This window comes from Coenobita brevimanus, chromosome 63, assembly GCF_032717465.1.
Source record: "Coenobita brevimanus isolate Jiangsu-jjx chromosome 63, ASM3271746v2, whole genome shotgun sequence".
NCBI lineage: Eukaryota > Metazoa > Arthropoda > Malacostraca > Decapoda > Coenobitidae > Coenobita > Coenobita brevimanus.
This window is the reverse complement of record NC_137016.1, coordinates 38276225-38348313: the sequence shown is the minus strand read 5'-3', so window position 1 is coordinate 38348313 and position 72089 is coordinate 38276225. Positions and strand designations below refer to the sequence as shown.

The 72089-nt window shown below is 39.7% G+C and overlaps 4 protein-coding genes across 4 annotated transcripts in view; 2 read left to right on the top strand and 2 right to left on the bottom strand.

Annotated features, from left to right (window-relative positions):
* The first annotated feature begins 7687 nt into the window (after positions 1-7687).
* Positions 7688-13892, top strand: LOC145404371 (centromere protein X-like). Its single transcript, XM_080275894.1, has 5 exons — positions 7688-7713; positions 9838-9951; positions 11199-11282; positions 12532-12642; positions 13393-13892. The coding sequence occupies exons 2-5, from the start codon at positions 9937-9939 to the stop codon at positions 13405-13407; spliced, it is 225 nt and encodes a 74-aa protein (XP_080132020.1). The 5' UTR covers positions 7688-7713; positions 9838-9936; the 3' UTR covers positions 13408-13892.
* Positions 13893-17960: 4068 nt separating this feature from the next.
* Positions 17961-34893, bottom strand: LOC145404430 (isobutyryl-CoA dehydrogenase, mitochondrial-like). Its single transcript, XM_080275948.1, has 9 exons — positions 34752-34893; positions 33181-33281; positions 31726-31895; positions 30756-30942; positions 29510-29618; positions 25887-26051; positions 21075-21172; positions 19919-20071; positions 17961-18259 (listed from the first exon to the last, which is right to left on the bottom strand). The coding sequence occupies exons 1-9, from the start codon at positions 34891-34893 to the stop codon at positions 18098-18100; spliced, it is 1287 nt and encodes a 428-aa protein (XP_080132074.1). The 3' UTR covers positions 17961-18097.
* A 9174-nt stretch (positions 34894-44067) lies between these two features.
* On the bottom strand, positions 44068-65195 carry barr (non-SMC condensin I complex subunit H). Its single transcript, XM_080276022.1, has 14 exons — positions 65188-65195; positions 55943-56096; positions 54814-55002; positions 53663-53755; positions 52304-52483; positions 51722-51877; positions 51293-51401; positions 50374-50565; positions 49914-50123; positions 49257-49476; positions 46501-46621; positions 44918-45073; positions 44662-44780; positions 44068-44299 (listed from the first exon to the last, which is right to left on the bottom strand). Exons 1-14 carry the CDS (start codon positions 65193-65195, stop codon positions 44068-44070), a joined length of 2139 nt encoding a protein of 712 aa, XP_080132148.1.
* A 5513-nt stretch (positions 65196-70708) lies between these two features.
* Positions 70709-72089, top strand: part of LOC145404337 (mediator of RNA polymerase II transcription subunit 6-like) — a 4506-nt gene continuing 3125 nt past the window's right edge. The window contains exons 1-2 of the mRNA XM_080275859.1: positions 70709-70918; positions 71873-72035. Of these exons, the coding sequence (XP_080131985.1) occupies positions 70900-70918; positions 71873-72035 (182 nt within the window). The 5' untranslated portion in view covers positions 70709-70899. The remainder of the gene's footprint in view (positions 70919-71872; positions 72036-72089) is intronic.

Genomic DNA, 72089 nt, shown 5'->3' with positions numbered 1-72089 from the left:
ACCTTCAGCATCACCACTCTCTCCCCTTCTCCACCCCTATTTTCTTCCCTCTTTTCCTCTCCATCTCTCCAATCTTCTCTCCCCTCCCCTAAGATTCTCTGATATTCCTCTTTCCCCTCACTTCCCCTCTTCACTCCCTTCCTTCTCCTTACATCCCTCCCCTCCCCTTTTCCCTCCCTCCTTTTTCTTGTTTTCCCCTCCTCTCTTCCTTCCTTCGCTCTTTCCCTCTCCTCTCCTCTCTTTCCCTCCTCTGCCTTCCCCCCCTTCCTCCCTCACCCGCGCCCTCCTCCCATCTCCTGTGACTCCTCAACACTCCTCACACACACACACACACACACACACACACACACACACACACACACACCAAACAACGGCCAGGTACTGCACACTGTAAACATCATCCTAAAATCAACTATTACGAGATGACGAAGCAACGACTGAAGATCATTTCCACAGTGATTACAGTAAGGTATAGCAGTGACATTCTTCCAGCCAACTTAAGATCCGTGAGTGTGTGGGAAGGGGCTGACACAATTGCAACATCACCCTCAACGTCCTTCAACATTGCAACTGCATGGTTATTAAGGCAAACAGCATGCTATTCACTGCATAAGAAAAACTGACGTGAAAAAAGGCAAATAATTAGTAGCTACACACTGTGGAACATGAGAGAGAGAGAGAGAGAGAGAGAGAGAGAGAGAGAGAGAGAGAGAGAGAATAGGTGAAAGACAATGGCAGACTATAAAGACAGCACGCGGAAAAAAATGTCTCATACCTTATCGATGGAGGGTAATCATCACGATCTGAAAAAAATAAAAATAAAAAATATATATATAAAAGGAAAAACACAGAAAAAAAGTGTGAACAAAAATCACATCACATAAATGGCGGAAAATATAAAAATAAAAAACCGTGAAATTTTAAGCAAAATAAAATCAGTTGAAAAAATCAGTAAAGGAAAATTATCAAAAAATGAGAAAATAAAATACAGCAAAAAAGGCATACCATGACAAAAATAACGTATTACATGAATATTAAAAATGGAGGGAAATTTCAACACGTCATGAAATTATAAGCTTAATAAAACCTGCTTCAAATATCAATAAAGGAAAATAAAATAGAACGAAAAATAAAATACATATTAGCAGATTTTTTTATAATTGAGGACACCTGTAAGACACCTGTAAAAAGTGTACGATTTTCTATTTTAATTTGCTTTCCTGCTTCATCTCGTTTAAAAAAAGTTCATCCATCCATCCCTCTACCCATCCATGCTGTCTATCCATCCATCCCTCTATCCATTCATCCATCCCTCTATCCATCCACTCATCCCTCTATCTATCCATCCATCCCTCTGTCCATCCATCCATCCATCCCTCTAACGATCCATCCATCCCTCCATCCATCCCTCTGTCCATCCATCCATCCCTCTATCGATCCATCCACCCCTCCATCTGTCTAACCAGTCATCCCTCTATCTATCCATTCATCCATCTATCCTCTACTGGCGAAATAACGAAGACAGTAAGTAAAGCAAATCCAGATCACATCAGTAGGAAGGAAGGGTGTTAGCTCTGGAATCCACCTCATTTTGGTAATAATACGGTTCACGGCCACCATTACCTTATTTGTTTATTGAATTATTTGGCCTCCTACAAGATGGGTTTATTTTGAGTAAGAATGGTTTATTATTATGTTATTATTATTATTATTATTACTAGTTATTATTATTATTATTATTATTATTATATCATTATTATTATTATTATTATTAACAGTATTATTATCTGAGAAGCACTTTTCCTCCTCCTCATCATCATCATCTCAAAAGCACTTATCATCATCATCATCACAAAAGCATTTTTCATCACCACCATCATCATCACAGAAGCATTTTTCATCATCATCATTATTATCATCATCATGGAAGGACTCATTATCATAATCATTATCGTCACAGAAGCACTTTTCATCATCATCATCAGCAGCAGCAGCAGCACAGAAGCACGTTTGAGCATCATTATCATCACGCAAGCGTTTTTCATCACCACCACATCACCATGGGAGGAGTCATCAGCATCAGTTATTAGCGTACGTAATTAATGAAAAAAGAAAAAGAAAAAAAGAAGAAAACCCGTTGCATTCCCCCACCCAAACAACCTACCCTCATGTCGCCTGGAAATTGGCACATCCTGACGCGGGGACCTTGAACGAAGATGATTTAATATTGAGATTAACATTGTGGGTGGTGATGGTGAGCATGCCTACCTACCCACTTACAAACATCACCTACCTACCTGTCGACCTACTTACATATCTACCTACCTAACTTCTTTACCTACGGTACCTACCTGCCTACCTACTTACCTATCTACCTACCTACATACATACATACAGTACATACATATATATAGATTGTGTGTGTGTGTGTGTGTGACCAGGATAAAATTTCACGTCCATCCATGTAAAAATACGCTCTATATCTACCTATCATCTATCTACCTCCCTATCAATCAATTTATCTACCTGTCTACCACAAAACGAAAGAAACAAGGCACAGATGATGAAACAAGAGGTAGCAAACAGTGGTGTGATGCAGGCTTGATTACTTGATTCTTCCAAGCAAGCCAAGCAAGGGATCCAGTCATCCTATCCTTCTTGACTTGCCTATACCACAACATCTCTTTTCCCCTTCACATCTCTCCCTCTCACCCCACCTCTCTCCTTCTCCCCTTTCTTCTCTACCCCTCTTTACCCCCTTCACCCTCTCCCCCTCCCTCCCCTCCCTCTTTACACCTTCCAGGGATCAAGGTCAATACCAGGTCAGAGGTCAGATTGGCAATAAGGAAAAAATAAAAAAATAAAAAATCACCACCACCTTCGCCCCAACCCTGTTCCCACTATTTTAAACGGGGTGGGTGCAAAACAAAAACAGGAAAAAAAAGAAAAAAGAAAGAAAAAAGACAAATGACTATTCCTCTGTTCATTTAGGGGAAAGAGAGAAAGAGAGAGAGAGAGAACAGCGTATTATTAGTCCCTTATTAAACTTTATTTTCATTGCACTATTACACCCTTCCCTCTTCTCCCCTTACCTTGCACCCCTAACCCCTGCCTTCCGTCTCCCCTCTCTCATCTCCCCACTCCTCTCACACATCTATCTCCATCCATCCCTTCTCTATAATTTCTCTCCACCTCACACACTTTTTATCCCTCCCTCCTTCTCTTTATCTCCCCACTCTCTCACTTTACTCTTCTCCCCACCCCCTTCTCTCTCTCTCTCTCTCTCCATTTCCCCCTCCAATGCCTCTTCCCTTCGTCTCTTCCCCTCCATCTCCCCACCTCTTCTGCTATTCGTTCCCCCCCCTTTTTCTCTATAATTTCCCTCTGCTCCACCCCTTTCCTCCTTCCCTCTCCCCACCCTTCCTCCTCCTCCTCCCCAAATTCTTCCCTCACATCATGCACTTCCTCCACACGTTTCCCCACCATCCCTCTCCACCCTTCCTCCTCCAACAACCTCCCACATCCCTCACAACAATCTTATCATTCTTTCCACCACCCATCCCTACTTCCACCCTTCCCCCTCCTTCTCTTCTTCTTCCTCCTCCTTTTCCAATCTTAAATCCAAATGACTCCCTATTCTTCCTCCTCCTTCCCTTCACTCCTAATCCCAGTGTCTCCCTAACCCTCCTTCCTCCCTACACTCTCCCCTCCACTCCCTTCCTCCATCTCATACTCTCCCCAAAAAGTCAACCACAACTTATTAAATCTGTAAAACTGATCCAGCTCTGTTAAATGAAAGCAAACAGAATATCATCATTTACACTGGAATAAAAGCCCTACTCTTCTCATACATTAAACTTGCAAATTTATTAATACATTATACACTACGATAGCTTGCATTTGGGGGAATTTATGTGGGAAATAATGCAGTCTCTATCATTAAGTTAGCCCTGGAAATTTGTTAAGGGATTTATGGGTGCATGGTGTGGAGAGAGTCAGAGGTTAAATCCGGGTTGAATTAAGGTGGGTCTTATCATGAGGTGGGAGGCTGAGGGGAACAGTAATTGGGAGAGAGAGAGAGAGAGAGAGAGAGAGAGAGAGAGAGAGAGAGAGAGAGAGAGAGAATTTGATGTTGAAAATGAGGCAGATATTTGTGGTTGGTAATGAGAGAGAGAGAGAGAGAGAGAGAGAGAGAGAGAGAGAGAGAGAGAGAGAGAGAGAGAGAATTTGATGTTGAAAATGAAGATATTTGTGGTTGGTAATACATGAGAGAGAGAGAGAGAGAGAGAGAGAGAGAGAGAGAGAGAGAGAGAGGAGGGGGGGGAGGGGGGAACACCGGAAGCCGAGCAATGTTGTCACTGTTTCTGATGTGTCACGCTGCTTACATGCTTTCTTCCTGTCTCACCCTGTCTGTATCTCCTTGCATTCTGGTCTTACCTCTAGATAGATAGACAGATGGATAGATGGACAGACAGAGATAGATAGGAAGATAGACAGACAGATAGATGGACAAAAAGATACATACTGACAGATAAATATAAACATAAAACAGGCAAGATAAATCGCTAATAAAAAGATGCCACGGAATTCGAACTCTGATCAGTTTTCTGTCCATTTACGCCTCCGATTCTGGCACACAACTACGATACAAACGACGCTTTTTTTTTTTTTTTTTTTTTTTTTTTGGGGGGGGGGGGCGCTAAGCTGGAGATTCGGAATCGTATTTTAAGCGGCATTGTAGGTTTAGTAATGCATTCACTTTAGCGATTTATTGTGCCTTAAATTAATTCCATATTCTGTTCTGTCACCCATGCATTATTAGTACCGGCATAATTAACGTCAAGGACATACAATAACATCAAAAACATACATTACTAACATAGCCTAATCAGTACGGTAACACACATCAATACCAAACAATGGATCATAGGCTTATTATAATAATACATACATGTATTAATATATACCCTATGATATAAGTAGTATAAAAATGTTAAAGAGTACGCTACAATAAAAAGTGGTTATCCTATACTACGGTAAGAAAAAAAAAAAAAAAATGCAATACCGCTTACAGCCTCTCTTTACCTCCTCCAGACCCGGTTGTATCTATTTCATAACTGCTACAAGGCAAGTTTATTCAGTTACGTTACGGGAAAACCCTGTGCTTGAATGCAAGTAAGTAACAGAAGAAGAAGAGGTAAAGGAGGAGAAAAGAATAAAGGAGATTCCAAATTTACGCGGCAAAAACGTTAGCAGAATTAGAGAAAACGGCGCTAAAATTCTTGGTTCCTTCGAGGTTTTCCTTCATTAATATTGCAACAGGTAACACCCCCCCAACACACACATACACACACTCACACACTTTAGAGCAATTATAAAGGCCTGTGGATAGTTACAAAAAGATGGTACGGTACAACATTCACTTATATCTGTTAGCCTATGTTTTAATCACTGACCAATCGACCAGTTTAAAAAATAAAAACGTTGCCACATCTGATAACCTAACCTAACATTAATCTCTCGTACACTCTTTTTACTCTAACTTGGCCTGAAATTCCCGCTAGTCACAAAGAAGTGCTATGGAAATTATGTAGAATGACGCCTTTATCTCAACTTTTCCCCTTCTACTCCAACTAAGCCTAAAATTCTCGGTAGCCACAAAAAAGCGCTCTGGAAAGTATGCAAAATGATAGTAATATCTCTTTCCGCCATAAATTTACGTGACATAAGCTGCACAAGTACGCAAATCTAGGCCAAGTTATAGTGACAATCGTTTAATTCAAATTGTGGCGGTTAGACCCGTAAACAAAGCATTTGGTGGTCGAGTTATACAGTACAATTGCCTGACAACAATTCTATTTTGCACTGGATAATATAGTAATAATCTACCCTTTTGATTGCCAAGATTTTCCTCTGCTAAGTAAAAAGATTTGATGTTGGGTAGAATACAGAAAAATATCAAGATCTGTAATGGCTACCTTGCGCGAAAATACACGTGCAACTGTAATAAGGAAAGATTTAAGATTTATATTTTGATTGCTTGGACGAAAACTGTCTAGTCAGTCCAAAAAATATATCTACAAAATACTTATAAGTGCACCAAAAATAGATACGAAAAGACTGAAAAAAAATTTGAGCCCCTTTCTCACACAGCTGAGCAATGAAGAGTAGATGAAATGAAAGCGTGGTTTATATACTCACTACATATTAGTCTCAGGGAAGAACGTTGCAGAAATCCTCAATGTGCACCAACAACAGCGTAATGGTTGAAGGAGCAACTTATAGTCACAAAACAAAGGAAAGAAACACTGGAAATCAGGTACCCGCTGCAAAACACTGGCCGCTTGCAAGAACCTTCTAGAATCCGGACGGCGTTGGTGGCGTCGGCTTTTGAGAAGTTCTCTGTATCCCTAAAAATTTTGAGATCCTGACAATTACATTATCTATTACGCCTTTTACTTATTATTTCTCAGGCATCACAATTTTCTGATCCATTACATTACCTATCTTCTTTTATTAAGGCTTACTGACTTGCTGTATTAAAATTAAGTTGACAGTAGGAAAATACAAAGAAGTTCCAAAATACAGGAACGATCAAGAAACGATTTTCGGATATGCCACGGCTATTGTTTCATGTATGGTTCTTTAACACCAATTATCGTACTGTTTTACCAGTAGCAATTTGTGTTGTTACTTATATACAAAATCTGTATATAGTTACTGGCAATCACTGGAAATTAATAATGCCATTGTATTTTGTTAAAACTTTTCCAACATTTCTGGGTGACAGGACTCGTACATTTTGTCCAAATGGGCATGTGAAGTCAACAAAACTTGCTGCCACATTATAGCGATACAGTACTTCAGAGTTAATAAATAATACTGAAAGGATTATACACCCAAGAACGGGCTCCCAGCTGCTCTAGAATGATACACAAACAGGAAAAAAAAAAAAAAATCTCAAGGTCATGCTTGTCTCAGGTTCTCTGAAAATAGTAAGACGAACCAAGAATGCCAAGATTCTCATATCTGCATAGGTTGCTTCCAGTCATTATAGTATTATTAACTTCCATCTCGACGAAAGTAAGATAATCAGCATTCTGACTTACCTCCACATATTCGTATTCAACCAAGACCTCTCGTACTGAAGAGCTTGCTAATTCTATATCCAACCTCCTTAGATTAAAATGTCGCTCCTTAACTTAATAAAACTTTCGGTTAGAAGTAATAAAACATAAAATACATCTCAAGGCTCAATGGGCTAAGCTTCACCGGGGTATCATGAGTCCAGCAGGAATTCTATTATGGTAACTGTTCTAATAATACGTCAGTTAATGAATCATACACTTACCAACGTCACCACCAAAGGTAACTACAGAAGCAGTAATAAGGTGGTGAACATATCTTTGCTTACTATCTGCACAAAATAACAGCACTTGGGACAACACCTTCACCTCAACCCAACTTTCCCGCCTAGAATGGAGGGTAGCGAGTTGGCTATTTGGCAGATAAATTACTCGGCATACCATGAGATTTATGCACTCTGGGATACAATTGGTACTTTCGCATTATAATCCATTGAATAGGAATACTAGTAATAACTAATAAAAGCGTTTTCTTTTCATTTTGCAGGCGTTTTGAGCCGAAATAATACCCATTTCGAAACCACTAGAGCACAGTGACAACAATACCACGTCGCCCCTCGAGGTCTTGGTAAGTTTATTTAGTTGTCCATGCCAGCAAGAGGAAGAGATTATAACGGTATTTAAGGGCACTGGCATTTTGTTCTAACATGTACCTTGTGGTAGGATATGTGCCTGTCACTGTGAATATTAAACAGTAATGGATTGAGGTGCAAGTTTGGGAGGTCCAATTCTTAAGATTTTCAAAGCAGTTTTTACTTTTAAACCTTTCATGGTAGTTTGCATAGTTAAGATTTATGCTGCTGTGAGAGTATAGTAACCTAACCACCTTAATATGTTATTAATTGAAAATCATCGCACCACTTCAGAACACATTATTCTGTGACTTATCATTCAGTCATATAACGTACAGATTACCGTATTCCTAAGGGGCTGGTAGAATCCAAAAGCATGAAGCTGAAAAGCTGAAAGAAAGATGCTCCTGTACCCAAAACTTGCCCACTGTAATGGTACCGTAAATACTGTACCGGATCAGTTGGGGGAAAACCCGATATGACAAAAGCTGATAATCTGTTAAGTTCAGTGGCCCTCCCCTGAAATGGGATTTCATGCACATAATGGAAAATAATTGAGTAAAATGGCATACTGTATTCTAGTACTAAAATTGAAAACTATACACATTTTACACAAAATTGGCCCATAATATCCCACCCGTCACAGCACTTCTTCATGACAAGCCCAAGCGGGTGGGAAATACTGCTGCCAACATTGGTAACTGTGTTCCAAGTCACCCCACCTGTGGAAAGAGACCTGGTAGGCCTTTGTCATACGCCACATTAATGGACAGTATATATTAAATGCAAAAAAGTGGATGGATGGTCCATAGTTGTCCAGCAGGTCATCACAGTTTCTCCCATGTATGGGACTGTATCCAGTATGTACGACAGTTTGTCCAGAGGCCCTCAAAGTGTTCGTGATCTCTGATACTCTTTTTAGTGTAGTGGGGTATGGTAAAACAAGGATCTACTGTACATCCATTCAGTAATCCAGCAAGGACAGCTGGGATCCTGAGTGAAAATCTGCTTTAATCGTGGTCCAGCAAAACTGGTCATATATCCGGTATTATATTTCCATTTTAAGTAATCCCAGTAGCTGATTCTGGTAAAATTTGTTTAGGTAATCCAAACCATTACAATAATGAATTCCAGTAAAATCTGTCATGTTCTGGTGGTAAAAGAGGAAATGGGAGGCCAGTAAGGGAAAATGATTGTTCTTCATAATTTGGTAATAGCCTGCTGATCCAGTTTTCTTTGAGTTTTGGTCTGGTGAGCTTACTTCTGCAGATTTTTTTTTTTCTCAAGTAATCTGGTCAAATTCCAGCTCCACCTGGAACTTGACCAGTGTCTAAAGCAACACACATCAGGCAGCAGGGTGGCTCAGTGGTCAAGCATGTGACTCGAGATCGTGAGGTCGAGACTTAGCGCCACACCTGGGTAACTTCCATTGCTGGGAGGGGTAGCACTCTCCAGTAAGCCTAGCAGGGCTATATGATCCATCTAGGTCTAGCACGGGGGAATAATCCTTTAACCCCCACGCACCGGTTGACGTGTATAGCCGTCACGATTTTGGGTGCAGAGCAACACCGGTTGACGTGTACAGCTGCAAGCGTCTTCCCACGACGCTTTGAACTTTAACTCATCCTTACTCATCAATGGGACCACCTGGAGATGTGGGGATACTTTCATTTGAAAGAGTTGATGAGTCTTATGAATCGTTAATTTTTTCTCTAGCTGTTATAGTTTGGCAGACATTAGGGTTTGAAATAAGGGTATTTTTTTCCATCACAGATATTCCCCGTAGGGAGGAGCATGCAACATCAGAAAACCCACACACATTTGCATGCCCCCCCCCCCCCCAACTAACCACCTTACCTTTTAGAATTCTGACAATTTTTTTTTTTTTTCTCTCTCTCTAAAATGATAATTAATTTCTGTTGTTGTCCATCTCACTGATACCACACTCTGAATACGCTATGATTATCATGTCCTTGTTTTCTTGTGTTCCAGATATCTGATGTGGTTACATTTTTGGCAGATTGGTGATTGATGTACTGTATTTCCTAATATCCAGCCTCACTGAAGAGAAGCCTTCACTTCCTTCCTCACCTGTGATAAATTTGTCTCATTGGTTCCAGATCATGGGAGCTACACCTACTTGATTCACAGCAATACTTTGGCTTATAACACAACCAAGACACTCTCTGTCCTGTATTACATTTCACCAAAATTAAATCATGAAGTTTGCAGAGGTAAGTTTCAGTCCTAACCCTTATAGTGAACCACGTATATTTGTAAACTAGTTTCTCTTTACAATTACTGGTACCAATTTTAAACTTGTGAAGAGACTAGCTCTCCTTAAATCATTTATGATGAATTATGTTGGCAAGGTTTGGTTATTAAAAAAAGAATAAACAAATAGTCTTCAGATCTTACTAATTCCAACCATTACCTGACTTCATAGATTTCCAGGTAAGAAACTGAGAGTTAATTCAAAGTACAGTGTTGGGAAATTAAGTTCAGTTCCACCAAACATCTATGATCTGTTCGCATTGTAGTCTGATGGTGGAGTATATATATAAAAAAAAAAGAATAATAATTTGGTTTTACACCAGGTATCCCCGATGGGCTAAGGCGTCGCCCCTGGGTAGAGGACTTTGGATTGGAGCGTGTAGCATTTTATGACCGGAGTACTGTATTACAATTAGTCTGTGCAGTATAAGGTGTACAATATGTGATATAATTACTGTAACAATTCCCCCAGTTACGATGCTAATAAATACATAAATAGATGAGCCTGGGGCCACAACAGCAACCTTATGAAGAGTAGTTCATTGCACAAGGTACGGTAACTACTGTTAAAGTATTTCAAGTGGATACATTTACACTTTCCCAGGCTGTGTTAGAAAGGATTTTTTTCCTGGCAAGTACTATCAGATGGTTTAAATTTGGCTGACAGAAAACCCTGACATGTGAAGGGTAAATCTGCACAAAGTTGACAGGAATATTAGTGTAATTCTGAGCTACCAGGCTATAGTCATCTGTTTTCACATGATAAAATAGGCTACTTCCACAATTTGATACTGTACAGCACTGGTACTAACCTGTCATTGCCTGAAGTTTAATAAGCACTACTAATGAGGTAAGAGTGAGTCTTCTTATTTACTTGTCAAATTAACCTTCCAGACTGATGACAATTGGCAATCAGCTGAACTGAAAGAAGGTAGAGGTCTTCATCAGGTTTGAAAAAATGGTGTATTCTTACTGCAGGGGTGGTTTTTCAGTGTAGTGAGACCAGCAAGAGGAAATTTACTAATCAGAAAAAAATGTCACATACTGTATAGACAGTATTTTTGTTTACTAGACTGCATAAGTAATCTTGTAAATCTTATGGTTATTTTACACCTGTAGATTCTGCACATAATTAATGCTGATAAAATGTAGCTACATACAGGACAGAGCAGATATAGGATTACTTTAACATTTCCCTCTTTTTCAGAACCTGATTCATGATTTTATGAAGATTCACTTTGAGAACAGCAAGACCAAGATAAATCAAGAGTCTATCAAACTGGTTGCAGAAGTAAGTATCCTTTTTATTAAGTTACAGCTCAATACCAGTATGTTGCTAATTTTCATAATACCACTGTATTTGCTCTCTTCAGGCAGAAAAGCCACTCTCAAGCTGAATAAAAGCATCAGTAATAACATAGAAAAAAATAATATACCACAAAATAATATAATTGGATCAAAGGAACTATTTCATCATGTTAAACCCTATTTCCCACCAAAAAAATAAAAAAAATAATAAAGTGGATAGGATCTGGGGGGGGGGGATTACAACAGACCCCCATTCTACAATGATCTGGTATGTGATGAATTATCAATACAATGACAAAAAGTTACCTTTTTTTCAATATACAACAGAATTTTCATATATATGATGATGATCCGGTATGAAGCTTCACAGGTCGATATACGATCTGTATTTTTATTTATACAATCACCCTCATCCAAGTCTGTAGTAATTTGTTTCTTTCAGGATGGCATTTGCACTCATCACTATCACGTGTGTTTGTGTCAGTGATGGAATAATAATGTGGTGTTGGAGTTCAAGCAGCAATGAAGTGCAGTGAAGTGAAATGACTTCCAGTTTAGATGAGTTAAAAATTTTTAGACTGTTGGGTGGATGACCCAAAAATGTATCCCCATTGAACCCATGTTATAACTGACTCGATACCGTATACAACAAAATTCTAATGCTATGGATTTTTTCATCATAAAACGAGTGAGTGCTGTATTAGAAGTACAAGTAGAATGCTGAGAGAAATGACGATCAGTATTAGTTATCTTCATCTGGTTGTGGATAAATTTACAAATAGGACAGATAGCTAGTTAGATATACACAGGTATAATTTAGTAGCTATGAAGACTGAATGTTTTGGCTTTGTCTGTCCATCTGTCTTTAGCCAGATGCTTTTATCACGGAAGGGGTAACCACAAACAGATCTTCATGCCGTCCTGCCGTAACCCACAAAGCTATATATATTTCCTAATCGTACCTCTTTCACTCACGTAACATTCCACCTCATCCTCAGTCTCACTATCTCTTTGTCTTCCCCCCCATTTCACTCACATATCACTTCACTCATTCCTCAACCTAATCCTCAGACTCTTCATCCCTCTCACCTCCTCCACTTTACTAAACATTCTCCTTGTCAGTCTTTCATACTCTTTTCTCTTCACATGGCTTTTGACAGTGAAATAAAAGTAGGCATTGATAGACATAGATGGATATGTAAATAGACTGATGAAAATAATTGTGTATGGAGGTGATGCGGCTGATAGTGGAGGAGGGTGCTGTGAGGGCATGTAACCAAGCTAAACTGGAGGGCTCGGATACTGTCACCATTGAGCACCTGGAAAAGATTCTTGCGCAGCTGGTTAGTTTTGTCATATGTTCATATTATGCATACATTTCTACCTGACACGTCTTAACCCTTGAATCCTCTGACATTTTTTTGTACTTTGTTCTTGCTGTTTCCTGTTGTACAGCAGCAATGACCTTTGTTGTTGCCATATCTTTTTAATGTAATAAATCAACTTGCTATTGCCACATGATTCAGGACAGAGGAATGCCACAGTGTAGAAGGGGTTGACAAAAGCCAGATCTAGCCTCTTAAGGTTGAAAAGTCTGTCCTAAGCTAATAAGTTCCTTTAGAGATAACACAAGTAAATTTTAAAAAGATGTTACTGGATTCATGAGGTTATGATGCAAGTGTTTCCACATTAATGTCTATTTTGTGTTTACTGTGCCAATCAGATCTGGAACTGAACTCTGTTATGTAGGCAGTCAGAAGTTAATGATCATGACCAAAAGTTCATCAGCAGTTCCCTCCTGGCTCTGGTGATGTTGGTGTTGCTTGAAAAATTTGTCTGTGGGTTGGATAACAATAAGAAGTACACAGCAGAAAAGTATGAGAAGAATCTGACAGTTGGGGAGGCTTGAGAAATGTTTATAAACACAATGTCAGCAGGGGATTGCCAGTGAACTTTTGCTTGTGATGCTGTATGTGTATATTAGGCTGAAAATTAGGAATAAAATGTTTACATATAATGCCATAATAACACACCATACTGAAATATCATAAAACTAAGAAAAGTCTGTTAATCAAACTATGTCTCCTTTTCAGCTGCTGGATATATGAAGGCTGGAAAGTGAAGATTACAAGACTTCTCTGGATCACCATAAAGTACATGTACTATACTTATGTGAATAAGATGCAAGTCAAAATTGTGAAGTTACTAGGATCTGATATGGATGTTAATGGGATCTGACTGCGATGTGAATGGGATGTAACCAAGACATAATTGGGATTTGACTGAGCTCAACTTAGGTATGACTGTGATGATACTGGTTAGTGGAAATTGACTGAGACATGATGGAGGATGTAGTGTGACTGAGATGTGAAGGAGGATTTAGAGCTGTAGACAAAATATCCTTTCACACTGTAACCAGATAATTTTGAAACACCGAACTTCCGAAAGCTTGTTGGTCTAAGAATATCACCTCACTGAATATATTAAAGTTATTGCTCACTGTCTTGCTACAAAGTGAGTTAATATTTATCGCCACAACTGTACAATATGTCTCAGGCAGCAACACCTTGGGCATTCACTGTGATATTTGTTAATAAAAGTAAAGATTTAAAATTTACCAAATTTAATTCCCTTACTCTTAATAGCTTCACTTGAGCACTCTGAACAGTCACTAATTTCTGTTTTGGGAAAATAATAATTAAGGGCAAAACTAACTGAATAACTTATGAGCAATATTCTTATATTCAGAATTGTACTCATTTAGTCTGATTACCGTAACATAAAACTAGGTGTAGGATTCTTAAAATTAATGAGGTAACCTGATTATACCAAGGCTGAGAAAAATACTTTATAATTCATTTTCACACACAATGATTATCACAAACTAAATTACTATACTACATAAATCATACTACATAAATCAATCATAACCATCACTACCTGTACAATACATACTATAAATGTTTTGTCATTAATAACATTATTTGTTTCACAAACTGACTATGCTATTTTGATGCTAACTAATCTTAATTCACTGTTACCCTCCTGAACACATTACCGGTAATTCAGTATCAGAAGATGGCACGGGCAAGTGTCTGTGTGACTATGAAGGTACAAGAACAACACTGCACATATTCAATAATACATACATAGTCAGGTTATGTAAACTGCACCTACCATATTTTATCAGGTCACCTGAGGAAGAACTAGATGGCATGCAATTATATCAGACAATCTCCTGTGCCTCCGACTTACTATGTGCAGTACAGTAATGATGACATTCCATAGATCCATGACTGCTACTTTATGCTGGGCTTTGTGCTACACACCTACCATGGATGGGTAATGAAACAAGAAGCCAGGATGGTAACTAACATCAAATCACTAGACCTGAACACTGACTCACCAAAACACTATGACATTCCTCTGGTTGAGAAATATGGTTTTTGTACTACTCTTAGCAATACTGTACCAACATTTCTTGCTTGCATCATCTACTCTTAGCTTTTCATCATAACTATAATTAGTTTGCTGTACTGTAGTGGAACTTAAAATGAGATCTTTCAAGGCAGACAAGTAATGTACTGGTGTTTACCTGTATACATATAGTACTTCATGGTAAAAAAAATACAGTTCTAGGAACATTAAAAAAAATAATTAATAGAAAATAAGTAAACAAATAAGAGTAAAGATTAATCACAAAGCTCTAAATAATGCTTAAAATGACACACATGCAGTTTATTCTGTTAAGTACTCTGCCCATTTTTCCAAGAATACTAAGAGATAAATAATAAAAACAGCAATGTACCATACATAGTTTCCATTTTTTCTTTTTTTATTATCAAGTCTATAATAAAAACAGCAATGTACCATACATAGTTTCCATTTTTTTTATTCTTTTATTATCGTCTATAATAAAAACAGCAATGTACTATACATATTTTCCATTTTTTTTATTTTATTATCAGGTCTTCTCATAAATAATATTTGAAACTAGTTTTAATGTTTAAATATTACTGCACTTCAGCATTGGTAAACACTGCTCGAATATTTAGTAAAATGATCAACATTATTGTATCCTACATTGATAATCAGGTACTACAATAGGAAAATGTTCACACTATGAGAGGTCTTTATAGCCACAGTGAGTTCATATATTTTGTTCTATTCTCCTCGGTACTCATCATCATCATCATTCTCCTCGGTGCTACTTCGTTCTATTCTCCTTGGTTATACAGTAATCACTCAGTTATCTAGACGCTCCGCATCCGGAGATGCTTTTGGCTCCATTACGTAGGTTAATCGAGGGATTACTGTACTGTACTTCATTCTATTCCCATCAATTACACTTCGTTCTATTCTCCTCGGTGAAACTGTCATAAATAGTCATGCTATAAATACCGTTTGATTAGCTTAAAATATACCAAACAGTCTGGAGAAGCCTGAAGTGGAGTAAAATTGCCAGGTGCCATCCAGAATGAAATGTAACTAAAACAAAACACATCCCCAGCTCAAGGAATTACTGGGATTGGGTCTAACCCTCAAAGCCCAGTGATACCTTTTCGAAGATGAATAAAACTGTTTGGCGTTAGCTACTTAATTTACCAACCTACCTACCTTCCCATCTATCTACACACAGTATATCTATCAACAGCCAGACACTTTAATCCCAGAGGAGAAAGATACAAACCTAACTCCTCCTTGTCATCCTGTCCTTCCTCAACAGGCTTCCTCCCTACACACCATCTTCACTCAAATACCTCTCCACCCCCTCCCTCCACCTCATCCTTGGTACCCCTCTTCCCCTCCACCTCACTGGCATTAGCAAGAATAAAAGACATCCCACAACTGAAGGGAATAAAATAAATGCTCTAGTCTAGTTAATCAAGCAACAGAGTTCTGGATATAACTTCAACAATATATAAACACAGGGAAGAAAAACTTACCAAATGGAGTAACACCAAAAGCCAAGCACTGCCTCTCTATATAAATGAATGTAAAACTACACTAAGCCTACTAATACTGATGATTCAACTAATATTTAAACCACTGCTACATAAATTGTAATTAATGTACTCCTGCAAAAAAAGAAACAATTTATCAAGTGTCAGCAAGTAAGAAAATAAACATCTGTAATAATGAGGGGGAAATGAGGTGCAATATACAATATGCTAGAAAAATAGCTGCCTTATCCACACAGAACATTTAAATTGCACAAAAAATTATTTCTAAAGGTAGAACAAGTGTAAGGCTCTCATCACTAATTTATACCTACTGTACTATATTATATATCATTGCCTCAACTTTGATGTTATGTCAAGTAGGGGCAAGATTCACAGGTCACTATGATCTTAACCTCTCACTGCTAATAGTTTAGTTTTGATCAGTGCACTCTAATCCTGAAAAACTTTTTAACATTATTTCAAGGTGAGACTCCATACCTTCTCAAAGAATTAAAGATTATGTGTAACCGATAAAATGTTTTAACACCCAATCCCACATTACTGTACTCCCTCTGAGGTGTAGGGACCTAAATTAGGCTACTGTTCATCATTAATGAACATTAACCTTCTTAAAATATTCATATGTCCCATGTATGAAGTTTTCCATTCTATAAATAAATAAAAATTAAATAGGTGTATTCATATTCAATATGTTCTCACACGTGGCAATACAGCACACTAATGGCTTGTTGAGGAAGAGTGGGTAGGACCATGTAAGGAGGATGGAAGGGATTGAAGAGGATACAATATAATCTGTGAGTGGGGCAAGCGAAACCAACTAGATGTTTTGAGAATCACCCAGCCTCAAAACCTGAGAAGGTTAAAGAGTATATGCACATTCATAACTCACTAACCTACTGTGTATGATGTACTGCATTATGTTATCAGTATACACTCCTTGGGTAGTCACTCTGGGTCTATAGGTGCAGAAGCTGGTATCTGGGTTTTAGTAAGAATACGGCAGAACTATATGAAAATAAAGCCCAAGACATTCCCTCATGTGAAGCCCTGATAATCATAATACCCATTTTCATTTACATTAAAAAATTATGGACACCTGAAATAAATGATTCTACTGACAGGCAGATCAATGGAGACACCTTAAACTGCACCTGAAGTAAATGAAAGGACATATTAGAGAAAAAGGCATGGAAAGCATTGTATGAGCATATTGTAAATCAATGAAAACACTGGGATTACTGTGAACCTAATACTTTAAACAGGTATAAATGGATACAAATATGAGACCATACATTTAAAATGAGAAAACAAAACTTATTATAAGAATACAGTATTTTAAATGGGACTGAGCACAGTTTCCAATGCCCAAATTTCCATATATATTGTACGAACTGAACTACTGTACTATACTGCACTACAACGCTTGAATGACATGCCTCACTTCAAGTCAGAGAGGAAGAGATGAGCAGACCTGAACAAAAACACCTCACTTTAAGTCAGGGCAAGGACATGACAACAGATGCACTGAACTTCAGTGTAATTCTCAAAAATATTTATGATCAATTCCCCTTCATAATTCAGATCTGTTTCAGCAGGAAGGAAAAGGATTGTAGATTCTCACCATTTCTTCTGTAAAAATAAATCTTAGTTACGAGCAAAAACAAATCTTCATTGCAAGGGGCTTTTATCATAAGCTCATTTCTGTTTTTGGAGGAAGGACAGGGGTGGAAGAGTGTAGCACCTTCCCATGTCTCTTATTCTTCCTGAAAATCAATATCTGAGTTACTGGAGGAAACTGATTGTCTGTGTGTGAATCCAGGCCCTGAAACACACCTCACTTCAAGTCGGAGAGAACGTGACGAGAGATGAGGAGGCGCATGACCTCGTTGGTGCCTTCGAGAATCATGTGGACCCGGGAGTCTCTTAGGTACTGCTGCACTGGGTAATCCTTCAGGTACCCATACCCTCCAAACAGCTGCAGGGCGTCGTTTATTACCTACACACACCAACAAAATAATAACTCATAATAATAAAAATAATAATAATAATAATAATAATAATAACAATAATAATAATAATCATAATAACAACAACAGTAATAATAAATGATAATAATAATAACTACAACAGTAATAAACTATTCAGAAACTTATGAAAGCAACTGGCATTCATCAATAAAACATCATCATCCCATACCTTACACACAACTGTAGTCTGTTGCTGATTACCTAAATACACTATATTAAAAAAAAAAAAAAAAAAAAAAAAAAAAAAAAAAAGTCAATGATAGGTTGAGATATGATTCAGCAACGTGGAGTGAGATCACATATAATCACAATATATACTGTACAGCACTGCTATCATCCTGACTTTCTTTCGCACCTAAGGACTGGGTGAGACATAATACAAAACATGGAAAGAGAAAGCACACAAGTGGGAAACCATCTACTGCATGCCTAACAAAATGGTGCATAAATCTAAAACACATCATTCTTAAATCTGGTTCATTCTGCCAACACACATTCCAGACTTTATGTACTTCCACTAAAAAAATATTCATTACCCCTAGGTGTGATGAACTCTGAAACGACCAGTAAAAGTGAGCGTTCATTTGGGATTTGCAGTAGTTCTGAATGTACAGCGAGGTTGGATGGTGAGGAACTGGAAAATGGGAGTGCGTTTAAGTACTTGGGTAGTGTGATGAGTAAGGATGGAGGTTTGGAGGGTGAAGTGCTTGAAAGGGTACAGCAGGGAAGAAAGGTTGCTGGTTCTTTGAAAGCAGTGATAAGAAACAGGGAAGTGAGCATGGAAGTGAAAAAGTTACTACATGACAGTATTGTGATACCAACTCTAACGTATGGAAGTGAAGCTTGGACGTTGTTGGAAGGACACAAGTCAAGAGTGAGAGCAGTGGAAATGAGTTATTTAAGAGGAGCCTGTGGAGTCACATGGAGAGACAGGCTGACAAATGAGAATATAAAGGAGCGTTGTGGTGTTGATGTGGATGTGATAGGAAGCGTTATGAGGAACACACTGAGGTGGTTTGGCCATGTGGAGAGGATGGAGGGTGAAAGACTGACGAAGAGAGTGTATGTGAGTGAGGTGGAGGGGGGAAGAGGGAGGGGGAGGCCGAGGATGAGATGGAGGGATGGGGTGGAAAGGTATATGAGAGAGGGAGTTGTGAGTTGGGAGCAGGGCAGTGAAATGGCGGGGGACAGGGCGACTTGGAGGCGATTTGTTTGTGGCCACCCCAAACGGGATTGAGGCGTCTGGCAATAGATAGATAGATAGACAGACTGAATCCTTTGTCCCTATGTCATAATGAATCACACCACAAGGGTAATGAATGTTTTCTTTAGTGTGTATACATATGCTAACCTGAAATCCTCTCTTCACAGAACAGTATCTGACAATGGCATTAATCGCACTAAAATACTCGAGTTGTCGTAATCAATAGAGAGTTAGCGGTGACAGTATAAACATCCTCAGGCTTCAATACTCACTCCGAATTGAATGAAACTGTCTGACATTAACTGATATAAAATACAGTACTGAAATGATCTTAACTATATGAGAGTCGATATCAGAAATGAATTTCAAAATGGGTGACACACAATATGAGTATACCAATGACTTACTTTAAACATATTCTCACCTGGAAGCATCTCTCTGTGGCATAGTACTTGGCCATGGAGCAGAGTGTGACAGTATCAGGGTGATCCTCCTGCAGGGCCATTGCTGCATTGCGAACCAGTAGCCGTGATGCCACAACCTCAGTACTCATCTCTGCTAGCTTGAACTGAGTGTTCTGTGTACAAGAAATATTACAGCTAGTTTTATTCTTATTCAAATCTGGTCTTAATAATTCTGAAAATATGAAGAAAGATTAGGCAAGGTAAGTAGAGGGATGACGAGAGTATAACGGCAACAGTTGGTGGAAGAACGAGAGGAAGATTAAAATGATATGGAATAAACTGGATAGGTTACATACAGCCATCACTAACCCCTTCATTATGGAAAAATAAACAGAAAGGGGTACCAGTACATTCTTCAACAGCCTGTTCATTTTGGAAGGTTACCCTGAAGCTAAAATCATCTGATGGTAGCAAGAATATAGTATGGACAATAAGGTGTGTCATCACACAGAGATGGTTCATTTCTATGGCCAAACAAAGTCTCTTATAAGTTCTTCCAATTACAAAAGGCATCCCCTAGTATAAGGAGCTAATGGAGATCGTATTTAACCAATTCGAGGCAAATGATGTATTTTGATCTAGAGAAATACTGTAGTTTCGATATTAGCCACAGATGACCAAAAAATGTATCTGGGAGTCTGACATTATAAACGTTTTGCAGAAATTACATTTTTTTTTTTTTTTCCTCCTGTACCCAACATTATCCCTTTCGGTGACAGGAACCAGCTTTCATGTGTTTATTGATGCAAACTGACAATTTTGCTCTGCTTAGGTCACCTTAGTAAATGAAAGGTTAATGGAGTAACGTTGTATTAAATCTCTTCAGTTTTGAGTCTCCTAAGCTGAGTAAAGTTGATGGTACAGTAAATAACAAAAATAAACCTAATAAAGACATCATCATACTGAAAAGGTTACTGAAAATACTGCAAACAATACCTGAAAACTTGCAAGTACTGTACTGTAATTCTGAGAACTGCTTGTATATCATCATCATCATCTGATCATTGTTCATTAAATCTCTCCTATACTGAATAAAACCGTCAATACATAAACGGCATGAATAAAAACTACAAGGCATCACTGCAGAATGGACTGACGGAAATAAGAACTGTGTACCTGAAAACTCGCAAGAGGCTGTGAGAACTGCTTACGTATCTTGACGTGCTCTGCTGCCGCCTCTATACTGGCCTGCGCTGCACCCAGGGAACACGAAGCTGTCAATAATGCATCATTTAGAGGCAATTCAAACCCTCACTTGTTTTGCAGACTAGTATATATTGTAGTATATATTCATGCTTCTATAACACAGTATCAACTACACTTTAAGAGACTGGTAAACATCATGCAGTAAAGTGAAAAATTATTTTTTTGTACAGTGATACATTTCATCTCTTTGTACTTTCCTCTGCTGGATCATAATTCTAAGCTGGGAGAGGCTTGGTATGTTTCTCTGCCCAAAGATGACTCTCCCTGATATGTGTTTGGGAGTAATGTGACAGACATGCCTAAGTGTAATGTAGAGGCAGCAAAAGAGTAGGTAAACTTCTGCCCCCTCACTGCTGTGCAGGATGTACTATTGACAGCAGAAATCCTATCACCTCTCCTGCTCCTCCTCCATGGACTTTGAAAATCAAGAACACATGCTTAAAAAGGAAATGGCGATGGAGTTGGCAAGCCTAGGATTTTTTACAGATTCTGAAATACAACTACACATTAGAGACAGATCATGTCTGGCCCTTTTATATAAATTGCTGACTGCAATCTGTAATGTGGGATATAGGCTGACCAAATTTAATAGCAACAAGCATTCCACAAACGTTTAACCCCTTAAATGCGGATCGTCGCTTTTGCGACGGTCGGCCCAAAGGACATAACGGTGGATCGTCGCGTTTGCGATTTGAGTAAATTTTGAATAACCGCGGGCAAGCAGGCTCCAGCTGGTATTGTCTATCAGTACCGCCACCCTTGAGCTACTTTTAGCACACTTGACCTTTGTACTACTGACCTCGGTTGTTGCCAAGTTTCATTTTTTTTACCCACCCACGCACCGATGTGCGGCCCTCCCTCGTCGTGCGATATGGCAGCGCGCGGACAGCTCATACATGTCAATCTGCGCCTTCCTCTCGCAAGCACTTTATGCTATTTGGAAACGCTTGTTTCCCCAGTTGTCACACTAGCATTTTTTCGCGCGGTTTGCCCCTGTTTAGAGTCAGTCCACGCGAATCTTCCAAGGTGACACCATGTCGAATTCAAGCTCTTCTGAGTCTGTGCCTTCCAGCCCTCCGAAAAAGGGTTTTGTGACCTCCACCCCGTTCAAAACCTTACCAGGAACTGCTAAGGGACTGAGTGACTCTGCAATAGCTAGTGAATTATTGAAAGTGTCCATGGATTATGGAAGTGACGTCGGTGATTGGTCTAGCCTGGCAGAGTCGGACACGCAATTGAGTGCTGAGTCTGAGGTGCCAGAAGTGACTGTTTCTGTGCCAAGCACCTCAACAGGCAAGGCTCCTGTGAAAAGGGGCCTAGAATATGGAAAGGGGGCCAAGAGGAAAAGGAGTGATGACCCCGCTTCACAGCCATTGTCCCCTACGCCACGTCACGCCACCGCCAGCCCGCCACGCACTCCCAGCCCCATTCTCTCGTCCTCCTCTTCAGCTGCCCTTTCTCCTGAGTCTTCAGAGTCGTCTTCACCACTTCGGAAGGGAAGCAGACAGTCGACTTTACGTAGTAGAGGTTTCCGAAGGCCCAGTGTTTGTGGTAGTAGGGCAAGAACTTTGTCCCCTAGTGTAAGGCTAGCTCATAAGGTTACTCGCACTAGGCAACTCGCCAGTCACGCCACCGCGAGTGACCTTGAACCCTCTGCTAATCTCCCCACCACCACCACCACTACACCAACATGACCTAGGACAGCCTCTGCCTCACGCACTGTCTCACCGCCTGCCTCACCCACTCCCACACGACCTGCCTCACCCCCCGCCGCCCCCAGCACCTCCCAGCCTAGGCAGGGCACTCTTGATGCCTTCGTGTGGTCAGAGGGCTCAGATTTTGTGCCGGAAGATCTGCCCTTTGATGACAGTGGGTGTGGAGTTCAGGCTGACTTCCCTGTCCAAGGGGATGGTGAATGCTTGGACTACCTGTTGGCCTTCCTTGACAACGAGGTAATGGAGCAGATTTGTACCGAGACAAACAGGTATGAGGGGCAATCTGCTGCAGTTCGTGAAGGAGAAGGTGAGCCGGCAACGCCATCCACGTCGCGGATGGCAGCATGGGTGCCTCTAACGATCAGGGAACTCTTTGTATTTATTGGGTTGATGTTATTGATGCCCCACAATTGGAAACATAAGCTGGAGGAATACTGGAGTTCAGACGATCTTTGCCCCACACCAATCTTCAATAAATACATGAGCCGCAATCATTTTAGGCAGCTCATGACTTACCTTCACTTCGCGAACAATGATGAGCCTTCCCAAACTGACCCATTATGGAAAGTGAGGGGAATCCTGAATTTGATCAAGGATAAGTTTACGAGGTTCCTGCGCCCTTTCAAGAAAGTGGTGATTGATGAGTCCTTGGTTTTGTTCAGGGGCCGTCTTCGGTTTGTGCAGTATATTCCAAGCAAACGGCACCGCTTTGGAATCAAGTTTTTCGTGCTGTGCGACTGCAAGACGGGGTTCATCTTAGACTTCGTGATTTACACCGCCAGCAATGTCGATTTGGACAAGACTGACCCCCTTGGATTCTCTGGTTCTGTGGTGAAAGTGCTATTGGAAAAGTACTTTGGCGAGAATCATGTCCTGTATATGGACAATTACTATACAGCTCCTAAACTCGCCAAGTACCTTTCTGAACACGGCGTCGGATCCTGTGGCACTGTCAGGAGCAATAGGGCACACTACCCTGCCTTCCCCGAGGCTGAAAAATCAAAGCGGGGAGACGTGCACCTGAAGAAAACTGAGAAGATGCTTGCGATCAGGTGGCACGATAAGAGAGTCGTGAATGTGCTCACCACAGTACACAAGGGGGAAATGCTGGCCACAGGGAAGGTCGACAGAAGGACTGGCGAGCCTGTGATGAAGCCTGATGCTGTCATTGACTACAACGTCAATATGCGGCTGGTGGACAAGTCTGACATGATGATCAGAGAGATAGACTGCCTGAGGAGGAATCGTCGCTGGTACAGGAAGGTGTTCTTGCACTTGATTGATATGTGCATGCTGAACGCCTTCATCCTGTATAAGATCAAGAACAGGAAGCCAGCAAACTACTCTCTCCGACAATTTTCTAAGACTTGTGTCTACCAGCTGCTTCAGCGTTATGGGCAGGTACTGGCATCAGGTCCCAAGCGCCACCCTCAGACACCTCCAGACCGCCTACAGTGTCAGGACTACCTTCAGCGACACCGCCTGGAGCCACTGCCTGCCACTGCCAAGAGGGGAAAAGCACTGAGGAGGTGTCATGTGTGCAGCCACACTACCAGGCAGGACAGAACATTTAGGCACACCTCCTTGCAGTGCAAAGAGTGCAAAATTCCCCTCTGTGCTTACCCGTGTTTCTTTGACTACCACAGCCTGACTAGATATTGAAAATAAGGGTAAGATTCTTGGAAATAATACTGAGAGTGACAGTGATACTAGTGTTTAGTTTTCTTTTACGCACTGACAGTGACAGTCTGATGAGTGTAAATTAGTGTATGTACTTGTAAAAGCACTGACAGGGACAGTGTTTTTTTGTGTAAATAATTGTACATAGTAATAGTATAAGTATTGCGAGTGACAGTCACTCCAGTGTAAGAAGTTGAAAGCATATGTTCCTATTCTATGTTCTGACAGTGACAGTTTGTTGTGTAGAAAATATTATTTTTATAACAATGGACAGTGACACTGATGAATAAGGCAAAAAACAGACAGCTAGAGTGAAAGTGAGCGATAGAAATGAAGTGCGAGTGGCCGACCGGAGCGAGAATAAAGTGCCTGCCGTAAGGCTGAATAAACTCGCGCCGCGGTGGTCTTCCTCATTCCCGATTCACAATACTGGCAGTGACAGTGATTTTTATGGCCGTAATAGTGACAAGCGAACCTTTGCGAAGTACTATGAAGGAAAATAATGTAGTACTGTATACGTGTTTTTAGCCGTGAAAAGGGAAATGTGTGTTCAGTGACGGGAAGATCGCCGCCGCACTGCATGTCGGCCGTGCACTCCGTTCATTATAGCCTTATTTTCAGTGCTTATTGTACAAATACGGATTCCAAACAACCTGTACATTGTTGTATAAAGTGTACTGTGACAGATTGAGGCTGTGGTAGAAAGAAAACCGGGTTTCTGGAGGTGTGAAAGTGAAGACTTTGTTACCCAACTTTGCAAGTCTTCACAAGTCCTTTGGTAGTCCACGAAGGCTCAACATGTGTCTCAGGAGAAAGCTGAATGTAAGTACTATATGCCATAAAAATTTTAATGTTCTAGGGTTAATCTCTGATTTTTGGCAAATATTTTCCCACAGGTACTCAGACCCCGCTACAACCCCGCCACAGCGGGGGGATCGGCCGTACACAGCCGCGTTTAAGGGGTTAAGAAAAACTGAAGGATTGTCACAGCATTTACACTTTAAAGAATCCCCTTCATCTGGTGGGATATTTTTAGTTTGTTCTTGTAGTTATGATTTTATTAAGGAGTCACATTAAAAACTGTATTACCAGGTAGACCTGTATCTTATCCCTCCAATTAAATAAGCCTGCATAGGCTGAATATAATAATAATAAGTGGGAAAAAAAAAAAAAAAAAAAAAAAAAAAAAAATGTATGCACATCAGGGGGGGAGGGGGGGGTCATATCTAACATCTCCAGCTCAAGATGTATCTAAGTGTCCAGAGATAGAAAGTGAAATTAAAATGTTCATGTCACAGCAGAGGAGCAACAAATTCCATGAACATACCAATATTGATGCGGCCTCCATTCAGACCCTTCATGGCTATAGTGAACCCCTGCCCCTCCACTCCTACGATGTTTGAGGCAGGCACACGACAGTCCTCGAAGATTACCATTCGGGTCGGCTGCGAGTTCCAACCTAGTTTCTTTTCCTTCTTGCCAAAACTCAAACCTACAACAGCAAAGAGGTAAAAAACAACATCAAGAAACTCAGCTTTTTCTCCCTTGCCAAAACTCAAACTTTTATCTGTAAAAGAATGATAAAAACATTATTAAAACCAATGTCTTTTCCTTCTTGCCCAAACTTAAATTCCCATCAATAAAGAAAGAAAGAAAAAAAAAAAAAATTACACAATTCCTGCTAAGTTTTTAATACAGTAAATTCTTGTTGAATGCTGTGAAGAGTAAGTACGATGGTGCGAAGGCTGCAGTGCGTGTGGATGGTGAACTAAGTGAATTTTTCTCTTTGAAAGTTGGGTTGAAACAGGGATGTGTCATGTCTCCATGGTTGTTCAATCTGTCCATGGATGGGGTAATAAAAGAGGTACACGGTAGGGTAGTGGATGTTGGAGTGGCCCTGGTGAGAGAGGATAGTGTTTGGAAACTCCCTGTACTGTTGTTTGCAGATGATACTATGCTGTTGAGTGAAGACGAAGGGGAGCTGCAAGGCTTGGTGGATGAGTTTGGGAGAGTGTGTAAGAAATGGAATCTAAAGGTGAAGGTAGGGAAGAGTAAAGTGATGGTCTTTGAGAGAGGTGAAGTCAGTGAATGTACAGCGAGGTTGGATGGTGAGGAATTGGAAAATGTGAGTACGTTTAAGTACTTGGGTAGTGTGATGAGTATGGATGGAGGTTTGGAGGGTGAAGTGCTTGAAAGGGTACAGCAGGGAAGAAAGGTTGCTGGTTCTTTGAAAGCAGTGATAAGAAACAGGGAAGTGAGCATGGAAGTGAAAAAGTTACTACATGACAGTATTGTGATACCAACTCTAACGTATGGAAGTGAAGCTTGGACGTTGTTGGAAGGACACAAGTCAAGAGTGAGAGCAGTGGAAATGAGTTATTTAAGAGGAGCCTGTGGAGTCACATGGAGAGACAGGCTGACGAATGAAATAAAGGAGCGTTGTGGTGTGGATGTGGATGTGATAGGAAGCGTTATGAGGAACACACTGAGGTGGTCTGGCCACGTGGAGAGGATGGAGGGTCAAAGACTGACGAAGAGAGTGTATGTGAGTGAGGTGGAGGGGGGAAGAAGGAGGGGGAGGCCGAGGAGGAGATGGAGGGATGGGGTGGAGAGGTATATGAGAGAGGGGGGTGTGAGTTGGGAGCAGGGCAGTGAAATGGCAGGGGACAGGGCGACTTGGAGGCGATTTGTTTGTGGCCACCCCAAACGGGATTGAGGCATCTGGCAATAGATAGATAGATAGAAATTCTCATCAAAATTATCACTAGGATTTCCAACACCTGAATAAAGTAAATGAGTGCATTAACCCCTTAAACGCGGCCGTGAACAGTCGACCCCCCCCGAGTGTCGGGGTTGTGTCGCGGTCTGAGTACCTGTAGGAAAATATTAGCCAAAAATCAGAGATTAACCCAAGAATATTATACTTGGTATGGCAGATAGTACTTACATTCAGCTTTCTCCAGAGACAGGTGTTGAGCCTTCGTGGACTACCCAAGGACTTGTGGAGACTTGCAAAGTTGGGTAACCAAATCTTCACTTTCACACCTCCAGCAACCCGGTTTCCCCTCTACCACAGCCTCATTCTGTCACGGTAAACTTTATACTACAACGTAAAGGTAGTTTGGAATCCGTATTTGTACAATAAACACTGAAAATAAGGCTAAAATCAACGGAGCGTACGAGCGACATGCACCGTGGCGGCGGTCTTCCCGTCACTCAACAAACATTTCCATTTTCACAGCTAAAAACATGTATACTACATTATTTTCAATCATATTACTTCCAAAAAGATCACCACGGCGCGCTTTTTATGCTGCCTTACGCCCGCCACTTTATTCTCGTTCCTGTCGGCCGCTTGCACTGACTTGGAAGAGCCAGAACTCGCCATAATGTCACTTTGAAAGCCTGCGGTAAACTGACGCTAACAGGGGCAAACCGTGAGAAAAAAAGCTAGTGTTACAACTGGGGAAACAAGCGTTTTCTATTAGCATAAACTGCTTGTGAGAGGAGAGCGCAGATTTACAGTTCTGAGCACTCAGAGCGCTGCCATGTATCACAGCCAGGCTGGCCGGGCCGTGGTGGGGGGGGGGATGGGGGAAAAACGCGATACTTGGCAACAACGGAGGTCAGTAGTACAAAGGTAAAGTATGCTAATTGTAGCTAAAGGGTGATGGTACTGATAGACAATACCAGTTGGAGCCTGCTTGCCCGCGGTTATTCAAAATTTACTAGAATCGCAAACGCGCCGATCCGCCGTTATGGCCTTTTCGCCGAGCGTCGCAAACGCGACAATCCGCGTTTAAAGGGTTAATACTGGTGAAGAGTTTAACATTGTAGCATTGTGCTTTTCTGGGAAAAAAAAAAAAAAAAAAAAAAAAAAAAAAAAAAGGTGTGCATAGTTATGAATCTTCAACTCTGTTCAGGATTTCCTACAGCTGAATATAATACATGAGTGCAACAATATAACTGAAAGGGTAACTTAATGGAATATATCATACCATATTATCAGTCTATTTCTTGTGTAAGCTCTAATAAATACTAAAATACATAACTTAGTACTACTTCAACATATGGTAATAAATACAATGCATACCTACCACCCCCATCAATGCTATGAACTTCATTATATAGTACAGTGTAACTACTATGATTTACTGGAGAGGGTGGGCAAAGTACTGTTCATACCTAGCAGTAGTGATTAGTGTTCATCATCATAATCAGTACCTCACTTCATACTGGCAGCTTTCAGCTGAAGCACAATCCACCTCATCCATATAAATTTATATTTCATTACCTCCCCCACAAAGAAACGAGGCACAACAAACACCCAGCATAATAAGCCTCCATAACATTGCATCTCTTCCATCCAACACTATACTTCACAAATACTGTACATACATAAATGTAGTCAAAACAGCCATCCAAAACCTCCAGCCAAACAGAATCTGCCATGAACCACCATCAGACATCCTTTAGTTAAATCAGTTTTCCAACCACTATACCTAACCATAAACTAAGCTCAAAGGGGTTACGATACTCATCAGGTTAAAATAAACACAATATATAAAATTCGATCCTCTAACCTGACTACCTTTGGCCATCAACTAAGCTGAATGAGGTTATGGATCTTCATCAGGTTTGAAAAATGTGCTAAAATCCAAACCATCCTCCAAATCTGACAATATTTGGCCACCAACTGAGCTAAATGGGGTCAGGGATCTTTGACAGTGAACAGGGATGCCTTCATGTGGTGTCACTGATATAACTGGGTGGTGGAGCTGCTGGGTTATACAAACATCCCTCAACTTCCTCCCTATCCCGAAACAGAGGATGATGAGCTACAAGAGAGGGAAACTTCAGCATGTAGTCCACTGGGTTCACATTCAGATGAACCTGGGATTACTACTACTACAGGTCACAATACAATAAACGCAATACAACATCCCGTACCTGGCGTGCTCTTCTCCACCAGGACACAAGATATCCCCTTAGGTCCTTCACCACCTGTTCGACACATCACCAGGTACACATCTGTGTCACCACCACCACTGATGAATGCCTGACAGGAAAGATACAGGAAAGTATTGCTATCATCATCCTAACCCAATTTCCTACAATGTCAGAGAAGTGGATACGGTGTAGAAAAAATAAGTCAATAAATAAATAAAATAAAAGGTATCAACAGAATGTCAAAATATGGACAATACCCTGTACACCATCACTCAACCCTTTGAAATTAATAAAGCATGAACATTTGCTCTTAGCATCAAACAGTGGCCATTCAAAATTCTCCATTTGCACCGATAAATTAAAAACAGAATACTGCATATCATTACTGCCAATATAATGCTCAAAAGTTCCTAGCATAATTATTCCACCATGCAGACCTGAGCTACACTAGCCAAGAATTTCTTTAAAAATCAAATGGTGTTGAAGAACTTTAAAATTAACATATTAGCACTGTGAAATTAACACTATGAAATTTTAGAACATCAAAATGTACTTCAATGAAATAAACTTCCCATAAAACATAAAGTAAATTCTCCAGGTTAATTTATTCTAAGCTGTTCTTACTGTGGAAAGGTAGCCTACAGTTCACTAATAAAGCTTGGTATGAATGGGATTCTATACTTCCTCATGCATAACCCCTTCAGTACAGTGATGCATTTTCTATTTTATTCTTGCTAATACCAGGCAATCTGATTCAAGGAAGAGATCTTGCAGTGACAGCTAATGAAGCCTACATTTGATCTTTCCACTTTGTAATATGTATCCTAATGAATAAAATCATTTAGTGGAAGCAAGAACATTACAGTACTAAACATTACTGGGGTGAGGGGGTTAAAGGAATGTTGACAATGGCAAAATGGAAAAAGTAAAACAAAGTATTTCCAAATAATCATGAAAAAATATAAGAGACATTAATGCAATTAAATGATCACAGTATGTGGTACAATGCAAAAAACATTTTGGGGAATGCTTAGCAGTAATAAAACATAACAGTATCACATGTCAGTTACTGATACATACCTTGTAAATCAATGAACAGTGTCTATGAAGTTCAATCCAACACTATAATTTAATACACCTGTAACTGAACACTAATATACACAGTTATAGTGGCCCCTGGCTGATCAGGACATTAACCTGGTGGACTACAGCCTGAAACTGTCCTTCTACATCTCAGTGTCTTTACCTTGGAGCCATTAAGGATCAGATCATCACCATCTCTCTTGGCAGAGGTGGAGAGTGAGGCAGCATCTGACCCTGAGCCGGGTTCTGTCAGACAGTATGATGCAAACTTTTCCATGGATGCCAACTGGGGGACCCACTGCTCTCTCTGGGAGGTGTTTCCAAAGTGGTCTACCATCCAGGCACACATACTGCATACACAAGAAAACTCTGGTCATATTTTCAGTTATGGAAGGTCCTTAGCATCCCTTTCATATAAGTTTATTTCTGCATAGGGCATATTAATATTCTCTCATACTGTATTGGTATGGTATGTTATCAGTGCAATTTATGTCAGCATTAAAAGGCAATAAACAGCATGGAAACGCATATCTTGGAATAATATTCAAGATAATAGCTTAGAAAGGGGAGCAAGGGAACCTCCTTACTCAAAGAGTAGTCTACAAGTGGTAATGGAGGAGTATTGTAACTATCTTAACTGCTGAATTAAATAAAAACAGATTCCCAAAACTGAATACGGTATTTCGACAAACTCAAAAGAAAAACTGAGGACTTTGTATTATCTCTCACACCACACACAAAAAAAGTATCATTTATTCAATCCTTTACTGTTCTCATCAGGAATGTAAGAGTTCAGGGCTGACTACTCAGGTCGCACAGTTAAGGCAAAAGTGACCCATCACTCTCCTCGTATGTTAGTAGTAAACTGTACTCTAACCAACCCTTGGAAAACCCTCATGGGCTACATCCCACTGGAGCATCATAACCCACTGGACTACGCTGTATCCATTTGTTGATTATATGATTACTAAAGATGAAACTGTAAAAAAAAAAAAAAAAAAGCCACTAACTAGTCACAAAAGGGTAGAACTACAATGATTGATGGCTGGGACCCCTACAATTCCCCCCCCCCAAAAAAAAAAATAAACACCAGGATAATCATAGACAAACAATGGCATTCAAACCCGCCTTACTTATGGATGCTGATGTATGCTGTGGTAGAGGTGCATCCTTTTGACAGCGCCTCAAAGATCAGCGATGCATCCAACCGGCTCAGTCCTGTCCCGCCGTAGTCTTCCCTGGCGTATATGGCACCAAAGCCCAATGCTGCTGCCGCCCGCATCGTGTCCACGGGGAAGAACTCCTGAGGTACAATATACAAAACATCACCACCAGCATACACAGCAGAACTATTATCAGAATGCCCAGCAAAAATGGGTCATATTTTAGTTCACTCAACATTCAGGTTCTGTTACAAATGGGATCAGTATGTTGTTAAACATTTTTGGATTTGCAAGATTCCAGAACTGGTATTCCTCATACTGTAGTATGATAGAGAACTGTGACCAATTTATGACTGATAAAACTGCTTTTTCCTAACATTATTCCTCGAGTATATCACAAACTTTTGCACTGTAATACATAGCCTAGGTGATAAATTTCTACAACTACTACTGTTACTTAATTCCCAATGCCGATACTACCTTGAACCATATTTGATATTTGAATTGAATAAAATCCTACTTTCAATAGGGGAATTGTGGCCAGCCCTGTTACTGAGAGCTTAGTCTGGTTAAACTAATTCAAAGGAAAAAAAGGGGGGAGGGGTGAATTTGCAATATTTTAAGAAATAGTTTGATTTGCAATGATTTAAAAATCTGATTGAGGTAAATTATTAAATAATATATTTCTAGTTTACACAATTGAAGTTGACCAGTCCCGCCTCCCCCAATAATACCAAGCCCCATATATGCCATATCAACACTTCATAGCTAGCCAGTTGTCAGGCATTATGAAGTGGCACCAGCACCTCACATCTTACATGCCTTTTTTTTATTCTTTCATTGGTGCTGGAGAGGGATGCCTTCACATGGTGGCACAAATATAAAGCAGGTGGGTGGTGGAGCTGTCTGGTTATAGAATTATCCCTCTGCTTCCTCCCTGTCCCCCCAAAGAAGGATGACGGACTACCCCCACAGAAGGACAACTTCCCCTGCAGTCCACTGGGTTCCCATTTCATATGAACCTGGGACTACAGCTGCTACTACTACCATCCATCCATCATCCAATCCTACATTGCCCCATGAGGAGCGTAGGAGCCCGGGGCTAGGCAGTTGGTCCTGACATTTAAGATAAGAGTGACCAACCTCACTCATCCCTGAGTGGCATTATGTGAGCAATAAACCCCAACCACCCCTTGGATATAAACCTTCACCAGCTCAATCCGATTGGAGCACAATAATTAGCCACTAAATCACCAGGCGCCAAAATTTGGTTATATGGTTACCACCCAGCCAATTTTGTTTTTCATTGCTGATATGGTAATTATGTCTTAATTTGCTGAACTCAGAAGTTCATGGGCCTTTGTTTACATGTCACTCTGGGGATTCCAAAACTTGTGTATACCCTATTAGTATTCTGTGACTAACCTTCTCATCCCACTCGGCCATGTTGGGCAGCATCTCCTTGATGGCAAAGTCTGTGGCCAGCTGCTGAATGGCCAACTGCTCCTCAGACAGGCCATGGCTTGCTACAACGGATAATAATCAAATAAATGGAAATAAAGTATACTGTACAATCTTAAACAGTACCTGTAAACTTTAAATAATACCAATTGGCTTCTATAATTCAGCAACTCATTATGCTACAACAATAAAACATAAAACTGAATAACCTTACTGATAAATACAAACAATTACATAACAAAGACCCTACATGTGGTGGCACTGCATCCTGGATGGAGCAGTTGCGGCATCCACCTGGGAACCAAATCTTCCCATAGTTCTCGACATCATGCCATGGAAATGATCCTGCTCTGATATTAGTGAGGCACTGTAGGTGGTAGCAACCATCATCCACTCACTTGATGTAGTGTTGCCTACTTCTTTTACTTCATCAATCTGTGTCACCTTCCAACATTTCTGTTTCCCATCTTTCCTGTCACTTTTTATTACTCTCCTTTTCAGATGGCTTCACACTGAGTGACAAGCCTATTGGTTTCCTGTACACCCGGAAACCATTTACAACAGTGGGTAACCATATAACGAACTCACTCATTCTGTGCCAGTATGTGGGTTGGTGGAGGGTTAGTGCCCCTCCCTGTACAACCACTAACTCACAGACAAATGGACACTTCTTATAAGATTATGGCATCTGGCTATAGATAGGCAGATACAATGTCTACCACAAGGGGATGCCAAATCCCCAGAAAGTGTAAGTGTTGTACTGTATGCATGGAATTACGAATGACCCTATGGAGGCAGTTGCTTGCCTGTGGTTGATGGGTGTGCTCAACCAGAAATTGGTGTTAAGCAGCAGTAACAATAACAACATGCCGCAATAAAGCCATACTATCCCTCATAGTTATGTCCCATATTCAGCTGCAGCATCAGAGAAACTGTATGAGATTCTATTAATCTTTCGTAATCGTAGAATTCATTTACGTCACCTAAATACTGCGGAATGTTACTACACAACACCAAGTTTGGTTTGTTGACATTGGTGGTGGCATCCTAGAGGACTGAAAGACATGGACTGGAGATGAAAAGACCACATTTACTCATGACAAGCAGGGATACTGGGGAATTCTCCCCCCCTCCCTTCCCAACGGCTGTTCCAGGAATCACGCTTGTCACTCAGTGCTGAAGGCAGCACAATAGAGAGTGGATGACAGCACTCCCACCTTGGCTGTCAATTTTGATCAAACTCTTCATTCATTTGTGCATATCTAACTTACTAGATTAATCACGTTCAACTTCTGGTTTCACAACATTCTAATATTTAACTCACCTGCAGTTATGCAAGTCTTGACATGCTTCCCAAGTCAGCGGTCCCTTGCTTTCATAAACAAATAAGTTTACTCTTGGACACACTGAATATATATTACTGCATGAAATTAATAAGGACAAACAATCAATGCCCCAACAACCTACATATCAAATCTACCGGTATTCCACTTACAAATACAATACTGCTGCTACTCTGAATACAAAAGTCTTACGATCAATTGATGTGACTAGCTGCCTTAGGAAGGCATGACGGAGCCTGGTAGTGTGTGGGGTTGGACATGTAAACCCTGGGTGGCACCTGTGGAGGGATTTCCTGAGGGTAGCCAGACCCCTGAGAGAGCAACTCGCCAGCATCTCGCCGCCGATGTTGTCTTACGTCGTCTGCGCCTAGGAGGACAACGACCCAGACGCCAGGAGGCATTAGTGTTCATAGCAGTTCACTATTAGAAATCGTTGTGTCCTCATTATTTTGACCTGAAGTACATGGCAGATGTATGAGTGGGGTAAAAATGATATACAAGCAACATGAAGACTTCTCTGTAACTATAGTTTACAAATAAAGCTAAATTTCTCATAAATCGCTACAATGTTGCTATTTTGATCACCCACACACAAAAAGTCCAATGGAATATGTGCTTGTCTCAAGAATATCACAAAATCAGTGAAAAATAACTACAATACACCCACACTCCTCGACGCTAGATTTTAGAAATTGTCACTTTAAAGACAAAGTTAGCAACTATGAGGCCGCTTTTCTCAATCCTGATTAAATAATTGTGCAGATACAAGAATGTACGTGCTCTTGAACATAAAGAATATCAGTGAACACCCTTTCGGCTTAATTAAGGATCTGCAACTTAAATGTAGGCTACCATCAACTGCCCTTACGTTTTTTCGCCTAAAATTGCCACTTTTCCTCGAACAATGAGCTGTAGCAAAAAATTTACACTAGAATATGTTGCTAGTAACGAAGTGGCAAGGAAACGATGTAGGAAATGAGCTGCTGTAAGGACAAAACATAAAAGGCTAGTTGGGGGAAATTATTTCAAATTTCATTGCTGCAAACTGTAAAAATTACTAACTTTTCAAGACTATTAAGAAAAAGAATTAACAATAGCTATATCTCTCGCATCTTCCTCTCTCTCAAGAGGTGAGGAGGGTGCATGTCTATATTAAAACACCTCCAGTGCACTTTAATACAATGTTCTGTAGTTCTAATTTAATGATCTGAACAAAGTACAGTACAGTACCAAACAGAGGCAAGTAGATTTAAGTATAAATCTGCTGAGATGGTTGATGAAATGTTGGACACACCCTTGTTAACTGTAGTTCGATCAATTTAGGATGAATAAATTACTAATTAATTCTCGGTAGACCTGTGTGTTAAGGAGTGTGTGGAGGTGGGACACATCCGTGGGAGGTGGCGACGCAGCCTTTGCTTTAGCTACCCTTATGACACTCGGAAATATAAAGCATAAATTATCAGTGCCGCCTAGTACAATGACCATCCACTACAGTACACTGAATATGATTTACTGATGCTTGTAACATGGTTGTATATGCTAAACTGGTAACTGAATGTGGGCTATAAGTGAATTTAAGGGTGAGAGAAGGTGCTGGACAGGGATGGCTTCACATGGTGGCACCAAACAGTAATGGAGTAATCCACTGCCCAGTTATACAAACATCCTCATCTCCCTTTCTATCCCCAGAATTAAAAGGATAGTGAGCTACAAATGGGGTGACTTCAGCCTGCAGTCCACCAGGCTGGTTCACATCCAGAGAAGTCAAGGGCCACAACAACAAAGGTGAGAGAAGGCAGTGAAGGTCGAGATGGTTGGCTGTCTAGTGAATTTAGTGAATTTAAAAGGAAGTATGAAGCTGCAAGGAATAATGAGGAACACAAACAGATTAAATAAGTGTAAAAATTTGCAGAGCAACACATGAGTTGACCTAGCCAAAATAATGTTACCAACCTTCTATACCTCCTATCAGGCAACCTGCAAACAACTGACAATGCCCTCACTTAATTGTAACCCCCACACTACAACATACCTGCAGTTCTTACCTCTCTCTTTCTACACAAAAGCATTCAACACATCCTCAGCAAAATACAGACATCTCTGGGAGTGGCCAGTTACCCGTAGTCCACCAGGCTAAAGTAGTCAAGCCTGAGAACACAAAAACAAGGGTTTCCTTTAATTTGACAGGCAACAGAACAGTTCTTGCTCACGGGTGTTGTAACTAAATTATATAAAACATACTGTGGATAGCTTCTGCTTGGGAGATATACCGTGGTTGACAGCACTACCGCAGGGTTATTATATTTCACCTTTTTTTTTTACAGTAATTCATGTTGTATCATTTACAAAAGCTCCAACATACTGTATTTGCATGCATTGGCCTTGGTCACCTAACGGCAGCTCTGCATACTGCTTGATCTCTGCCAGCCTCCCTATTCATCATCATCATCATCATCCAGACCTCCTTTCCCATCCTAGGGCAGGTTGAGGAGTAGCAGCATCCAGACAGCCTAGGTTTGCCCAATTCAATGGGCCACGCTTCCATTCACTCATCATTCAAGCCTACGGAATCCTGGCTCCATCAGATAGGACAAAAAAAAAATTCACCACATTCAGTAGCTTCACATAGACACACACATCTATCTGACAGAGTCAATCCGAATGCTGTCATATTTTTTACAGTAAAAAGGGGTGCCAAATTCCTGGTTATACGCTTTGCACAAATTCATCCAGTCAGCTTGGTCTCTTGTCAGTCCCTTAGCCTCTCTATTCACTGTTAATTCATTCATTCATTCATCATCTATTCCAGTGTTGCCCCATGAGGCAACACTGAGTGGCACTACCTGAGCAATAAACCCCAACCACCCCTTGGATATAAACCTGCACTGGCTCAATCCAATTGGAGTGCCTTAACTGCCCAATAAACCACTAGATGCCATTATTTGGTTATATGATTACCACCCAGCATAGTAAATGGTTTCCCGGTGTACAGGAAACCATTTGACTTGTCATTCAGTGTAGAGTCACTTGTAGACAGAAGGAAGAGAAAATAATGGAGGAAGGAAAGAAAGAAACAAGTCAGGAATAAGCAGGCACCCGAGAGTAGCACTACATCGAGTGAGTGGATGATGAGTGCCCCCACCTACCACTAACCCCCACCTGTTAATTACACTACAAAATCATACCACAAAAAGTTTCACTGATACTTATAATGCCAAGTCCCCAGCTCCCTCAACTTAAAGCACGAATTGTGAGGAAAAAGTTGCACAAGGACTTCCTATTATGAAATTAATGTTCTGCAGAGCATCTAATCACATCCTAAAAATAGTCTTATGCTTAACAGTTTCAGATAATAGAAAACTCAATAAAATGTAACCTACTGTATGAAAAGACATGTAAAAGAACAAGTAAAAAAGCTTATACTTTACTAACTACAGTACAAATATACAAAATCCCAATCATCTCACCCCTAGATATGTATTTTTGTTCTTACAAATAATCTGTACATTTATATATTTACACACGGAGTACATATACCCCAAAAGTACTAGAAGAACATTGTCCAATAAGAATGAACCCATTGTTTTTTTTTTTTTTTTTTTTTTCTTTCTTTGTTACATAGCTCATATCAGCAGTCAAGCACATAAACAGTTGAATTAACCCCTTCAGCCTGAGCATTTTTTCCTAGCTTTGTTTTTGATATCACAAGATGATTTTATTCAGCTTAAAGAGATTTTTTACTCAGAAGTTGGAAACAAACTCAATTAACCCTTCCACAACCTGATTTCTCCCTGTGCTAAATACTGTATAATTATCTCAGGATGGAAAGAAAAAAATTGCAAATATGTAATCAGATTAAAGGGGTTAATGCTAATGTAGTGTCCTTTATATACACATGATGAGGCCATCAAACATGATTAATATTCTTGTGAGCTTAGGTGGGTTTCTAGTATCTTTCATCTAATAATACTGTCACATTCTAGGCTTATATCAGAGACATATACAGATTCCCACACATTCCAGGTTTATGTCAATGACCCATACAGGTTTTGCCACACACAAACAGCTAAACGTAATATAGAATGGTTCATATACTGTACAGTATAATGGTATCTCAATCAGTGTGTTGTGGGGGCAGCTCAGTCTGCTGGTACAAAATGGGAGAAATGGAGTTCCCCCGAGCTAAGCCCTGTATTGGACTATATAGCCCCGCTAGGGTTACAGGAGCGAGCTACCACTCCCAGCATGGCAGCCCGGGCGAGGCTCGAACTCGCAATCCCCCGATTACGAGTCCAGCGCGCTACCACTGTGCTACCGCGCTCCCCATCTGCTGGTACAAGGAGTGCAGACATTTGGATGCTTTGTGAAATTACTAATCAACCAAGCAATCAATGAACATAGAAAACAGATACTGTAAACTATGAAAAGGGTTACAGGAAGTAGAAAATGATGCAGGGAAGACACTAATCAAGTTGAATGGGCTGTCCTAGCAACACACAACAACTGGAATATGTAATATACTGACCACCCCATACTGTACTTATACTTCAAAATCCACTGTTTCCACTAGATATTCCATCAAATTTTGTATTATGCCCAACATGGGGAAAAGTTAATTCTGGCTATAAATCTTCATCCTACAAAAGATCTGGTCCTGTCATGGACCTCACACTGATTGATACAGATAATGATTTGGAAACAAGAAACTACAGGAAAATGTAGAAAAATACCATTATGCATGAAAATCTATCGCATACTTATGTTATGGAAGAGTTTGTCTGGATACCAGGTATCCAGAGGTACTTTATGCCAGTATACTGTACAGTACATGTACATGACAAGAAACATTAAAAAGTACATTATAGCACGTGATTTACTTCAGTCGTCCAAGTAAAAATTTGCTTCACATAATAGCCATGTGCAGTAACCCAAGAAGGAAAAAGAGAGTATCAACTACTGTACTGTATAAAGTACAATATTACCACAGAACCTATGTTACTGCCATGGAAAATTTAGCTCCAGAGGCAACACTATTTTACTAATATATCCATACACCCAGCAAGAACTGTCAGCCCATGCTGTTCCACTTTTCATGGCCAGGTAATTCTATAACTGTCTGGCTGCAAATCAGTTACTTTGCACTTTATTCTGGCTAACAAGACAATATTACTATGCACAAAAGATACCATGAGCACATTTTTTTATTTTTTATTTTTTACCATCATGATATTGCTATGTCCAAGAATAAATAACGTGATATTCAATTCCAACTTACAAGTTATGATTATATTCAGCTTGCAAAACGTTAACAGAACTCGCTGCACGCAAAAGATTAGCTGTTGCAGAATGCCATCTGCCACATTACCAGCAGTACTAGCACAGCATTAAGCGGAACACATATTTTTGCTGAACTGTACAACAGTGTCTGGCATCAATTTTATGAAAACTTCATGGAAGTTAATATCCCGTACTTCTCCATTCAGCCCGATGCACCATGTGTTCTCTTATTTGGGGGAATTACAAATGTTTTTGTACTTTGATGTATGTTCACCAAAATTTTAACACTTCTTCCTTGTGTTAAATGGAACTTCCTCAAAAGTCTTGTAAACAGGCAGGAAGAAGTGAAAATATAACCTCCTCTGCTTCCGGTGACAAAGGTAATAATGTGGTGTTGTGGACATAAATATCAATTCACTTCACTCAGTGAGTGATAACAAAAAACCCAGCAATGTAACCTTTGGAATCGAACAAACATTTCCCAATGTTTTATAAATGCTTCATAACTGACTTATGGGTGAGGTGTTATGAATGTCCACAACTGTACATACAAATTTCTACTGTTCTCTTCTTACTTCCCCCCAGCGGCTGCATTCATAAAGGATTTCTGCCGACTTCTGCAAGATATAAGTCTACATGGAAGATAATCACCAGAAGTCATTTTTAATCTGTGATCTTGTTCATATTACCATTCACTCTGCATTGGCTTGAAGCTCTTAGTAGCTGTATGAACCACAACAAAAGCACTGAAAAAAGAAATTTGTACTAAAACAGTTTATGAATACAGCTCCAGAATCACATCCACTACTAACTGGGCTGCCCCTAGACAATATTTCCCATCATTTGCACCTACTTTTCCCCAACAAATACTTCAAGCAGGCCCTATGTACAATACTCCATAAAAAAAGAAATACTATAAGCATGTATCGTCATCTTACAAGTACAGTACTACACTACATATTTATATTGCAACTCCAACATAATCAGGCTGTCATAGTAAACACAACAAAATTAACTACTGTATAGTAAGTCCTCATGATGCGATAAACCCCCTCTATCATCCTCAACTGTTTGAATTTTGGCTTTAATGAACTCTTTAAGGCAGCTGCACCACCATCTCATATATCAAATAAGGTTTGGTTCGTAAGGCAGATGCAGGCAACCAACTGTTCAACCAGGCAGTGAAAAGTAAATGAAAAATGTCACTTTACTGAACTGTAATTTAATAGGTTTATGTGAAGCTACAGAATGTGGTGAAAGCTTTTTGGTGTATCAGATAGAGCCAGGATTCCAGGGGCTTGAATGATGAGTGAATGAAAGTGTGGCCTATTGGACTGGGCAAACTTGAGTTGTCTGGACACTGCTACTCCTCACCCTGTAGGGTGGGAAAGGAGGTCTCGATGATGATGATGATGAATCAAAATGTTAGTCATTCATGGCCCAATACCTGAACATTTAGGGTTCCATTATGTAACTAACAAACTAGGGTAGGTATGAGTATAAAAAATCTGGGCTTGTAAAATTTAGATGACCGTTGAACTCCTGATTAATGAACTTTCAGACTGCACAACCCACCGTTCCTTTCTAATTAATGTAGTTTATTATTTTGCGAATTTACCGGTCACTTTTTTCTTTTTACACCTTTTTGTTTTTAGGTAGACAGTAAATTACAGAAGAAAAACCTATTAAAATTTAAGTTCTACCTACAACGATGGTGCTGGCCTAGGATGTCCTCATGTGACGGCACTGATTACTAGGCAGATCAGTTGTGTGTTTCAAGGTTCATTAGGAGAACTGGAAAGAATTCAAAGGTGATATGAATTTGCCAAGAAATCTGTTTAATGATGAATTGACAGATAATTCTGAAAATTGACCTACAGTACATTACCCTTATATGAGCCTATGTTGTGAAGAACATTTCATATTTTCCAAATCTCGAACAAAATACCTATTAGGTATAATGATTTACAAGCTGCCACTGCAAGCTATATTTTACAGTAGTGCTGCTGCTTTGAACACCCATGATATTCATCTTTTAAAATGTTAAACTATGAGTTGTATTCTAAGTGATTTTGGAGAAATAACACCTCTTCCTTACTGTTTTGTTCTGCTAACCTCAATTCCTTCCTGTTACTAATGCAAACTATGTCAACAATGAAAATTTTTTAAATAACATACAAAAGAATGTTAAGATGTACAATGCCAGATAAACTGATAAGAAATGAGTACTACACAGTCTTCCAGTCCATCTAAAATACAGCTCTATGACCAATACTACTAATGGTTAGACCATACATAACCTATGGCCCTACAAGTCATGATGATATGTACATTTTTTTATTTTGTCCTGAAGAAAATAAGGCATATGCAAAGCATTTAAGAAAGTCTGTCTATATACAATCTTTGAGATAACAAGACAGTGCACTTTAACCAGATGCACCAGAGTAGTGTAGCACAACTTGCTAAGCACCACCACCAGTCAAAACCAAAATAATTATATCATTATTTTTCTCAAAGTTGATATTATCAGTTCACAGTTCCAAATGCCATGAAATGTTGTAACTAATATTCATAGTTTTGAATACAAAGAAATACTGTAACAAATATTGGTCCTATTTCTACACTACTGCATTGGTGCTCCAAGGCATCTGCTTAACTCCAGTCACATAAGCCAGGGCAGCTGATCTAACCAATAATATGGAAGTAATTACAGGACTCCATAACAATGATACAATTTCCTGTCTTTATTTACTTCAGGCACTTAGAGAGTTCTGTTGTGCAATGTCTTGTATGCTAGTGTACTGTCAATTTAGCTGTCATCGCCAGTTACATCCAATATGCCAGAGAATAATGAATGTACAGCAAAAAAACAGCATTATCCTTACCTATGAAAAGACAGTATTCAATATTAGCAGTGGGAGGTAGGTAGTGGTGGAGTGGGAGTGGTGGGCTGGGGACTGTGTGGTCATGAGTTGGACCCCTACTGCTTCAGGGAACAGCATGTGGATTTAAATTTAGCAATATTATGTTTGCTGTTCTCTACGTTCCTAGTGACAAGTCATAAAAGCACCCCCATTAACACCTAACACTAAATCAAATGTGATATCCCTAACATGTCAAACCAGATATAGCAGGTACTTGCACCTAACAGCAATGTGACATGTGAGAGGCCTCCAGGGGATGAACATTGTTTGTGTGTCGCAGGTGGCGTGCCAGACCTCAGGAATGGTCTTCCTTGATGGTCTAGTTGCGCACCATGTGTACAAGCCGGCTACTATGGTGTACTGCACATACAAAAACACCAAATGTCTTACATCTCATTGTCAGTCAATGCAATATTGTGATTTTATTCTTACTCATTCTTTTAGTAACAGCCATAACCTGCTAGATTAGGAGTTCCACATTACCTAAGTACTGTACACACTTTGTGGCACTAAGTACTCTTCACCAAAGACATTACTGGTATTTCAATATTACAGCTACACTAAATGATCTGCCAAGGAAGTATCACCTTCTAGGTGTTTTTAGTCAGTTTCTTGTTAAGTTTCAACACATGTACACACCTAATACCAACCATCTGGGGAAAAAAAAATCATCCACTCCAGTACTGCCCCATCAGGAGCATGGGGCCTAGGACCAGGCTGCTCAGGCCAGACACTTAGGCAAGTGACAAGTTACTCACTTCTGTTGGGCATCATATGGGCAACATTCCTCAACCACTCTTCAAGGTAAGATCCCAAAGGCCACATCCAGTTGGAGTGCCTAACTCACCAGAACTACAGCCATCTATCTGTTGGCTATATGGTCACCACCCAACACATTAAATGGTTTCTTGCATACAGGAGACCATCTGGCTTGTCAATGCTGCACTACATCAAGTGAACTTTACTACCATGAAACAATAATAGTACACCATCCATAACAAGCTTTCAACATAATCTCTAATTGTCATCATTCAAGTTTCTAACTGTGCATAATTCATCCGCCTCATATTTTGCAATTCAGAAGCTACATGATCTTTGAGAGAACAGTATGAAAGTAATGTTGCAAATTTATTACAGTATAAGAAGATAATTTATAAGTATTCTGAACTGTAGCTATATCTAGTATTTTACATCAAAATTATATATGTATATATTTCTTTCTACGTAATATATATTTGCTACATAGGCTATCTGTCTTGTAAAATAATATGAACATGACAATCTACTTCAATAACTGTCTACTGTTATCCTTGCATTATGGTAAAGTCCATTAAATTTCCCCGATCTACAAGCTTCAAATTGTGCTCGTTGGCCAGATGGAGGAGAGCGATAAAGGCCAGGGGTACAGAGAGGTTTTCAGACATTTTTGCAGACAATCTGGGAGGCAGGTTTTTGTACAGTGTGGAGAATTCAAGGTTGTGGTTAGGATCCATTTTCTCAGGCTTCTCGCTCCTGCTGTCTGCTTGGTTCTCTAGTCTGTAAGTAATACAGAAAGAAAAAAAAAAAAATTATCTTGATATCGCACGTCCATGACTTATTCGAATGAGACCTGTAACCCCCACATGGCTGTTCTAAGCAGAATAAAATAATCTGTAATTAAGAGTAACAAATAAAGTACATCATTTGATTCAAGTGACTAAGATAAACTCATCACAGAAAAAATACTAAAGTGATTATAAATGTAATGTTTAACCTTCGTCTATATACAAAATTGAAAAAATTATGTAAGCTCATATGTTATCTTCATATATAAAAAATCAGAAATTAATATAAAAGCAACAATTATTCTCCCATCACATAAAAGATACTGAAGGAATAATTATGAAATCCATGTCTACCGTCTCTCATTTTCCTTGTCGTTGGCCTGGTCCGCAAGCATGTCCCACATGGTCATTTTTAGTTTCTTCATGTCCATCTTCTTAGCAGTTCGAGCATACCCTATGTTGATCTTTGCCACCTGAAAACATCAGGAGTGACGGTAATCATCACAATCATCATGACATTTCTCCGTAAAATCCTCACTTAATACTAAATCAGCAATGGGTGATTCAGAGTTTAGATTAAGATGGTGCATTACCCAACAAACAGTCTTACTCTGTTAGGTGCAGCAACCAAATTCTCCATGTAATCCATCACTTTGTCAGGGTCGTCTCCAGTATTTGGCTGCGACCCTATGACTGTCTGGCTGAAGAGGTCAGTCATATCATATCCCGGCACCGAGCTGTCCCCATACCCACTGCCTGCATCATCCTGGTACAAAGAAGGTAATAATCATCATCAACCATTATCATCTCAATCTCTATTCTCTATCCAAAGACATGGTGATGTAGGATCCTGAAAGCATGAGAAAAACATGAAGGAGAACTAATCAACAGCATGCCCAATGAAATGGGAAAGGCACTCATTCACTCACCATTCATGCCCTTGGTAATGTGGATCTGCTTTACAGGTCTAACTATCTGTATATTTTTAAAATATGTCATCATCATCCAGTCCTACATTGCCCCATGAGGAGCGTAGGAGCCCGGGGCTAGGCAGTAGGTCCTGACATTTACGATGAGAGTGACCAGCCTCACTCATCCCTGAGTGGCATTACGTGAGCAATAAACCCCAACCACCCCTTGCATATAAACCTTCACCATCCGACTGGAGCGCAATAATTACCCACTTAACCACCAGGTGCCAAAATTTGGTTATATGGTTACCACCCAGCATAGTAAATGGTTTCCTGGTGTACAGGAAACCATTTGGCTTGTCACTCAGTGTAGAGCCACCCACAGGCAGAAGGAAGAGGAAAGAATGAAGGAAAGAAAGACAGAAGAGGGAGCGTAAAGTCACCCATAGGTAGAAGTATATGTATATATATATATATATTTTATATGAGCTTCACATTACCTGTCAAACAGTCAGTCCCTCAACTATTAATTTTAAACAAGGAGTGCTAAATAGTGTCATGTTATCACCAACACAGTCTGAAAGTCAGTAACATTTCTTAACCCTTCAGGCCAAGGATGTAATTTACATCTTTAATACTACCAGAGAATTTCATTCAAAACAGAAAAGGCCTTTCATACTGAAGGGGTTAAAGAAGGCTTCATCTAATATCACTAATTTAGAGAGTAGCTACTGTATCTTAATCCCTTCAATATGATGACATGATTCTAATTTTATTCTTGCTATTCAAGACAGAGGGGGTAGGAGATGAAGAGAGGGCAGCCTGATGGCAGAGGACAGGGTTTCATGGAAGAGATTAATCTGTGGCCACCCTTTAGGGAAATAAGATGTCCAGATACAGATACACAGACAGACATTACCAGACAATTTCACTTAACTAACAAGAATCCCTAGTGGTGAAGAGGGTTAATGAAGACTATCTTTAATCCAGTCTAAAGGTTTCCCTTAATTTAGCAAACCCATCTGAATGTGGCAAGAATGAAATAACGTAAACTTCAGCAAAGGTTAAAAGTAAAATATCATAATCTAAAGCAACACGAATACATAAATCAGATCATTTACGGGGCTAAGACAGAATCATACGAGAATTTATTCTGGCACCTCAAATCAACAATTATTTTTAATCTCTCTATTTCTACACATGTAAAATTCATATACCGGTACCATTAATTACTTTACACAGTGTAATTACAACAACACTTAGATTATACTTAAATACTTACAACATCAGCACAGTAATTGGTCTGGTCATTCTCATTGTCATAGTTGTATTCATTTATGCTCTCATCCACTTCTGCTGCCTTCTTCTGCCGCTGTATGACAATTGCGGGACGGCCAAACAATCTGATTTCAAATAGGAACAATAACAATTTTGTATGAAAATATATTTATAATTACCCTTCCATATCTGTGAAAAAAAAAAACATAAAAGTGTGCATGACTGATAGTTCAAGTTTACACGTTTTAAATGACATTTCAAAACAGCTCCAAGTACAGTACAATCCCAGCTATCCGATATCCAGACAAACGGAATACTCAGAACAACGGGAAAATTCAAGGGCTGGTAAAAATGTCAGTAAGTTATAACTGTGCGTCAATTTGAATGGACCGCCAAACCGCCGTTTGATTGTGTCACGCGAGGCTGGGTGAAGTCAGACAAAGTGAGGTGAAGGCATTTCCGGCTTATGTAAATCCCTAGCAAATCCTCTTAACCACCCCTCCTCTCCCCCTCTTTCCCCTACTTGAATTCAGTCATCCTCCACACCCTCCAAAAATCACCAGTCTGCATTTTGCCACCAGACAGTAAACAAGCTCTCTTGCTATTTTGTTCCTCTGATAGACGGTAATTTGTACACTCCAAAATGCCTAAAGTGCAAACTAAACGTAAGCGTATCGTGCTTACCTAGAAACAGAAGCTGGACATATGCAACAGTCTTGAAAAAGACGAACATTATAAAACACTAATGGCTGAATATAAATGTTAATAGGAATGAAAGTTTACTTTGTTGGAAGAAAAATAAATAAATAATATGCCTGCATTTCATACGTACATCATTTATTTTATTTTCTGCAAAACAGCTGAGTGGCAGGTGAGGGGTGAAGTGATGGAGGTCAGGTGGGGAAGAAGAAGAACAGTCGGAAACGTAAACAAACTCACGTGGGGGCACAGGTGTCGTGATAATTCTACAGTGCAGTCTTAACACATCATCAGTTCACTAATAAATGTTCAAGCTTTTATTTCTTTATTTTATTTTTCAATTTTTATGGGTACAGTACATATAATGAATACAGTAATTCGGTAAACAATGGACTGGTGCAATTTGCAGTACTGCAAATTGCTAGACATTGCACGCACGTCCGTTATGACCATGGTGTGTGTTTACAAGGCAGTTTTTCAGGCGGAATCTCTTAGTGTAACCCCTAATGTGACTGGTGAGTACCTGAACTGTATTTACTGCTGTGATAGCCTTTGTATAGATTTGACTTGAAAATCAGAAATACGGGAAAAATCTGTAACCGGGAAGGTAAATTCCCCAAGCCACCCGGTTAACTGGGATTGTACTGTATAAGCTTCATACAACATATGTTGCACATTACAACCTGTATGAGAATATCAGTATGAAAAAAAGGGCTGAATGGCTCCGACATGGAGTAATGGAATGGAAAATGAGAAACACTCTGACATGGTACAGGCATATGCTAAGAATGTCTGAGCAATACCTGATGTAAACAAGTTTAAAGCAGCAGTTGAAGATATAGTTAAAAGAATGTGAAACATTTATGGGCATTATATGAGAGAGAGAGAGAGGGGGGGGGGGAGCTGGGAGCAGGGCTGTGAAACGGCGGGGGACAGGGCGGCATAGAGACAATTTGTTTGTGGCCACTCCTTACGGGATTAAGGCGTCTGGCAATAGATAGATAAACTAGCCAGGAGATAGTTCTCCTTTGTTAAGGATTCCTTGCAAGGAGCAAAACTTCAAAGACAATGAGAACAAACTCTCTTGCTATTTCTTGTGTTAAGAAGTTCCTCAAGTCATTTCACCAGTACTTGTGAGGCACAAGATCAACAAACGCGATGCTGGATAACTTTTCTTCCCTACCTATGCATGCCCTTGATGATTTTCTCAATAATCATTAGGGTTTATGCCATAAAGAAACTAGTAATTGCTTGCTAACAGCTACTGAAACTGTTCATATTTATCTGTCACTCTCAACTGTGGCCACAAAGCAAAAATTTGTGACCATACAAGAAAAGAATAAACGGTACATAAAACATGTTACCATTACTTTACAAAATGAAGTATGCTGCAGAATGGAAAGCCTGCACTACACATCAGTTTACGAGGGACATTCAAAAAGTTTTGGCAACAGGGTAATAAAAGCAAAATTAATAGAGATACACATTTATTGAAGTTCACACTCCTTCTACATACTCTCCTCTAAGGTTTACACACTTCTGGAGCCGTGTCATCCAATTAACAACGTACTCCGAGTACTCGGAATTAGGTATACTCTTCAGTTCTGAATTTATACTCCTGGAAAGGTCTTGTTCCATTCGAAAATGGATCCCAGCAAGTTTTCTGACAACTTAGGGAATAGTCAAAAGTCACACGGTGCCGTCCTGACCTGGCACCGTGTGACTTTTGGCTATTCCCTAAGTTGTCAGAAAAACTTGCTGGGATCCATTTTCGAAGGGAACAGGACCTTGCCAGGAGGATAAATTCACAACTGAAGAGCATACCTATTTCCAAGTACTTGGAGTGCTTTGTTACATGGATGCCACGGCCCCAGAAGTGTGTATACCTTAGAGGAGAGTATGTTGAAGGAGTGTGAACTTCAATGAATGTGTATCTCTATTAATTTTGCTTTTATTACCCTGTTGCCAAAACTTTTTGAACGCCCCTCGTAATATTATAGTCAGGCACACTACTGAAAAGTGTTCATATAAGAACATAACAGAAGCCAAGCAAAGACCAACTTGAAGAAACTGCGAGCCTCATAGTGCAGGTCGAGGGGTAGAGTGGTCTTCTCTTTGCTCCATGTTTTGAAGGTGCTGTGCGTCAGTTTTGTGGCCTTGCGGGTGACGGCGAATAGCTTGGCAATTACAGAGTCATCCTCTTCATCATATTTCAAGACAACAAATTCTTTCTTCTTCTTCTTCTTCCCCAGCTCAGCTTTGTTGCTACTGTCACCTCTAACTGTCAGAGACAAATAAATTTCAAACTCATAAAGAATAATAATATTAAAAAATAATAAATAAATAAATCTCATAAAGATCATTCCCCAGCATATGAAGACTTACTGAACAGTGAAATGCAAGATGTACAAGTCAACCTTTAGATAGCAGTATTCAGCTGCTACAAAGCTCAAACTCATTAACAAAAACCTCACTTTTATGCTCCCTGACACATAACCAAGACCTGATGAACTGAGAAAAATCTGAACGTTATCGAAATGTTAACTTTTTGATAGTGGTTTAAACAGCGGGTCCAATCCATGCAGATATGAGGAGTGAGTCAGGAGTACTCTGAGGGTTTCTTGGCAAACATCATCCCCACCACATAACAAAGCAATATCATCCCTAACATATAACAAAGACTTACCACTCAGAGAAATGAAGTAACATAGAACGAACCTTTAGACAAGGGTTTTAATCGCCAATGTGAGGGTCCAGCCCAGGCAGATATAAGGCGCGAGTCAAAATACGAGTACTCTGAAGGGTTCTTGGCCAGGAACTCTTTGAGGTGTACAGCCTCCATCAGGGGAGGGAGTGCACGATGGCATCCTTCCTGTCCCACAGTCAGCACTGTCCCATTGTCGCAGTCATCCCCCGCAGCACCCACACCTGGTAGGTATGTCATCATCATTATAAATATCATCATCATAACCTTGGCCTCATTCTCCCACTCAAGGAATTTGGTGAGGTTGGGTCCAGAAAGTATAAAAGGAAAAGAAACTTGATATGAGTGAAAGCTAATCAAGGACATGCCAAATTATATAGGTCACTTCTTCATTCACTCACAATTCAAGCCCTCAGAAATTTGATTCCACCTTGCGGGGATAACAATACAAAAACATCACAATCTATAACTTACCCATGTCATCATCAGCATCAAAACCATCATCATCAATGGGCTCCGGCACAGCATTAACATCAAATTTGTGTACATCATCGTCGTCCTTTTTGTTTTTATTAGGTGACTCATAAAAGGAGTCCTCGTCACCCAATTTCCAAGTCGTGAACTCAAATGGTGCAAATGTTGGACATATCAAACTCTGACTCAGGTCTGTAAAGAAACACTGCTTTAGCACACAATAACACACAAGTTTAAACATACAAAAACTGAAAGCACAACTTCACCAGCACATTATAAGTCACACACAGTACAAAATACATTTCCCTTTCTAATGGATGATAAGTTAATCAATATATTTTCATCATTATCGTCATCCAGACCTCTTTTCCCTCTAAGGATTTCAAAATGATCTCTCAATACATATCTCTGCCCAATCACCCACACAGTACCTCATGCATTTAATCACTACAGTGGTACACAGCACATAAACAGAAAGAACTACAGGGCTTGATGAACAAGATTTTAAAAACCCTTCTATTATTCTTTACCAAAAATAAGTAAATAAATAAATAAATAAAATAAAAAAATGTCAAAAGAGGGGGATAGGGGGAGCAAAAAACCAAGAATGAATGGTGAGATATACAGAAGGAGAGAGGGAATGTGAGTTGGTGGAAGGGCAGTTAAATGGCGGAGGACAAGGTGAAGTGGAGCCCTTATGGGATTAACGTGTCTGGCAATAGATAGAAGTTCACATAAAGTACAATGGGCTATATACTTTCAGTGTTACTAAAAATACATTCAGTTATATAAAAAGAACAAAAATACATAGCTATCTGCAATCCAACATCAACAGTTGCCAACCATCTTTGATTGTGTCAAGTACATCGATGAAAAACAATAACACTATCAGAATAAAATGACATAATGAGTGACTTACCGGGTATTCTGGGTATCTGAACAACGTCTGTCTTTAATGGAGCTCCTGTCTGCAGTCCAGTGCTCATCAACACTGTCTCCGAGTCCATCATCATCATGCATGAGTCATCCTAGTGTAAAATGACAAGGATTTAGGAGGGAAAATGCAAAAGAATAAACTAATAATGTTGGAAAATGAATAATAAATATATACTCCATACAGCAAGATGACTATTTATAATGAAGACACATGCATACATGGACTACTAAAAAATATATAAACTGGTACATTAATTAGAAAATATCATCATCCCCACTCTCACTCCCAATTTTTTCCCTACATTTCATGAAAATGAACAAACCACAGCCTTACATTCTGACCTAAGACACAAAATATGAAATCCAGGCCAAGATATGGTGAATATGGTATAGCACTATCTAACTGACTCACCTGAAGCTGAAGGGAGTTGAGGAAGATGCCACTGCCTGATCGTCCCTCATCAAACTGGCTGGCTGTCTTCTTGAACAGTGGGTCAACCTCAAACTCAAGGTCAAACTTAGGAACATTTAAATTTTTTATATTTGTTTCTATTACTTTCTTTTTTACCTGCAATATAAAGAAAAGTCCAAGCTTGTATTGAAGTTTCATTACCAAGCAACAGGAAAGCACAGCTAAAAGAAATTAACACCCCATCTCAACACTACATTAAGTATATAGTGGGGGGAAAAAAAAAACATTAAGCATTCATCATTCTCATTATCCTGACCATTATTTCCCACCTAAGGAAGACACATGATTTAGTAATGTGCTCTGAGTGGCCAATTATGTCATTCAGCAACCTGCTGATGGCAACTTTTCCTTTTGGTGATAGACTGGTATGAACAGGAGGAATAACAGAAAAGATAAATAAGGAAGGACAAGGAGATAACACCATCAGTGATTGTGATAAACTTGTATTTCCCTTTCATATATAGCTTAGGTCTAATAGATGAAATGAGGGCAAACAATGAAAGATCACAGTAGTGACTGTACCTTGCGTTTCCTTTTCCCTGTCTCCCCAAGTTCTGCATTGGGATCGTTATTATCCGCTTTGCTGCGGTCCTTATCCTGCGCTCGACCCAGTCCCCCAGCCATCTTGAGTGTGTCTGTGTGCACACTGTCCACTCTGTAGGCATAGATCTTGGTACTGGCATCCAATGTGCAACTGGCAACCTATGCACCCAGGCAAGTAAAAAAATTATCACACATTAGGTAGGTTAAGATGGTCTGGACACGTTAAAAGCTAAGATGGTTTAGACCAATTACAAGGATGTGAGAGGCAGGGATCTTGTTTGGCAAGCCACAGCTCGCAAATGCGAGTATTTTCTCCCTTCGGCGAACAAATTTTACATGCAAATCACCTTTTGGCGAGGAGAAAATACATCCACTTCGAAACCCAGTAAGCTCCAAGTTAAGTAAATCTCACTTAAATGAACAAAAAGGCAGGTTGTGATCGATTATTAAGTCTTTCCTTGTCACCACTGCGAATGTTTAAAACCTCATTATATGATTCTAATCATCACAATGTGTAAATAAATAAACATCTTTAATGCTCGTAAAATATTTCGGCTCATAGTCAGTTTGGCTACTAAAAATTTTTTTGGCTCGTAAATCTGAAACCTTAGGAGCCACATGGCTCGCAACCACTGGCAGTTAGCAAGAGCCTTGGGAGGATGCCTGGCTTGGGAAGGTTACAGTTATGAATGTGAAGGTTAGAATGACCTGTGGTAGACCAAAGAAGAACTGGGAGAAGGTTCTGCATAGACCTTTGGGACAGGCTTGAAAAGTGAAATGGCTCAAGATCATAACAACGAGATCAAGTGAAGAAAAAAACTATATAGGCTATATGCTACCAGAGTCTATGGTCTCTTAATGTATGCATAAATGTTAATATGTACAGTAATGTCACAGCTCCCTCTGAGGTCAAATCATTAACAATAACTGCACTAAAGAAGGCCTGCATAATATGCTGCTTTTTATGGAAATATTTTTATGCTATTGAACAGGAAATTACAGTAGCATTAGTTATTAAAATTCCATTGCTACCTATAAAGTTGATTTGCCACTTTCCCTCAAGTTACAGTAACATACCAAGTTACCAACTACAAGGAAAATCCCTGCAAGACATTTGATGTGGCCAAGAGTTTCTAGTGGAAAGATATTTATGAGCCACCCAGTATCGTTTTCACTGATCACTTCATTACCACATGTCTCCTCTAAAATGAAAAACAATCATCTGCACGCAGCAACAAAAATAATATATAAATTTTCTGGCTAATGGGGTAGAGTCAATCAAAGCTCAGAGTGAAAAAGTATTGACATCACCCACATCCATGATGATTTATAACTGACCTGGAAGTTGTTAAGGTCCGAGTCCTTCCTGCGTAACATTTCAGACATGTAGTCAATCAGCTGCAGGCTAAACGCATTCTTCACACTGATTTTCTGAAAAGAGCATTCACCATCATCCTGTATTAGTACACCATTCATAAAGGAAACAGCACAGTCAACTCAAAGTCTTGTGCTCTCAGTCTTAATGAGGTTCAATTAAAACAGGATTAAGATTGCAAACTAATAATTACCTCTGCCAAAGAGGTTATGTTTTCACCCGTCTGTTTGTTTGTTGGCTGGTTGGTTTGTGAGCAAGATTACACAAAAACTACTAAACAGATTTCCATGAAACTTGGTAGAAGAATGGGTCTTGGCCTAGAATACACTCCATTAAATTTTGGTGCGGATCCGGACAAAGGTGTGGATCCAGGATTTTTTTTTTCACTTTCTTTAAAACTGTAAGACAGGGCATTGGTGGAGGTATGCGCTCTACCGAGTGCCATTCTAGTTACAATATGGAATAACCAACATATATCATAATCTGGTAGTGTGATATGCTACATTATGTATTTTTACTGATTAAAGCAATACTGAACATACCCGGTACCACTAAAACATAGAGCAACAGTTTCTACCGATCAATCATCAGGAGCATGGGAGTATGGGGCTAGGCTACTTAGTTCTGATTTTTAAAGAGTGACTTTTCACTTGCCCGAGTGAGATTAGGTGAGCAATAAACCCCAACCACCCACTGGAAGCAAATCTTTCAGAGTAACATCTGGCTGAAGCATGATAATCCACTAAACCACTAGTCAAGTGTCCAGTTGATTCTATGATTTCCATCCAACATAGTACCATAAATCATTTCCTGAGATAAAAGAAACTATTGGGCTCATCACTCAATGCAAAGAGTAATTTGAAAGTACCTGCGGCACTATATTATGCACTACAGTAATGAAATAGTAATAACAGTTGATCAAAACAATACTGAAGTAACCACTAAAAAAGGACTAGTTACAGTACTGAGCTTACAAATAAAAATAACAGGTGATAACTAGCTACAGCATAAAGGTTAGTTATTGAACTTACAAATAATACTGTAACAGCCAATAAAAAAGCTGAACTTGTCACTGAAAAGGAAATTAAGACTAAAATAATGTTACTGAGCTTACATTCTCTGTGGACAGCTGGATACACTTGGAGTAGTGCTCTGACAGCTGTTGGTTGGTAAGTCCAGCAGCATGACTGAGGGATTTGCGCCGGTCTGTCTGGTTCCCTGGGGCGGAGGGGGAGGAGAATTTACGGGACTCTTGCTGCAGCCGATTCAACTGACGCTCCTTCTTCTCCTTCTCATCATTGTTCTGCCAACATAAAAATATAATATCAGTAATAGTAGTTGCAACCCCAGCCTCAACTTAATACAAACCCAGTGGACTGCAGGATGAAGATGCCCTCCTCTTGTAGCCCACCATCCTTCACTTCAGAGATAGGGAGGGAGATGAGTGGCATTTGTTTAACTGGGCAACAGAGCAATTTGGTTATTTCAGCATCATTACATTACCGTGTCCTCTCCTGCATCTTATAATAAGTCCCTGTTATGAATCAACTTTATAAAGACAATCTGACATACATGGGACAATGATGGAAAAAACTGTAGTTGAAGAGAGGGAAGTTTATTCCCAAATTGTGAATTAACCCTCTATTCACCCAGGATTTCTTCCACCTCCTTCCCCCATCACCTTATTTTTGTGTTCATCTCTTATATTGTTCTCCTGACCACTGTTCTGCCAACATAATAACACAGTAAGACCTTATTATGTCACCTTGTGTGTGCTAATTTTTGCTACCATACATTACATTAAAAAAATGGCTACAGTATTAGAGTGTCATAGCTTCCTATAAAGTTGATCTACCAGCTTCCCCCAGTTTACAATACCAATACAGCAGAATGAAAAACCTATGGTAAGGTATCTAAGAAAACATCCAAGACTTCCAATCAAGACTGCCTGCAATAAATCTATATGGTAATTATATAATCCTGAAATAATTTCAAGTATAATGCATTATGGTATTCTCTGAAATAAAAAGTTGGGTTGCACACCGGGTACACTATAACTATACACTGCAAATCAGTATATACAGTATCATACTGCTAACAAGTTAATCATTAACATGACACATTAAGGTGTGTGAAACATAAAAGGACTGCTGAGCTGCTGAGAATGGACACTTGTCTATGCTCTGTCAAACATATAAAGGTAAATTAATAAATTAATTAATAAATAAAATATCAAACCTCACCTCAGGAACATCAAGGAAGACATTATCACTATTAAATGATAATTCCGAGACAGCCGTGGACTGTCGCCTGGAGTGGGGAGTGTCAGCGGCGGTGGCGAAGGTGCTGCGTCTCTTTTTGGGCGACAACACAAACCCAACAGAGGAGCGCCGGCTGCTGCGAGACATCCTGCTGGCCATCTTGGACTCCTACTCTCGTTGTCTCAACTGACCTGCGGAGTAGAAAGTCATTTGAATTACATGGCCATAATCTTACACACCCGGATGCCAGGGTTTATGCTCACTCCCTAAAAAATCATGGGTGCTTGCTTAAAAACTGAATATGGCCACCATTTACGACCACAAAATAAAGTGGGTGAAATACTGTAGATGAATGAATGGGGGAAAAATATATGAGTGTTGTGAGCTGGAGGGAGGTCAACATGATCGAGGATGATAGGCTGATATGGAGATGATCTGTTTGTGGCCACCCTCTCTGGGATTTTGACATCCAACTATACACAGAGTGACAGCTAGGCAAGGACCCTTCACCAGGAAAGTATTGGGCAGGCAGGACCCCAGCCATAGGAAGAGGCTAAATGCACCTGAGAGTCTATTCACACCCAGGGATGTTGGGAAAGATATAAGAGTCTGTTTTCATGATACTGGAGAGCTTGGGCTTAAATGTGGGTCTGCAAGTCAACTGCAGATGGGGCAGCGGGTGAGTTCCAAAGAAATAATCAAATACAGTAAACTCCAACAAAGTTTCACCTGAAATAACACATGCCTTTTTAATTTGTTGCCTCATAAATTCTGAAAGTTTAGACATATCACATGATGGTCAGAAAAGTATCCCATGTATTCTATCATATTTTTCATCTCTAAATGCATACCAATTTGCCAACAAACAAAAACAGAGGTTCCCAAGTGGGGGAGGAGGGAGTCTCACATGGAAGGAAATTTGCATCTTCTTCTGGGAGGAAAAAACAGATAATCAAACTGGTCACAATAGCCTTATTGATGCAATACTGGTTATAATTTGATATATTTTAAGGTCAAATGTTTTCTAGCCATTAATACGTGCTTTTTATGCGCTGGGTCAGAATTTTGGTGTTCAAATAATCATCCTGCTACATAAATAAAGAAAATCTCTAAAATATTCCTAGCTTCAAACTTGATGGAAATCCCCATAGTACAGGTACATTTCTTAGTACTACAAGTTAAAAAAAATACCACTAAATAAAGGTAAATAAGTCTATAATCTAGTTCTTGTGCATGCCCCTCAGGGAGCTAGGGGTAATCATCACACATTCTAGTAAATGTGGGGAATGAGGAAAAGTTTGGGAACCTCTGACCTAGATAATAAATGCATGACAGATTACTAAATGTTTTTTCAATGCACTATAATGAAAAAACAGAGAACTGTGTAGTCATATTCAAGTGTATAAACTCCCACTCCCTAGCCAGATACTGAGCATGATTTAACCCTGGATTTAAAGGTCATTAAAACTCTCAATACCTACTGCAGTTTTTAGTTTGTTGAAATCCATTACGATTGACTATAATTATAATTAATTCTAGCATGAGAAAATAACCAATAACTACAAAATGGAAAGGATAGTTCCAGAAGCATCATTACTACAGTATTTTTATTATTCAAACTACCGTATTTATATTCTCCCCCAAGACGAGTAAAAAAAACTAACAAACACTGCACATCAACAAACATATATACAACAAAGTGACCCATAAATGCATTGATCTGGGAGCGGTGTGGGTCATCAAGGTCAAATTTTGGATATTATTACTTTACGCGGGAGTTGTCAAAACAACACTCCTCCATTACACTACTACCCCGGTTTTATTCCCAGCCAAGCCTTATTTCCCTCATCCACTTACCTCCACACACGCCACGGCTACTCCTTATGACGATCCAGTCACTATTTCTCAGTATTAGGTCCACGGAAGGGAAATATACGGATAAAAAGTTTTGAAAAAGTTATACCAACCCGCCGTTGTTTGGTCTCGCAACATCTCGCGGCGAACGAGATGAGCGAGAACTGACAATCATGGCGGGCAGTTTGAAACTTCGATTGACGAAAAACCAGCTTTGGTTTTATCATCTTTCACTTTCTAAGGAATACAGTTCGGTATATCATATTTCAACAGCATACTAGAACTACGTGTTTGAGTGGGAAGCGGACAACGAGCGCAGAAACGAACAGCATCTTTACTTCAGACGTTTCGACACTCAAAATTCATCAATGATCTATCTGACTATCCATACTCAGACCCCCAAATCCCGTACGTTTAGAGTTAGTTGTTTTACGGGGGGGTGGGGGTCACTAATCCTCCGCCTTTTAGTTGTGTTACGGGGGGGGGGGGCACTAACCCTTCACCAACCCACTTGCTGATATGCAGCAAAAACGTATAGGTTGGTTATATGGTTACCACCCACCGTTGTGAATGGTTTCCTGGCTTACAGGAAACCATTTGGCTTGTCACTAAATGTAAAGCTACCTGAAAAGGAAGGAAGAGTAATAAAAAGAGACAGGAAAGATGGGAGATATGGGAAGAGAGGAGGGCATACAGAAATTGAATGATACAAATGAAGGAAGTAGTTGGCAGCATTACTTCACAAGAGTGGATGATGGTCACCGCCACCTACCACACAGTGATCTAAAAGGAATAATAAAAAATAGTATGACTAAACACTAAAAAATAATGCACAAAACTGTGTATGTGAAAACACACACACACACACACACACACACACACACAAAGGGGAGGGGGGAGAGGGGGACTAAAACAGTTATACAACACAATGAGGTACTGCAGATGTAGTGCTGTTTAGAGATGGGTTGTGGGTCTTAATGTACAATGATTCATACAATCTTATGTTACTATTTGATGTACCATACAAGATAATATTTTTAAATACTCCTTTTTAAGTACTGTACAGTACTAAAACAGTTATACAACACAATGAGGTACTGCAGATGTAGTGCTGTTTAGAGATGGGTTGTGGGTCTTAATGTACAATGATTCATGCAATCTTATGTTACTATTTGATGTACCATACAAGATAATATTTTTAAATATTCCTTTTTAAGTACTGTACAGTATCACAAGATTCACAATGGTCTCTTACTGTTGAATGATGAAGGGACCTGAGTCTTCGGCCTGTCCTGCTCTGCTGACCCATACGCTCATCTGTCCTAACATTGAAAGCTTGGATTGTGCTGCCAATACACCTGCCTGGCAACCTGGGCAAGTGAAACAACAAATGACATGAGCGTACGTCAGTCGGAACAGGGTCCTTAACATGAAGAGCAAATTTTGAATGAATTATTTAGAATAATCTTAAACTCAATTTGGGGATAACAATTAGCAAGACTCCAAATTAAACAGCCTTTCATCTGAATGCATTTGATTAATGCCAATATATAAAATCAACATAAAATTATACAGTACCTATGGTAGGCAAGGATTACTGCAGTAGGTGAGGATTACTGCAGTAGGCCAGTTGGCCCTTGCTAGGCAGTTCATACAAGAGAGTGATTAGCTACAAGAGTAAGACAAGAATTGCAAAGAAGAGGTATAATAAGTTACAGTACTTGTGCTGCAATATCATGTGGTTCGAGAAAAAACAAAGTCAGTCCTATTTGTAGCCAATAGGCATAAATTTTAATACATGCCCAATCCTTACTATCCTTGCAAATAACCTGTTGTGTCAGCATGATGAATGGCTTCAGCTGGCAAAAGGAAAAAAAAGTGCAATGACCCAAGGGCATATGACTTACATGGAGATGTAAACAAACTGGCATTACAGCAGGAAATGAATATGATACTAACCTATGCAAAAACAAATGCACAGTACTTTAAGCAGTACTGGTAGACCCTTGTGGTTCCATTAAGTAATGCTCCTAAGTTACAGATGGCTCATGCCTTTCAAAAATCTCTAAGACAAAGTGTTCCATGCTTATTCCAGCATAAATTCACTCAAACTCAGCATCATGTTTTTGGCATCTGGTCACTGGTTCCAAGACAGTAGTATAATAACTATATGCAATACAGATAGTGCCATGCTAGAAGGCTGGGCAGAGTCTGATGCATGTCTAAGGGGTGCTGCCAGGTTAAGCAAAGTCTGTTGTACTGAGGGCACAGTGAGTCCATGGGAAGTGTAGGCTAATGCTGCCTTCTGTCTCATTCAGGATGAGTTAGGATATTTCCAGGGGCAACATTATCTACTGATGTAAAGTAAAATAGGGTCATCACTCATTTGTCCTACAAGGTGAGGTGACAGGGTGTCCTCTGCTGCAGCATTTATCTCAGGGATGTTCACTGAGGTTTCTCCAACAGCACCTTTGGAAGCTAAGCTATTAACATACGACAACAAGGAAGGGTCTTTGTCTTATACAGCTCTTGTAGAAGTGCAAGTCAATGGAATGGCTGAAGGTTCTGCAGGCAGCAGGTGGCTGAAACAGGGGAATGTGGGAGTAGGCAGGAGGACCTTTTTTAAGAAAAGGAGGCCCACTTCATTCTGCTGTGCCATTATAACTGTACCTTCATCCACCTGAAAGGTAGGATATCAGTATACAGAGCTTTGGTCTGCATTGTGTAGGTTCAGTCTGACTTCATTGATGACCAATCTGTCTGGCTGCCATGATTTCACACACCACCATAAACAGAAGTCAGGCTACCCTCGCTAGAAATTCCACCTTTTTCAATGTCAGGTATAATATTAATCACCCTAAGCTAGTTTTCCTTTCAGTTCAATAGGCACACACACACACAGATGCAATCAACAGTCAATAATGCCCACTGCTTTTACATCAAAACTGGTCTTTCAAAAGTCCTTTATCATTTATCATCATCCACAATGCAATGTGATTATATATCCATTACCATTTCCTTCAGTGTTTTGTAGTCAACTGCTCTTACTCTCTCTCACCATACTTTTCATCATCATCATCATTTGTAAAAGGTGTCATCCTTAGTTCTTGAAAGGGATTTATAAGCATACTGAATCTTTTTGGTCCATGGTAATGAAATGTAACCTTATTTAGGCTTCAGGGTCTATGATAAAACTGGGAATGATATATTCTCAAAAAGGGGCAACTACTGCATATCTTATATGACTTCAGTTCATTTTGCAAACCAAATTCATAAGATTACACAATATTTGCACTCATTTCTTTCTGCCTGCATTCTTTGTAAGGCAAACAGGGATGCAATTAAACATCACACACCAATTATATTTCAATTTTAACAGATTATATTATAAAAAGCAATATTGTACAATATTCTACAAGTTTATAATGCAATGCTTAATATCTGAATGGAATATATTCTGTAGTAGGTTGGGGCACCCACCATCCACTCACTCGATGTAGAGCTGCTCTCAGGTGTCTGCCCTTTCCTCTCCTCCCTCCTTTCCATCCTTCCTCTTCTTTTTTACTTCATTCTGTCCTCATTCTTCTGCCTAAGGGTGACTTCACACTCCCTCTTTTGTCTTTCTTTCCTGATCCTTCTGCCTATGGGCAGAAGGATCAGGAAAGAATGAAATTGCCCAACAATTTCCTGTACACCAGGAAACCATTTACTACACTGGGTGGTAACCATATAACCAAATTATGGCACCTGGTGGTTTTGTGGGTAACCGTGGCACTCCAATCGGATTGAACTGGTGAAGGTTTATATCCGAGGAGTGGTTGAGATTTATTGCTCACGTAAAGCCACTCAGAGATGAGTGAGGCTAGTCACTCTCATCTTAAATGTCAGGACCAACTTGCCTAGCTCCAGGCTCCTATGCTCCTTATGGGGCAACATAGGACTGGATGATGGATGGATACACTGTACATACCATCCAGGCCACTGATAAACTTTAACATCGTGTTCTAATTTCTGCAAAACAATTATATTCAGCAGCCCAAAAGCATGTGTGTTTGAATGGTGAGTATCAGCATGGCAATTATCGATACACCACTATCGCTTCCAATAAGTACCGTACTGTAATGGCAATCAAGTGCTGGAGAGAGATGTTTTCCTGCTGTGGCACTGATTTAACTATGCATTTCCTCTGCCTGGTTATACAAACTTCCTTATTTCCTTCAGTCTCCCAAAAGACAGATGGTGGGCTGTAAAAAATGGGCAACTTCATGCACTGGTCACTGTGATGCCTAATTTATCATAACAAGATCACTTTTCTTATTTATACCACTGCTGAAGTACGAAATTTATTATACAATCAGCTTTCAAAAATGCGCCCCAGTTATAAAATGAGGATGCGCTGTACTGTAGCTAACAGAAAGCAGTATCTGATGACCATTACCCTTTTGCCTAATCTAGTCACGTGGCTGCGGCTCCATGATGAGAACTCTTCAACTCCTTTATGAGTACGCTGAACTTCTTGGTGGGAAAATTCAGGTACTTCATGGGGAAAGGGAAACAACCAACGGCCTTCAGGTCCCTTATCCTGCCCTGTATCCGCTCTTCCGAGTACTGGAACACTCGCATGCAAGACCTGAAAGAGTTATCATCATCATCATCAACACATCATGAGCCTGTGTCAATACTCAATAACAATAAATAAATTCAACAAAACAAACCCACCTGCAGTTATCCTCTTTGGAAAATCCTTCTTTCAAAAGTAGGTCAATCAGCAAAATCATCATCACAACATGCAACCTGTGTCAATCCACTCAATAATGACAAAAATTTGACAAAACACCCATTTGCTGATATCCTCCTTGGTGAATACTTCACTGAAAAGCAGGTTAGTCTTCATCATCAACAGCCTCTGTCAGTCCATCCAATAATGCATACAAACTTGACAAGATAAAGCCACCTGCCTGATATCCTCCTTGGTGAGCCCTTCTTCCAAAAGCAGGTCAATGATGCGCTCGAACTTAAGGATGTGAACCTTCATGAGGATGCGATTGCTAAGGAAACGCTCCTTGATCTCTGTCTCCCCACACTCCAGACGCTCGCTCAGGTAACTTGTAATGTTCTTGTGCATGCCCAATAACTTTTGACTGCACTGGTGACGCTGACAGTGGCTTTGCAAAAGATGAGGAAGGGTGGGGGGAAGGGATAAGAAATCAGAACCATATTTATGGAACTAGTCAAATATATTATTGCATGAGTGGAATGATAATTTACTGTACTTGTAAAAATTTTTATTGTAGTGGCACAGTTACATTTTAGTCAAACTTTTTTTTATCAGAGGAGGTACACATCATTATTCTCATCCATCCATCATCTAATTCAGCATTGCACCAACAGGAGGACAGGGTTCTAGGGCAACACTACTAATTCACGACATTTAATTCAAGAGGGATCAGTTACTCATCTCTCAGTGGCATTAGATTGGCACTAAACCACAACCTATCTACCTATCTACTGCCAGATACATTAATCCCATAAAGGGTGGCCACAAACAATTGCCTCCATGTTGCCCTGTCCTCTGCCATTTGGCTGTCCTCTCTCTACCTCACATCCCTCTTTCCTTTAGCCTAAATCTCTTCACTCCATCCCACCATCTCATCCTTTGTCTCCCCCTCTCACTCTCCTCCTCCAGTTCATTCCCACACACTCTTCTAATCAACCTCTCATTCTCCATCTTCTACACCTGACCCCAACCATCCCTTGGAATCAGACCCCCAAAAGGCCATATCCAGTTGGAGTGCCTACTCACTAAATCAACAGATATCTAATAATTGTATGAGAGGAATTGGGCAAACAAACTACAACAATACACAATATAAAGGCCCGCCTCCTTGGTTTCCCTGCATGCACTTACTAGTAAAAAATTTTATCTGAGGAGCGGCACATCCAAGGTTTGAGGGGGACGCAGCCGATGGAGGAGGCATAATGAAGACGAGCCTCGGCCTTGTCAGTGCTGTAGCCAAGAACCCACAGGTCTCGCACAACGTCCTCAGGTGGTACTTTGTATTCTGTATGTATAGTCAAATACAACACCTGTACAATAGCTGTAATATTTTAAGTGCAATCTCTCTTTCTTTCTCTCTCTCTATCATTTCATTATCTATTACTCCCTACCCACTCCTTCCTCTCCCTCTATCTCTCTCAAAGGAACAGTGTATCAAATTTAAGCCCAAAGTTTGAAATAATATATAAAAATACTCACTGTGTAAAATGCTGATCATTTTCTCTAGATGTTCTATCTTGAAGAAAAGAACCTTATGGCACTTGATGAACTTCTCTACCAGGAGTGACACTGGAATCTGGAGGGAAAAAAAAATGTACTGACTACACTGGGTGGTAACCATAAATCAAATACAAGCCAGGTGGTCTACTGGGTTGTGGCAATGTAATATGTGGTGTCCGTAACTATTTATATCAAAGGGATCATTGAGGTTTATCGCTCAGAAATGTCACGTACAAACAAACATGGCTCATTACCCTCACTTTAAATTCTGGGACTGAGTAGCCTAGCCCCAAAAACCTACACTCCTGATGGTACAAACACAAACTGAATGATAAACAGAGAGATACACGGTTAGATAGATACGGTACACAGGCAGACATATACTAGAGAGAGACAGATAGATGATGTAAAATATGAAATTAAGTCCTCAAGTGTTGCGAAGTACCACAACTTTCTAATTTGACTGGTGGTGTAAGGTTTGGGAAATTAGCACCTGTCCTGTAAATAAACTTGTATAGGTAACAACGGAACTTTATTAAGCAAAATTTTTGTAATTTACTGTGGACTTCATTGCAGAGGACACATTAAACAGCAATACCTGTATATATAAAATGACCATACCGCACACTGCTGAGGTGGAGGACTCAATAATAACTATCTATAATGATAATAAAGCTCACTTAATTCACAAACAATAACTATCTACAATGATGATAATAAAGCTCCCTTAATTCACTTAATTCTATGTACAGTACTATGCAGAAAATTAATGGGAAAAAGGAAGATGCTGTTATTCATGTATTTCCTATGTAACATAATAGTAACTGTAGTAGTGGCTGCCACGCCCAATTCATGTGAGCATGAACCTAGTAGATTGCAGACGAAAGATACTGTTCTTCTGGGAGTCCACAATCCTCCTTTTTGGGGGATGGGATGACAATAGAGGGATGTTTGTACTGTATAACCAAACAGTTCCAATTCTCGGTCATATCAGTGAAACCACATGAAAGTGTCCCTTTCCCACACCCTTGTGTAAATAATGAATAAAAGGGATGGGTGTAGAGGGCTTTAACTCCATCATCCCCACTTGTATTACTGAAGCATATGAATAACCTTACCATACACAACCTCACCATACGACACCCTTGTCCAGCTCCCAGTACTTAAAATATATACATGTACCCTGTAAAACAATTAACTCTAAGCCCTTGACCAGCCCGTTTGGGATACATGGCGTCTGGCAATGAATGAATGAATGAACCCAAATGGTCACACCTGCAGTCACTATATGATCACTTAAGATAATGACTTTACCTTCAACAGTTCTGCCACATAGTACAGGCGATTAGGATGGTCAGGAAATCTTGCTGCCTCTTGTATAAAAGTTCTGTGATAATTTGAGATCTGTTCCATGGAGAAGTAGCATAATCCAAGACCATCTGATATTTTTTCAAAGAGGTGAGGCTCTTTCAATTTAAGAAACTTTTGCTGCAGCTTCCCTGTAATGGAGTAGGCTGGTGAAAGCAACAAAGAGGTTACTGATAAAACTAACACTGAATTTTAACTTTGGAATATTATTCTGCATTAATTTTTCAACATCAAGCACTAATTTTTCAACATCAAGCACATCTTGTGTTTAGTTTTCATCATCATCATCATTATCAACTCTTTTCCTGACACATGATTGAGTGAGGCTGGGACAAGAAAGCAAGGAAAGAAACAACAGAGAGGCAAAATAAACCACCAGCATACCCAATGGAACAATTAACTCACCATTCAAGCCCCCAGAACCCTGACTGCACCTCACTTTTCAAACTGATATAGACTATTTGTGTACTGTTGCTCCTTGGGTTTTGGAAATCCTGATTTTTACAACTACAACCTTATGTAAAGGTCTCCATGTTTATTTTCATTATTACAGTGTGTTCTGGATATCTATTTTAAATACAGCAGTATTCACCATTCACACTGTTACCATTATACCACTATTGGTACTGACAGCTGTGTCAAAAGTCTGTTAATACTGTGATAAAAAGTAACAAATAATTTAATTAATTCATCAATTAATACATAAATATGTAAAAATACAATAATGGTTGGGCATTTCTTTTTTTAATGTGTAATTTTTTCAGATATTAACTAGTGTTCAAAAACTCAAAATAAAACATGGTTACTAATTCACAAGTAGTATTGCATCAAAACAGTAAACATACATCACTAACCAGCAGACTGGGTTAAGATCCAAGTGTTTCTTTGTAGCTGCTGGGAAGAAATGTCATATTTCTTGAGAAGCTGCAGAGTTTTCAGCAAGTCCTCATGATCCACGCTGGCTAGATTAACAGTGCTCAATAACAGCATGACTTCATCGTCACTCATGCTGAACTCTTGCTTTATGGCTGATGCTGCCATTTCCACAGCACGCTTAAAAGGATAATTAATGGATAAGATTAGCTCATACTTCATGCTCTACTGGAAAACCAATGGAGAATATTAGCCCATACTTTGTGCCTTACAAGACAATGTATTATTTTCCATCATCAACATCGTTTTCCCACTTTTCCCACCCGTAGGTGGGTCCAGAAGGCATGAGAGAGAGAAAAAAAAAATGAGAGTGAGAGAACTAATCAACAGCAAGCCCAATGAAATGGGTCAGACACTCAGTCACTCACCATTCACACCATGGATTCTGGCATCCACCTTAAAGGAACAACATTTCTACCCTTATGTTCTTCATATTAGGGTACCTATTAAACAAGCTGAAAAGGGGGTTCCTACCCCTAGTTATACACTCCTCTGAACACTGTTCATCACACCGGCTCATGCTAGACACAAATCAGACAAGTTCAAGTCTGGTGCATATCAGACACCAGTAGCCTGTTGGTTGGGTTGCCATCTGGTATTATTCATAACCAAGCTGTGGCAAATTAGGCAAAGAAATATCTTTTTAATAATGAAGCAACATGATTTAACCTGCTACCACTACTTGGATCCAAGTAGTGGTAACAACAGTGCCACTACATTCTGCAAGTAGTGCTTGCAACACTGTTTATCACATTTATCCACCATCCTTTTTAGCCTACCACACTTCATCCCACCTTCAAACCTGCTTCCATGCACTCTTTCACCACCTTATTTACACCCATTCTCTTCAGATGATCATAACATCTTAACACACTCTTTGCAATGCCATCTAAACAAATGTTATATATTGAAGTAAATGTTTGTGAGAGTAACTCTTAACTGCACATCATGACTACCAATTAATGAATAACAGCATGTTAAGTGGAAAGTGGCCCTGTACTGATTAAAAGATTTATAATGAAAACTGCATTAAATAAAAGAGTGTTATATGAGGAATTAACTCACACTAACCTGTAACTTAGCAGCCAAGTGTTTGTCTGGCTCTGTTGCCCAGCAGTCTTCCTCACCACCAGCACCAGCACCAGCACCACCACCACCACCACCATCATCATCTTGAACACTTTGCTGCCTCCTTGAGGTCCCACCAGGATCATGGAAATAATATGTCCAGGTTACTAAATATCACAATGCTATTCTTGCTGTCTGTTACATCCATTATCACTATTTTTTCACAGTACTGTAATAAGGATTCCTGAGTTTGGCTTCAAACAATGGCTACCAAACACGCAAACTCAGGATAAATATTTCCTTATAAAATGCACTCTTACAGTAGCCTACTTCTGAATCCAGCTACAGTCTCCCCTTCTTACTCTTTCAAGTCCTTCACTGCTCCTACCTCACCTAATCTGCCCTGTGCTATATGGGCATCTGGTAGTGTTTATGGCTTGATTGTCATACCACCATACTGCACAACTTCTGCCAATCAGAATTCCTTTATTCTCCAAACTGCTTCTCTTTGGAACTCGCTTCCCCAGATTAGCTCCCCCCCCCCCACCCAAAGTTCAACCCACAGCAGTTCATGTCCAAATGTTACATATTTTTTATGAATGGTAAACATCTGTAATCTGGTGTATGGATTTTTTTTTTCCTAGCTTCAATCTGTTCTTCCTTTGTCTGTTCACATTCTGTAAAAAATAACTAAATAAATAAATAAAACATAAAATAAGTTCATATACTGTACATGTAATGCTATACTGTACGATAACAAAAGGAAAATTTCATACTAAGCATATAATACCTTAATTAATGGCAAAAAAAACATATTACATCAGTACCATTAAAGATGCCTTGAGGTGACTGGTGTGACATGGACAGTTCCAAGATCAAAGGATGGTTACTATGGTACTTTATCAGTGATTGTGGATCCTTGCTCACAAATCCTTCAATGTCATCTACTAAGAGTTGAAAATACATTCATTTTCTTCACTTTGAAAAGACTTGCACTGTACATGTTTGCAAGCATCAGTCTTACTGACCTGGATATGGTGTTCAATATCAAGCAATCTTTGGCAGTATCCCCTTCCATCTGCCAGTCCTGATGTCATTTTGTAGGAGGACCCATCACAAGTCTTGCATTTACCACTTGGTGCTCTACTCTCCACAGTCACTCTCCCAAACATTCTCACCCAATTTTCAACCTAAATTACCCGGTATCTCTACACAACCAAACAATTTTCATATCTCCCTATACATCACATCATCAGTACATTAAATATCCAGTTGGTCTCTCAGCTACTGTACTCATTTACAATAGTGTCATTTGCAGCTCCATCCATCAGGGAAGCATATACATCCATTTGGTCATAAGGAGGGAACAAAGAATAAGAGGCTGACTAGTAGAGTGTAAATGTGTGGGGTGGAAGGGGGATGGGAAGGGAAAGACCAAGGATGATATGGAGGGAAGGGGTGGAAAGGATTATAAAGTAGGGATGTGTGATTTGCAGAGAGGGTTGACTGACAGTGGCGAACAGGGTAACAGAGGGGCAATGTATCTGTGGCCATCCCTTCCAGGATTGTCTGGCTATAGGCAGATAAAGATATAGATAAACAGATTGACTAACTCATTGACTGAAACAGATAGATGGATACTGTAGACTGAAAGACAGGCACAGATAGACAGACAGATAAAGAAGGAAACGTCCCCTCAATATCACAACAGGTACCTAACTGCTCCCAAATCTTCTACCCACTAATAATCCTAGGAGTGATCAATCCTGACCATAAGTGTTATTAGAGTTCAGTATCTGATCTTTTACGCGACAGTGTGAAGATGTACATGTAGGGAGCAAAAATTCTCGTTTGTGACAAGAATGTTGGACCTCATGAATGAGGCTGATATGGGGGAGAAATCTCCAGTTTGAATATGATGATGGAAGGGTTCAGTGAGAACAGCTGGAACTATACTCTTTTAACTTCAAATTGGTCTATAACTGCCATCTCTCCAGTCTGAATGATAAGTTCTAACAAGAGATTACCAGTTACTAGAACATGAAACTAGCCACAAAGAAGTACCAAGGAATGATCTAGAGCTTATCATTACTTTTTTCTGCCACTGAATTATGTGATATAAGCTGATAAAGGATTGAAATCTGGGCCAAGTTAAGATGAAATGAGTATACCTGGTATTGTATGACCTGACTCCTGAGGCCAGTAAATGGTAGCCAGCACAAATATGGCTCTGGTTTATCCATACATTTCTAGGCTGGCTCAGCAGATGTCTGGTGCTCACAGTTTGCACTCCTGAAATCATAATTTTCATCATAAATATTATCATCATCATCATCTGGACCTCTTTTCCCACCCAAGGACAAAGTGAGGAGTATCTAAATTTAATTAAAGTGACATTTTTGGCTGTCAAGTGACATTTAACTGATGACCAATTATTTACGGTATTTAAAAAATGGTAGGAACTATGGTACCGGTAGGTGCTCTCTTAGTTACTGGACCTTTTCAGTAGTGTTAGTTTTTACGTCCAGGTATATTTCATGAAGAATAAAAGTTACCAGGATATACCGCCTAGGCAACTTATGATTAAAAAAACTGAATATATTGCACTTGCAATGTCAAAAATATTTTTCAGTGACAAAGCCTCTGCTCACTTGCCTGTTATGCTAGAAATCCGTGTATAGAGCAACTTCTTCGAGAGCTCAGGTGGTAGTTTATTAAGTGAAATGTATCCGATGCGTTGACAAAACCTAACGAAGCTATTCCAATGCATTTTCTTGCAACAATAACAATGCACTTTTTCAAGGTCCGGTTCAATCTAGAACTCGAACTAGAATTCTTCTGAACATACTGTTTCTTTGCACTTACGATTAAACTGAATAGATAAAAGTCCGTGTGTACATCGAAATTTTCAAATATTCCATATACCCATATATTAAAAGCATCGTATTTTGATGAACTGGGAAGATGCCGAGTACTACAGCGCCGAAAGATCCAAATAATTGTTTATCTGATAATCCAAAACATCTTATCTGAATTTCGGGACTTCATAGTACTTTACAGTGTTACCGATTTTTATGAACCTGATCATATGACATAGAAACTGCAAACAATGTGCGTTTATGCTGGTAAACAGATGCAGTGCTCTTAACCCTAATACATAATTTATGAACCTACCAAATACTAGATAGTGCCAAAGCATTATGGTTCCGCTCTATCAACACAGACAAGCTACTTTATCGCGAGGTTGAAAAAAGAACAAGAGTGACAAAGTAATACAGACACTATTGGAAAGCTATGCAAAACCTGTGATAACTCCCTACCCTGTACCCAGAGAAGGACCAACGGTACTCAGTAAATTCAGCATTCGTAAGAACTGCATTAAGTGGTTTGAGTCAAACTTTTCACCCCCCTTGAGGTGTAAATTCATCCCCGTGCAAAAATGGCTGATCAAACTAAAGGTAAGGCGACAAATTGAATAATGAAAATGGATTCTGGGCAGAGTTATCTTAATCAGAAATATGTGGGCCTACTACAGTTAATTTCAGTTTGAAATTTTGAGAAAAGCCAGTCCAGTAGCCTAACGTAGAAGGATTTCAATTTTCCTTTAAGTTACTCCTCTGTATCAGATCTGGAATATTTTCAAGAAGGACTCTAATCACGTACTGATAAATTATTTACAGAAATACTTGATCGAGGTCACCTACTGTTCATTTAAAGGGGTTTTACAATTTCTTTTTCTGTTTAGGTTGTTCATTCATTCATTTATCATTACAGTTGTGTATGATTCAGTGTAAAATTGCTTTGAATCCTCAGTGAGTGTTTTAATGCATATAATTATTCAACCATACCCAAACCATGTGCAATATGGTATCCAAATATATATATCATACTGGTATGCATCTTAGAATAAGCAAAAAGTACCTTTAATGTGAGGTATATAGGATATATGTCTACCCTTCTGGCATAGGTGTAACAAGTTTTTTTATAGTATTTTCTATCTATCTATCTATCTATTGCCAGACGCCGCAATCCCGCGAGGGGTGGCCATTTGACTTTGAGTTATTTGTTTTATGGGTAGGGGCACTAATCCTCCACCAACCCACTTGTTGACACGTAGGGAGCACGTATGGTTTGATTATATGGTTACCACCCAGCATAGTAAATGGTTTCTTGGCTTACAGGAAACCATTTGGCTTGTCATTCAATGTAAAGCCACCTGTAAAGGAAAGAAAAGCAATAAGAAGTGATAGGAAGGATGGGAGAAATATGAAGAGAGGAGGGCAGACACAGAAATAGAATGATAAAGGCTAAGGAGGAAGTAGGCAGCTCTGCATCAAGTGAGTGGATGATGGTCGCCACCACCTACCACACTACAGTATTTTAATCTCTGATATCATGTGTATTTTCCGCAGACAACCTTTTGCACATCTCGTGGCAAGACAGCATGTGGGTGCCACACCTCAATGCCTCCAATATTATGAACTACTTCGGTGAACGGTCCAACCCTTTCTACTCCCGGGAGTGCAATAATGAATTTATCAAGATGCAGCAGAACACACGCGTTGATCAGTTAACGTTAGTGTTATAAATTTGTTTCAGTTGCTTTGAGAAAATTTTACTTAATTTCAA

Bases quoted from the DNA above. Each gene is read 5' to 3' on its own strand.
- LOC145404371 (XM_080275894.1), top strand. The intron at 11,283-12,531 runs GTAAGTATCCTT...TTGTGTATGGAG, and splicing joins CTATCAAACTGGTTGCAGAA to GTGATGCGGCTGATAGTGGA.
- LOC145404430 (XM_080275948.1), bottom strand. From the start codon at position 34,893: ATGCTGGCGAGTTGCTCTCTCAGGGGTCTGGCTACCCTCAGGAAATCC. The intron at 31,896-33,180 runs GTTAGTCACAGA...ATTGTACCTCAG, and splicing joins TGGCCGAGTGGGATGAGAAG to GAGTTCTTCCCCGTGGACAC. The intron at 29,619-30,755 runs GTAAAGACACTG...CTTTCCTGTCAG, and splicing joins TGATCCTTAATGGCTCCAAG to GCATTCATCAGTGGTGGTGG.
- barr (XM_080276022.1), bottom strand. The intron at 55,003-55,942 runs GTGAGGTTTGAT...TTATGTTGGCAG, and splicing joins TCTTCCTTGATGTTCCTGAG to AACAATGATGAGAAGGAGAA. The intron at 51,878-52,303 runs GTACAGTCACTA...TTTATATTGCAG, and splicing joins CAGGGAAAAGGAAACGCAAG to GTAAAAAAGAAAGTAATAGA.